This window comes from Arachis ipaensis, chromosome B6 (genome assembly GCF_059453495.1).
Source record: "Arachis ipaensis isolate K30076 ecotype BB chromosome B6, ASM5945349v1, whole genome shotgun sequence".
In the NCBI taxonomy this organism is placed as follows: Eukaryota; Viridiplantae; Streptophyta; class Magnoliopsida; order Fabales; family Fabaceae; genus Arachis; species Arachis ipaensis.
The window spans coordinates 111,507,341-111,579,429 of NC_142441.1; the positions used below are offsets into that span (position 1 = coordinate 111,507,341).

General features: G+C 33.6%; 2 protein-coding genes across 3 annotated transcripts; one reads left to right on the top strand and one right to left on the bottom strand.

The window, feature by feature from the left end:
- Positions 1–12,085: 12,085 nt before the first annotated feature.
- On the bottom strand, positions 12,086–12,883 carry LOC107647109 (uncharacterized). The gene has a single exon (XM_016351233.1). The coding sequence runs from the start codon at positions 12,881–12,883 to the stop codon at positions 12,086–12,088; it is 798 nt and encodes a 265-aa protein (XP_016206719.1).
- A 34,739-nt stretch (positions 12,884–47,622) lies between these two features.
- Positions 47,623–49,270, top strand: LOC110264070 (uncharacterized). Of its 2 annotated transcripts, none has more exons than XM_021105814.2 (2): positions 47,623–48,447; positions 48,655–49,270. In XM_021105814.2, the coding sequence occupies exons 1-2, from the start codon at positions 47,682–47,684 to the stop codon at positions 48,921–48,923; spliced, it is 1,035 nt and encodes a 344-aa protein (XP_020961473.1). In that variant the 5' UTR covers positions 47,623–47,681; the 3' UTR covers positions 48,924–49,270. The 2 variants fall into 2 exon arrangements, with proteins under 2 accessions (XP_020961473.1, XP_020961474.1); XM_021105815.2 differs by having other exon boundaries at positions 48,658–49,270.
- Positions 49,271–72,089: the final 22,819 nt, after the last annotated feature.

The following is a 72,089-nucleotide window of genomic DNA, read 5'->3' on the forward strand; positions in this document are numbered from 1 at the left end:
TGGACAGTGGTTTTCAATCTCAATCAAGCAACAAAAATAAATTCTGTTTAATATTTCTTTAAGGAGAATTCAAAATTCCTTTAAAAGGTTCAAAACAAGACTCCAAAAGTGTTCTTGAAATTACTATCTCAGAAGAACATTCAAGAAGTTTAAGATGTACTAAAAAGGAGTCAAGCCTTGCAAGAAAGGATCTTAAATTAAAGTAGTTCAAACAAGATCCACTAAACATGAAACATCAAACAAGTTTCAAATTGATCCAAAAGAATACAAAAGTCATAGAAAAAGACAACTCAATCATTTGTAATTTCTCAATGATAAATCTTTGACTAAAAACTCTTGTAGAGATAATGAGAGAATAAACAATGCACTAATTTGAAACAAATCAAACAGACTCATATAAGAATGAGATTCAACAGAGAAGAAAAACCAAGATCAATGGAAATCTTTACAAAATGTAAAAGATTAGTTAAAAACAAAGTCAAGTATGACATTCATAGAGATGGAAGGTTTAATAGAGAATTTAATCCGTTCATAAGAAAGAAAGCTATGAGTCCAACATTTTCAAAAGAAACAACAATGGAATAAACCAGGTAGTGTGCTAAACCAAACTCAATTCAAAATACGTTAAGTAAAGCTTATCAAACGAAACTCAACCGGGATAAAAGCGAAAAATCCTTTCTTTCCAGAATTTCGGAAAATATCCAAATACACAATCAAATAAAGATGCCCATTGGAACTATAGTAAAATTACTAGAAAGTCAAATTTACTTTTAAAGTAAGTGCAATTGCGTAAACCAGTAAAAGTACAGGCAAGGTATTAGAAAGAAATAGTTGTTAAACTGTATAAAAAAATTTCAAAGTCTCATATATAGAAAAGTATATATCCAATCAATAGCAATTTATAAAACCTCAAAATTGGCTGTGATCACTGTCAAGTAAGAGAAAAATTGAATCAACAATTTCTCAAAGGATGGACTCAGAACCCGGAGTTAAAAGTCACAGCACATTAAGACAGGTTCAAGGCTATATCAAAGAATACTTGAATCAAGAAGAACTCAAATAGAGGAAGATAGATGCAACAAGGATCTTAAACCAGCATATGCACTTAAGGTCAAACAAGAATGCATATGGATAGAGGAATAGAATTGAAAAATCAAACTACTTTTCAAAAGAACTAGCAAACTAGAACTTCAAGTTAGGATATAAAAGAACAGGTCGACTCGAACAGAATTCAAGACACACAATTGAATAGCCTCGAGAAATAGTTTCTAGCGTTCCCAAAACCCGCGATTCGCTTCACTCAAAACTCGTATATCATCTATGATAACCCATTAGTGCTTTCATATACAAAATTCACTAGTATTAAGCCAGCCAAACTTAATACCAAGAATCATGCAATGCAAGACTAATAGCGTTAATCAATAGACCGTCATGTGCATAAAGCTCTAATCCTCGTCATTCGACAAGACCTAATACATGACAAACACTCAGAGTATGCAATTGAAGCATAGTCAGTCCATTCCTCAGGCTCTACAGGAAGAACTGCTCTGATACCATAATGTAACACCCTAACTACCAAAGCTCGCACTTCCGGCTGCGCGACTATGATAGTTCGGACATTACGACGACACTTATATTAATTAATACTAAAATATGAGCCTGTTTAAAACTTTAAACCGCAATACCGCTCCCAAAGATACTTTCGTTCGATAACGTACATCCATAAATACCATTCAACTTACAACAACTCAAAAAGAGTACATCCATATATATACATAAATATATATAAATAATATTACAAACATTAACCAATACAATTCCTATCCCTCTTACAGAATATATATCAAGATAAAGGCGAGGGTACAATAAACCATAACTAAAACAATACAGAGCATCACAACAACAATTAAATAAGCTCTTCATAACTTCTGCGCCCATATCCTGAAAGGGGAAAAATGTAGGGGGGTGAGAACATCATCCTCGAAAGGGTTCTCAGTAGAGGGTTTTTGGGAATTACTGTAATAGGATACATGAAGATAAACCGTGCCAGTGATTTATAACCATCTTATGCCTCTTTTCAAAAACAACGGTTTACAATAAAAGTAAAGTCGGAAATCTTTTCTGAAAGAGGAACCATTCTATTCTCAAAACATCAAAGCCTTTCAAAAAGGTTTATCTATACTGTACCAAAATAGCTTTTCATATTTTATTCCAAACCAGAAACACGAAACCAAAATCAACCATCGGTTCATATCATTCCAACCACGGCCCTAGGCCCAAACAATCCAACCATCAACCAATCACCACAATCCAACAAAGTCCCAGTAGCAAACACAAAAAGGAAGATGCAAGCACAAACAAACAGTTATTGCAAGTAGAACAATTAGCAATTAATCACATAGGCAAACCAAGTATGATATGCACACCCAAACAATGTCACATAGATGCATATGATGCATGCCTGTCCCTAATGGCTGATGATATCATCTGTCGGTTATAGAGCCAACCCGACAAGTCCTGGTAGCTAACCATTGGACTGTCCCTCTGTCGCGCATCCCCAACTCGAGTTATACCCATCATAAACTTGATCATAATCATGATCCATATCCATCACCTTCACTGGTGAATATTTACGGGGGCGAGCTCATCCGGGACTTTCACAGTGCCCGGCCACACTTACGACATAGGGTCAACAGAGTATCAAGTCTCAACCTGGAGCACGTGGTGGCTAGCCACTGCTACTACCCAGGGAAACTCGTATCTCAGATAGTGGAAGTGCAACATTCACATTTATCAATGATTCAGCATAAACATGCATTCAATCTCATCCATGGATCAACATCCATCTCAGCCATCCGGCTCACGGTTTAGTCCAGAACCAGCCAATATTCATATCATACACAGCCATTCCGGCTCACGGTTCAATCCAGAACCATCCAATATTTATAATCATACATAGCCATTCCGGCTCACAACAAAACAGCACTTCCACATTCAACATCATAAATTCATAAAATCGGCATTTAAGCCATAAATCACTTTTTCCCAAATCATTTCACTTGAAATAGAGTTTCAACTCTTTTTAGCCTTGACTTTGAAGATCTCATTTTCAAATCATCTCAGGCTCATAAGCCAAATTTACTCAAAGTGAGTTTCCCTTTTAAAGCAAAGCCACTCTTGGCATTTTCTTTCCAAAACTTCCAAAACCATGGAAAGTTAAAGATTCTTTTTGGGAACATTCAAAATCACCCATCCAACAATGGGATTTTATAACAAAAGTTTCTTGCCAGAGTCCCAAGTCTTTAGGGAAGGTCAACTTATATAAATTCCTTAAAATTCATTGAAACTTTTAAAATCATAGATTCCCGGTTCAAGTAAATAAAACTGAATTTATTATGAAACCGTTCATACAAAATCACAAGTTCCAACTCGGTCCAAAAATCAACTCATTTGAAACGGAACCGGTTCATTTGAATCAAACCACTTTCAGGTTTCTTTTTGGAACCCATTTTTCTAACTCTTCCAAAATGCCTCAAACTTGATTACTCAATCAAAAGTCTAAATTCCTTTAAAATCACTAAAAGCTCCTTTTTATATTGAAATCAATATTAGAGCATCATTCTTTCCTTCAGTGATTCAAACTGTACAAATAGTTCGTTTCTAAACAAGCTGAACTCAACGCATAAAGTTCATTAAATAGATTAAGCTTGAAAACATAAATATTCTCTTAATAAATCAATTAATACAATTTCTCAAATCCAACCCTTTTTAAATAACTTTACAAACAAGAGTAGGATTTTGTAGAAATTTCGGCAGCACCTCCCCTAAAACTTGGACTTTTGCCACCCGGTTCGGGTCCCAACTAAACCGTTTCTCATTCCTTTTCAACAGCTCAAAACCAGAAATCAATTCAAAACAAGCTAAATCCAACAGTCGCCTCAGTGGCATATCTCAAGAAAACCATTTCAAGATCAACTCAATATCAACCGATTTAACTCATTTCCAAAGCTTTAAAGAAACAGTTCAGTAACAAATCATTAGTCCAAGATCAAGTCAATTAAAGTAAACCAGGCTGAATTCAAAAGTGCATTCGACTTTTCACATCATCAAATAATTGACTCAAATCAAATCAATCCTCAATGGATTAAACTCAGATTTCAAATCTTTAAAGAATCACTTCAAAATATTACATTTCACAAAGCCGCACAACCATTCAACCAAACCAACATCCATAATCACTCGAGTCAATCAAATAACACATAAGGCAGATACAATCACTAATTACACCATATCTCACATCAGTATCCATATGTAATAATTCCAATAATAAACTGTAGTTTTCGGAAAGCGCCCCTACCTCAAAACGCAAATTTCATAACTCAAACGCGTCACCGAGTCCTTTCCGCCTCGACCCAAAATCAACAATCAAAATCCCGGCTACCAAAACCTCAGCTCCAAACCATTTTCTCAGCAACCACAACGACTCTAATCACAATATATAATAACCGAGATTAACTCTCATAACAACAAATGCTACAACTCCTCAACGTATAATAGAACAGTAACTAGAGGACTTTCAAATCGAAAACGCTTACCGAACCGAAGAAGGAACGGCTAAACCGAAACAGCGGCGGCCTCCAAACCGGTTTGGTGACAGCTTTAATCGTGACCCGCAATAACCGGAGCTTGACCCTATGTTACAAAACCTCAGAATCTCTGGCCAATCATAACAGCATATTGATTTTCAAGAGCTCCAGAAATGAAAATGCTTACCGTGAGAAAGGATTAAAGACTGAATCAAACTGCAGAAGCTCCGGTGATGGTTTCTGTGACCAAAGCAGCTTCTCCGACAGCGACAACATTACTTATGACAGCCACTTCATTAAATACAACAGTTTCAGTGACAGCTTCAAGGTAAAATTGAACTGGCAGAACTAGGAGAAACCAGAAACAGGGCAAGCTCACCAAAACGGCAGCGATTCTAACGGCGGTCTCCGACGGCAGAGGCGGCGTGCAGATCGACGGCAGACCATAGTGGCTCCTCTACTCAGCGGTTCTGCCTCCCTTCCTCCAAACCTCCATGAGAAGCACCAGCTCCAAACCAAGCTCGACGGTGGTAGTGGAGTGGCTGACCTCAACACTGGCGACGCTGGGCGGAACAGCGACGGCGACAAAGGGGCACGAACGGCAACGTTGGGACGACGGCCACAAAGCCCTCGCCGTGATGGTCGTGAAATGGGTCGCCACGGTGACGTGCCACACAGCCCCTCTCCTCGGTGGTGAACCTGGCTCGCGGTCGCTCTCTCTCCCTCTGCTGGCCCTCGACGGTGACGACTCCGAGGGGAACGACGAGCAAGGACGGCGGCTCCTCGTGCGACAAATCGGCGGCAGTTCCACGGTCGGCGGCGACACAATTAGGCCGCAGCAGAAATGTGCAGTGGCGGCGGCGAGTTCCTGGGCGGTGGATCGACGGTGACAAGGCCTCCCCTGCCTTCTTTCTTCCAGACCTCCCCCTCCCCTTCTCAAATCTCTCCTTTCTTTCAGAAAAAAATCAAAGGAAACTGCGTGTGTTGCCGCTGCTGTTAGAAGGGAGGGGCTGCTGCAATTGTAGGGAAACCGGGTCGGGTTAGGTTTTTCAGGGTAAGGGTTTCATTTTTTGAAAATTAGGGTTAGGGTTACTTTTATAATTTCAAATAAAAGTAAGGGTAATATAGTAATTAGGAACAATCTTAATCCAACAAAAATAAATGCATAAAAATGCTATTTGCTCATCAATTTTACAAATTATTTTCAATAAAGTGTCTCAACCAAATAATTAGAAATAATATACTTACTTTCTTCATTTTTCAAAATAGTAATATCAATATTCTAAAATATTAGTTATTTAGTCCAAAATCATATAAAAATCCTTTTTATTTCACAACTACCAACTATATGATTTAAATATAGAAAATAATCCAATAATTGTAAAATTGGATAATAACCATAACTTATCTCAGATTCAATAAATCAGAACTTGCCTTAATTATCTTTAATAAAATAATTTCTGAAATTAAGGCTATAAATAACTATATGATTTGAGACTTGATCATAAAAAGACTTTTCACAGATTCTGGGTCTTACAACGCATCCAATAGCAATTCATGAACTCAATGAGACATTAACTTTTCATAGTCCTCAAATTACTTGCATTAGAAAAATGTGATAAGAGTGTAGTTTCAAGTCAAAACACATTAGGCAAATTTGGTTCTTTGACAAGCTTTTGTTTGAAGAGCTTACCAATGCTGCTACAACTTCATTAGCAATCTGCAACCTCGTCCTCCAATTTAAGGGAGTCTTCAAGGGATCTACCAGAATTTAAATATTGAAATAAATAAATAAATAAAAATAGTTTCAATTATTATTGAGAGGCTCCTTTAAAATCCTTCTAATTTCTTTCAAAATTCACTAAAGCTAATCATGTCAGAATCAGATCTCATAATTTTAAGAAAATCATACAAACTAACTAGTTTAAAGAAAAAAACTGTACTTAATCATACCTCCTTAAGTAATCTTCCTCCGGATGTGGCATTCGGGTTGGAACAAGGATCTTTAAACCATTGGATTGATTTAACAGTAGCCATGCAACCCAAAGCATGTGCTGAGTTAGAATGTCCATGCAAGAGAGCCTTGAGCTAACCAGAACAAGAGGATATATCACATTAATATGACATCAAGACACTGTTGAGGAACATGGCTTTCCATAAACACAAAATACTAGCACTAAAAGCTAAATGGCTAAATCAAATATCAAATTTTATAAAAATTTGGAACTTAAAAATAAAAAAGCAATGATTTGTTGCATCCAGAATCACTGAAAAATAAAAATAATAAAAACATAAATGTCTTTTTGATAATTGATTGAAATATTTAAGTATTTAAGTATTTGCACCAGATCTGGCCTTACCAGCCCAGGTTTCACCCCTTGTGGTGACATCATTAGTGCTAGTGCACCCAGTGAAAACCTATCTCCTGCACCAATAATAACACACAAAACTAAGATTAATTAAACTCCTACAATGTAATAACACAAAGATTGTTAACCTCTGTCGGCCTGCCAAGTACACCTGAATTTTCCATAGGATTTAGCAAGGTTTTCAAGCTCAGGCATGGCAATCATCTCTGAAATGCTTGGGCTTATTAATAGACCCAACTTGACCTGCACCATCCAAATCAGCCTAAGATAAAATATTTATGACACAGGGAAACAAAATAAAAACAGAGAATGAAAGTGAAAAACCTCATAAGCATGAGAGTGCCAAAGCTTCTTCTCCTCGTCAGGCAGATCTTCAAAGATCCTATCAGAAATGATGTATTCCACACCTGGCATACATTCATATGGAGTGAGCGAGTTAGTTTAAATAACAAGAAGAAACATGCATGCATGATGCCTGGGAAGTGAGTGAGTAATTAGACCGAGAAGGCGGGCGTTGGTGTCGTCAGAGTCGTAGACAGCGCATTGGAGGAAGTCCTGGTTGAAGCGGGAGCAGTAGTGGTGAGTCTCGATCTGGCGAGACATGTCGTGGCTTAGATGGTGAAAGAGCAAACGTGGTGGCTGAACTGCTTCACGGGTTTGAGGGACTGAAGCATCATGGCGCCCTTGTAAGGTATGAGCATATAAATGACAATTTTGTCAAGTTTCAAACATAAGCTTCCTTCAATTTTTTAGTGCTCAATCTTCAAGTTAGTGAATGAAGATGTTTTATTTCCTTCTTTTGTTTGTTGTCTTTTCCTTTAAGTAACATGAGTTGGAACAACACTATATTGTTTCCTAGTTTCATCACTTCTAAAACAAATTTATTGAAATCAAATTGGTTATTCTTTATTGCAGAATTATGTTGAATCATTGCTGTCACTGACACAGCGGTAAAATAATAAACCGGTGAAATTTAAATTGAATATAACTAACGGCTTTTCATTCAAGAAGGTGAAGTAAATTTCTTACTTGGTTCACAAATCTCACTAGACCTTCCAATCTCTCCATTGCAGTAGACATGTTTGGAGTGTTAGTTTGTTCTTCAAGTTGTCCTGCTGCTACAAATTCTAAAACCATTTGTTGAAGTTTGTCCATGCCTTGTGAAAGAGCATCTTCTGCTTGCTGACAAGATTTTCCAAGTTTGCTTATGTCTAACTTTTGTTGCTCTGTCATGGTTTCAATCCTAGGGACCAAAATCTGCAATCAAAACGATTTTTTTTTAGTTATTAATAATGTATCATATCACCATTTACATGCAAAGCTGGTGCTCTCATTCACAATGAGGAAGCTTTCTCAACATCTTTTATTTAACTAGATAGTAAGCATCACTTTTAGAATTTCTGAGGGGCAAAAGCCTCAAATCCAGAAGAAAAATTGTTCAAACACCTTTATGATCTTCTATATACCTCTGCATCAACAAGAAAATTAAAAATTGAAATCCAAAATACACACTTACATCATTCAAACATTAACACAACATTCATGGAACAGATTAGCAGTGCTTTATGTCTCTTCATTATTGCATTTAACCATCATTCAAGCACTTACATCAGAAAATACACACACACACACACACCATGTTTTGTACTAATTTCAGACAAATGATGCTGATTAATCAGTTCAATAGAACATATTAGGTCTCAAACTAAATAAAATCATAATAAAAAAAACAACACCACAACAGAAAATACAGTAGTAACAAGCTAACAACAACAACATCACAAAAGATCAATGAAAGTTAAAAACACAATAATAAAAACAGAACCAGCATTCTTTGTTTCTTCCTACTAGAGCATGAAGTAGATCTAAAAGAACGAAGAGTTACCTATTAGAAATGATAGAGATCGCGAAACCAAACTGTAGAAGCTTGCTGAAGGCAGCAACAACAGCGTTGCATGCCACAGCGAGGAGATGAGCCAGATTGAAAACGGTGTTACTTGCGATGGCGCAGAGATGAATGACGGTGATGAGATGAGCGGCAATCTTCATATCAAATCCAAATCATAGAAGCTCGCTGAAAGAGGAGAACGCGCCGCCAGAGGAGATTGTCGCTGGAGACAGCGTTTTAGTTCACAGCACACAATCTCGTCGGAGGAGAACACCGAGAAAATCGTCGCCGGAGCATTCGTTGGAGCATATCGTTGCTGGAGCAGTCGCTGTTGCAGAACGTTGCCGGAGCAGAGCACATATCGTCGTTTTTGGATTTGACGGTGGTGGCAACGCATGTTAGGGTTTCCTTGTTGGGAGAACACATTCAATTTAAGATATTTGGGTTTTCCTTGCTTTCCGGTTTTCCTTCGTTTGGGCCTTTTTTTTAACAATGTGCTCAGATAATGGCGGTTTTAACCGCCAAAATTACCAAAAATTGCCATTTTATTCAAATTAATTATGGCAGCATCATAAAATGCCATAATACTTGAATGTTACGACGGTTTTAAAGAACCGCCGTAATAAAAATGCCATTTAAACCTTATTTTTTGTATTCTACTTGTGGTTGCCTTTGTTTGCTTGTCTGTCTGTGCAACTTCACCAGAGATGGAGGTACGGAGGAAAGGTGGGAAAGATTTAGTGTTCTAGTTAAGTTTTAGTTAGATTTAAGGAATTGGTTAAGTTTAGAAAGCCTTAGAAAACTACCCTAATTCACGGTTTCCGTTTTAGTTCTTTGAGTTTATAATCTGAGTGACGGCATTCTAGGATTGCTTCTAGCATTCGCAGGACCTTATATCTTATGTGCGTGGCACCTCTACCATGCTGACAACCGGATGCTATGTTGTTGTTTTTCATATGCAGGTCGAGAGGCACCTCGGTAGGCGTTTGGAGCTTCTGCAGCGAAGTGGTTTCATTTTGGGGTTTTACTTTTGATCTTTTGCTATATATGTATAGACTCTCCTCATGTGTTTATATTTACTTTACCTTTATACCTCTTAGAGGTTTATGGAGGACTAGGGTGTTATACATGTATTTCAAACTTTGGGTTATATATATAGATATTCTCTGGCCAGCCTTGGCTTCGCAGGCTGAGTCAGGAGCTTGTTATGTTGTACCCTTGACTCTCTATTCCTACTTTCTATTTAGTTATGCTTATGAATCTTAGTTTTCTTTACACATAAGTAACCTTGTTTCCTGAGCATTGCGCTTTTTATTTTGTGATTTTGTTTTATCCATTTTCAAGGCTCCTCGTATACTACATCTTTTTTTAATATTATACATATATATGTATATTTTATTTTAGAGGTCGTAATACCACACCACCTCTATTTTATGGCTTAAGCGTAAAGCTCTGTGTTGTAGGGTGTGAATGATTCAGAACAACTTTGAAAATTATCCAAAGACTGACATTCTTCAATATGTGTACGTAAATCCAGGCTAGACAGTTTATGCCGGCTGAGGGGTTTGTTTATAGAGTTTGAGATATCTTGGATTTCCACCTCCCCTCTCTACTGCATACAAATAATTGATTCTTAATCTCGTCTCCTTTCCGAGTCGTGTTCCTTATTTTGGTAGAAAAACCGACAAGTTTGAAATAATTTTTGTAGAACTTTCCAGCTTTTTCTAGTGTCTTGAAAGTCATCCCAACCTTTGGTACAAATTGTTCATCCACAACACACCTGGACTATAGAATGAACCGAACATATTATTAAAGCGAAACCATTATATAGTACTAAATGAACGGAATATTGTCCATTAAATAAATTCAAATTTGAACAACTGTCTGCATAATGAACCGAACATATTATTAAACAAAACCATTATATAGTACTAAATGATCAGAATATTGTCCATTATATAAATTCAAATTCGAACAACTGTCTGCATAATGAACCGAACATATTATTAAACAAAACCATTATATAGTACTAAATGATCGGAACATTATCCATTATATAAATTCAAATTCGAACAACTGCCTGCATAATGAACCAAAAATATAAATCAAAGCGAAAACAATGTACAATGAATGAACCGAATGTTGTATATATAAAATCAAATTCAAAACACCTGTGTCTATAATTTAGAGATTATCAATTCAATTCAATTCAATTTAGAACACATGTGTCCATTCAATTCAATTCAATTCAATTTAGTAATTGCATTCCATTTAATTTGATTCAAAATTGAATAATCCAAACTTCGTCCGCTTGATAGGATTCAGAAGAATAATCCAAATCGCTCTCATTCAACTGGTTTGAAGTTGAATCATTCATTATTTTGATAGCCTATTAAAATCTAAAAACGAAGAAGATAAATCCACAGATCGAAGAAGAAAACGAAGAAGAATAGGAAGAAAAATGATAAGTAGCAGAGAAGAACGACGAGCAGCAGAGAAGAAAAAGAAGAACGATGAGTAGCAGAGAAGAACGACGAGAGCAGAAAATTACAATGCAAATCGTTAACGTTGAAAAATGTTTACATTGAAGAAGAAGTTTTACATAGTAATTCTGTTACGTTAATAGGAGTGGGAGGGGCGCGTGTATTTCACAAAACTTGGGAGTGTTTAAAAAAATGCTTGGATGACTTGGTTAGGTTTTTTGCATGAATATAAAGCATTATTGACATATGACAAAGGGCCAAGATTTTTTAGCTGGCAATATTTTGTGCTCTTTTTCAGTGTTTGGTTACATTAGCTTAGATTACTTCAAGGTTTGTTTTTTCAAATTCAAATAAATAATTTTGTTGATATATGTATGTTGTAGATATTATTGGCTTGTTGACATTAGTATTTGAGATGAAGCAGTATGAAAAGGAAGGAAAAAATATCAAAATGGCTACGATGGAGTTATCATCAAATGGTAGTATAAGAATTCTATTTATATATCATGCTATTTATATTGTTAGTTACGTTTGTAAAAGCAAATTTATCAACTAGCAGTCTAGCATACGTATGAATGTAGTCAAAATGATAAGCAGTGGCGGAACCATAAATTTCATAAGAGTGGGCCAATTAAATAAAAAATATAACAAAAAATTAACAAAATATGATTTGTAGCATATATATCAAAGGAGTAATTATATTATATAAAAGTCAATGTTTAACTACATACTTTAAGATTTTGGTATTTTTAAACTTGTTCAACGATGCTTCATAGAACTAAAATCATCAATTATCATCTTTGAAGTGAATTTTGAAGCAATCTCATTTTCAATATATACAATTATATAATCTGCTAAAAATTCATCTTCCATCTTGTTTCGAAGCCTTGTTTTAGTAATCTTCACAGATGAAAAAGTCCGTTCAGTTGTTGATGTTGTCGCAGGAAGAGTCAAAACAAGACGAATTAATCTATCAATTAAATGATATATATTTGATTTTCCTGTCTCTGTCAACTTTTGACACAATTCAGCAAGAGTAGACAAATCCTGAAAATCTAGAGCTTTAACCACATCAAGTTCATAATGTTGTAACTCATAATCTAATTGAATCTTTTCTTGCTCAGAAAAATCTAAAGAATAGAAATTCTTTGCAAGATTGCATATGTTGCAAACACTGAATAACTTGAAAGCATCTTTAGGATCCAAAGATGTACTCAATATGAGGAGCTCGGTTGCTTGCTCGCTAAATCTACTATTTAGCTCTTTCAATTGAAAATCTATCACGCTAGTAAAAATGTCAACACGGTAGTGGTGTTCAACAGTGACAACATCCTTTTTACGACGAGACCGAATTATGTCACTAAAAGAAACACCCATATCAGGTATCTGAATAGCATGATCATTGAAGAAAGAACTAACTTTCTCCAAAAGTGCTCCCCAACTACTATGTCTTAACTGTTGAATCAATGACTTTGTACTAGAAACCAGATGCATAGAATTCAAAATGTCTTGAGATTTTTGTTGCAATGCTTGACAAAGTTTATTAGTGATTCCCATGATTTCTTTCATCATATGCAAAATAAAAATAAAATCAAATGATAATAAAGATTTAAGAGCATAAGTAGCATCACCACGTTGAGAATATGTAGATCCATTAGTAGCCAAATCTTCCAGAACTGAAGTTGTTGCTCCAAACATATATAAAAGGCTACAAATTGAGTTGAAGTGAGAGCTCCACCAGGTATCTCCTGATCTTTTTAATGTGCCAATTTGATTTGCTCCCCTTCATGTTTCAATTTGATTAGTTGCAACTAAATGAAAAATTTCAGTTGCATAAGCAATTCGTAATTCATCATTGCATTTGCAAGAAGAGCACACAACATTGATAATATTACTCAAACTTTGGAAAAAAGTATGAACATCAACAACTTCTTTAGCCGCAGCAACAAGAGCTAGCTGTAATTGATGAGCAAAGCAATGAACATAGTATGCATAAGGACATTCTTGAATAATTAAAGCTTGTAACCCTTTCCACTCTCCACGCATATTACTAGCCCCGTCATACTCTTGACCTCGAACATTTTGAATGTTGAGATTGTGATGAGATAATGCAAAACAAATCTCTTGTTTTAGAGTAGCGATTGAGGCTTTAAGACGCAATCTATTGCTTAAAACTTGTTGTGAGCTTTGCTTAGCCAATACTTTGTCAATGTGACATAATTGATTAAGCAAATCTTTACAAGACTTAACAGCAATATTATGAGGAGAATTAAGAGATTTACCCACATGAGATAAAAATGCACAATGTTTTTCATTATTCACTTTTTCCCAATTGCGAAATCCTCCTTATGTGAATGGACTTGATTTTTTAGAAAATAAATAACATGGAAGACAAAATGCAGCATCCACTTCTGGCGAATATTCTAGCCAAGAAAAACTCTTAAACCACTGAGCTTTGAAACGACGAGGATGACTTTCAAGACCAGAAAGAGGGTACTGATCCACAATAAATTGATATGGTCCAAACTTTATATATGCTCTACGGATTTCATCTTGTTGATTGATAGGATAATTCCAAATTTGCGGACGCTTTCTGGAATCACGCATCAATATATCAATATTAACTTGATCTATTTCAGTCCTTGTTATTTTGGAAGCAGGGGGTTGAATATCTTGCTCAACAAGTTGTGTCACAGGTTGTATCTTAGGTTGTTCAATAATATTTTGAACATTACTCAAAAAATCTGAAGCTAAATTTTGTTCATCATATATTCTCTCTTTTCTCTTGAAAAATGAGTAAATTGTTTTAATCTTTGACATTTTTAACTTAACTTGAACTATCTAATAAAAAAAACAAAAATAATTGCATGTATGTTATTTTTTTTTTAAGAAATATTAAACCTATTGAGCAATAATAAATAATTTTAGAAACACAAATATATAATAACCAAAAATAACTCTATTGATTTACCTGATTATTTTTTATTCTAGGTCTCATGTAAGACCCAGAGCTTTTGAAAGAGAGCTATCATGAGCTAATTTCAAATTCAGTATTTATATAGCTTTAATTTCAGAAATTGTCTTATAAAAGATAATTAAAGCAAGTTTTGATTTATTGAATTTGAAATAAGTTATAGTTATTATCCAATTTTATAATTATTGGATTATTTTATATATTCAAATTATAAAGTTGGTAGTTGTGAAATAATAAGGATTTCTATATGGTTTGGATTAAATAATTAATATTTTAAATATTAATACTACTGCTTTGGAAAATAAATGATTTAATTATATTATTTCTAATTATTTTGATTTGGGCATTTTATGGAAAATAATTTGTGAAATTGATGATCAAATAGTATTTTTATACATTATTATTGTTGGATTAGAATTTATTTCTAATTACTATATTTTTCTCAATTTCATTTGAAATTACTAAAATGCCCCTAACCCTAATTTTAAAAAAAAAATTGAAACTCTAATTCCCTACCAGTTAGCCGCCGAAACCCTAATCCTATTGCCTCTTCCAAAATCAGCGGCATTCATGAAATAGAACAGAGAGAGAAGTTGAGGAATCAGAGGGAACTGGGGAAGGGGAATCGGAGAAGAGGGATGGTGCGGTGCCGGCGAGAAATGTCGTCGCTGTTGCTGTCGCCAGGAGAGGAGAGAGACGCGAAGGAGGGAGATGAGGCTTCATTGCCGTCGCACTCTGCCGCACGCGAGGAGCGCCGCCGTCGAAGCCACGCCTTTCGCCCTGCCTAGTCGTGGTTCTGCCATCCAGCACCCGTTCCGTCGCCTGAGGAGAATCACAAAGACGAGAGGGAGCTCACGCCGCCTCCACCTCTGTTGACCCGTCAAATCTGAGGCACGGGGAGAGAGGGTACGCGAGTGAGAAGGGGGCTGAGGGCCTAGAACCGCCGTGCCTAGTCTCGTCTGTGAAGCCATCGTCGTCGCACTACCACGTCGCCACCGATTTGCCGCCGCCGAAGCTCCCTGTGACGCCATGAACCTGCTGTCAAACCATCACCGCCGCTATGCTATGGAGCAGAGTGAGCTGCGCCTGCGCTATTGGGGGTCTCACTGCTACCGGAGAAGGATTCTGGTCGCCGCAGGTGTTGCTGTGAAGCTGCGCCTCTGTGTTTCTGACCGCCGAAGCTCCGGGCTGAGCTTCTGCCACTTGAGACCCTGCTTCCACCGCCGGTAAGAGTTCTGAGTTTGGTTTCTGTTCTTCTGGAATTCTGGAAGGGTTGTTAATGCCGTGTGGTTATTACAGTTGCCGTCACCGGGGTTTTTGCTCGCGATTGTCACTTGGGGTTATTGACGGAGCCGCTGCCGGGTCAATTTGGAGTTGCGGCTGCTTCGTTTTGCTAATTCAGTGAGTATTTCTCATTTCGAAAAACCCCTGCTTTAGCGTTTGGTTGTGTTTGGTTAAAGACCTTGAGGCTTGGTAATGTAGGTTTGAGTTCCGATGTTTGCGTGTTGCATAAGTGTTGCAGAGGCTGATGTGCCATTCCTTTTATTTTAGTAAGTGTTTTTACCTCGGAATCCACGCCATTTGTTTTCAGTTATGAGTTTTAAGATTTCCGCGATATTTATGTGTTAAAAAGTAGTAATCGAGCTTATATGTGGTGTTGAGGCTGTTTCGTCTATTGCGAAAAACAAGCGAAGCCGGGATTTTGGTTGTTGATTTTGGATTGAGGCGTAAAGGACTCTGTGAGACGTTTGGGTTATGGAATTTGCGTTTTGAGGTAGGGGCGCTTTCCAAAAACTATGTTTTATGTATTGGAATTATTACATATGGATACTGACGTGAGATATTATGTATTTGGTGATTGAAATTGCCTTATGTATTATTTGATTGACTCGAATGATTATGGATGTTGGTTTGGCTGAATTGTTGTGCGGCTTTATGAAATGTAATGTTTTAAAGTTGATTCTTTAAAGATTTAAAATCTGAGTTTAAACCTTTGAGGATTGGTTTGAATTGAGTCACTTATTTCAATGATGTGAAAAGTCGAATGCACTTTTGAATTCAGCCTGGTTTACTTTAATTGACTTGGTTATGGACAAATGATTTATTGCCGAACTGATTCTTTAAAGCTTTGGAAATGAGTTAAATCGATTGATATTGAGTTGATTTTGAAATGGTATCCTTGAGATACGCCACTGAGGCGATTGTTGGATTTAGCCTGCTTTGAATTGATTTCTGGTTTTGTGTTGTTGAAAAGGAATGAGGAACGGTTTAGTTGGGACCCGAACCGGGTGGCAAAAGTCCAAGTTTTAGGGGAGGTGCTGCCGAAATTTCTATAAACTCTTAGTCTTGTTTGAAAGGTTATTTAAAAAAAAAGGTTGAATTTGAGAGATTGTATTATTTGATTTATTAAAAGGATATTTATGTTTTCAAGCTTAATTTATTTGATGAACCTTATACGTTGAGTTCGGCTTATTTAGAACTGAACTATTTTTACCGTTTGAATCACTGAAGGAAAGAATGATGCTATACTATTGATTTCAATATAAAAAGGAGTTTTTAGTGATTTTTAAAGGAACCTAGATTTTTGATTGAGTAATCAAGTTTGAGGCATTTTAGAAGAGTTAGAAAAATGGGTTCCAAAAAGAAATCTGAAAGCGGTTTGATTCAAATGAACTGGTTCCGTTTCAAATGAGTTGATTTTGGACCGGGTTGGAACTTGTGATTTTGTATGGTTCAGTTTCATAATAAATTCAGTTTTATTTACTTGAACTGAGAATCTATGATTTTAAGAGTTTCAATGAATTTTAAAGAATTGATGTAAGATGACCTTCCCTAAAGACTTGGGACTCTGCCGAGAAGCTTTTGTTATAAAATCCCATTGTTGGATGAGTGATTTTGAATACTTTGAAATAAATCCTTAACTTGCCATGGTTTTGGAAGTTTTGGAAAGAGAATGCCGAGAGTGGCTTTGTTTTCAAAAGGAGACTCACTTTGAGTAAATTTGGCTTATGAGCCTGAGTGAGATGATTTGAGAAAATGAGATCTTTAAAATCAACGCTGAAAAGAGTTGAAATTTGATTTCAGAGTGAAACGGCTTGAGAAAAGTAATTTATGGCTTAAATTCCGGTTTTATGAATTTAATGATGTTGAACGGTGGAAGTGCTGTTTTGTTATGGGCCGGAATGGTTGTGTATGATTATGAATATTGGCTGGTTTTGGATTGAACCGTGAGCCGGAATGGCTGTGTATGATATTGATTTATGGCTGAATGCCGAATGAGTTATGGGCCGTATGGCTGACTATGAATTTTGAATTTAAGCCGGATGGCTGAGATGGATGTTGATCCATGGCTGGAGCTGAATGAATATATGTTTGAGATACCTGGGTAGTAGCAAGGGTTGTGGTTCGTCCCACTTGCTCCAGGTCAGAGACTGTGACGCCTGGGTAGTAGCGGTAGTAGTGGTGATTCCACTCGCTCCAGGTTGAGCTTTTAAACACCCGCCTGGGTAGTAGCCGCAGTAGTGGTTATTCCACTGGCTCTGGGTTGAGCGGGTAGTAGCAATGGGGTTGTAGCTCAAACCTACTTGCTCCGCGATGGGTGTTTCTGTCCATGGTTAGCTACCAGGACGTGTCGGGTTAGCTATATAACCGACAGATGATATCATCAGCCACTAGGGACAGGCATGCATCATATGCATCTATGTGACATTGTTTGGGTGTGCATATTGTACTTGGTTTGCCTTTGTGATTAACTGCTAATTGTTCTACTTGCTATAACTGTTTGTTTGTGCTTGAACTTCCTATCTGTGTTTGCAATTGGGACTCTGTTGGATTGTGGTGATTTGGTTGATGGTTGGATTGTTTGGGCCTAGGGCCGTGGTTGGATTGTTTGGGCCTAGGGCCGTGGTTGGATTGAGATGGACCGATGGTTTATTTTGGTTTTGTGTTTCTGATTTGGAAAAAATATGAAAGGCTATTTTGGTTCAGCATAGATAAACCTTTTTGAAAGGCTTTTGGTGTTTTTGAGAATTGAACGGTTCCTCTTTCAGAAAAGATTTCCGACTTTACTTTATTGAAAACTGTTGTTTTTGAAAAGAGGCATAAGACAGTTATTAATCACTGGTGCGGTTATCTTTATGTATCCTATTACAGTAATTCCCAAAAACCCTCTACTGAGAATCCTTTCGAGGATGATGTTCTCACCCCCCTACATTTTTCCCCTTTCAGGATATGGGCACAGAAGTTACGAAGAGCTTATTTAATTGTTGTTGTGATGCTCTGTATTGTTTTAGTTATGGTTTATTGTACCCTCGCCTTTATCTTGGTATATATTCTGTAAGAGGGATAGGAGTTATATTGGTTAATGCTTGTAATAATATTTATATATATGTATGTATATATATATGTATGTACTCTTTATGAGTTTCTGTACGTTGTATGGTATGCATGGATGTACGTTGTATAGCAAAAGCATTTTTGGGAGCGGTATTGCGGTTTAAAGTTTTAAACAGGCTCATATCTTAGTATTAAATAGTATAAGTGTCGTCGTAATGTCCGAGCTATCAGAGTCGCGCAGCCGGAAGTGTGAGCTTTGGTAGTTAGGGTGTTACATCTCACCCAAAAATAACTCTATTGAGTTTTGCCCTCACTTCAATCTTTAAACACTGTTCATTATAAAAGAAAATAAATTAATTATTTTAAATAAATAATGTAAATAATATTTTACATTGTTATTAATTTAAAAAAAAACTGAGATATACCTCTTTGAGTCTTTGTTGTGCGTTCAATGATTAATATTTTGCTGTTCACTTCAAATCTTCAATGGTTTTTCTTCATATGTCTTGTTTTGTTAAGGAAAGAAAATTAGAATGAGAAGAGTAGAAGACCAAAAGTCTACACAAATGGAAGCCACTAAAAGAGGGAGAAAAGAGTGCGCTGATGTCTTTGATAGTTTCAAAAAAAATGTTTGAAAAATGTACTAGTACTATTTTAATTAATAATATGGGCTATTGTTTATTGGATTAGTATAATATAACCATTTTTATTAATTATTAGAATGGACTATTTGTTAACAAGAACAACAATAATCCAAATATCCAATACATAATACAGTTTTTAGTTACTTTAATTTACAAATTTTTTTAACTTATATTTTTTTCTAATATTATATATAAAAATACTTAATATTATTAATTATTACTATTTATTAATTTTTTTTTAAAAAATTTTGGGAGGAACCATGACCACCTTAGACCCTAGTCAATCCGCCTTTGAATGATAAGTGTTTTATATTTTAATATAAAAAATCGTGTGTTTTATTCTTATAAATAGCAACAAGTATTTTCTATAGTTATAGATGATAAATTGTATTTTTATTAGAATTAAAATTTGTATATCAAATCCCTCATTAGTAGATTTTAGTCATTTTACTTTTTAGATTTGAATTTTAAATTTGTGAATAAATAATTATTGGAAACTTGGATAAAGAGTGATCCAAGAGCATTGATTAAGAGAATAAATAAATATTAAAATAAGATTTCAATTAATTCTTTAAAACATAAAAAATATAAAAATATTCAAATTTACTCTATATCTTTTTATAAAAAAATTTCTTTTTGTAGTGTTCTTAACTAATATTTTTAGAACATTTGTTAATAAGATCTCTAATTATTAATCCTTTTTATTGAACTAGTCCCATTGAATTTTATTGAATGAATTAACTCCCACTTTGTTTCGACTGTTCGTTTAATGCTTATACAATAATTAGAATCCTAAATTAAATACATCTAATTTTTGTGCATTTACTTGGTCAATGAGGAAAAAACGTATGTGAATTAATGGGATATTTAATAGGTTTAATTTTTCTATGCATCTTTATACTTTTTTATCGAATTTTTAATTAAATTTTTATATTTTTTAAATTAAATTTTATACCATATCAAATTTTATAATTAAGTTTTAATTGTCACAAAAATATTAAAATTAATTAAATATTTTATTAAACAAAATATAATATTCAGTTCCATATTAAACATATTTTAATATTATCAAATATAAAATATACCATTAATATGAAAAAAATTAGAATAATAAAAAAAAATTAACTAATTTAGAGTTTCTTTTTTCTCATTATTATTACATCCTTCCTTTGGATTTTAAAAATTGCATGAAGGTAACTATAAATTGTTCTCTCTCTCTCTTTCTTTCTCTTTCTCTTTATCTCTAAGAACTTAATTAAAAATTTGATAAAATTATAAAGATCAATAGAATATTAAATATTTTTAATATTATCAAATATAAAATACATCATCAATAAGAAAAACAGATAAAAATATCGAATGAGGAATTTGAACAATAAAAAAAAATCAATTATCTTAGACTTTTTTTTCTCTTATTATTATTGTATCCTTTTCTTGGACCTTGAAAATTGTATGAAGGTAAGCATTAATGCTCTCTTTTTCTATAGAAACTTAATTAAAAATTTAATAAAATTATAAAGATCGACAGAATAATTAAATATTTTTAATATTATCAAATGTAAAATATATCGTCAATATGAAAAAGAGATAAAAATTTCGAATAAGGGATTTGAACAATGAAAAAAAATCAGTTACCTTAGACTTTTTTTTCTCTTTATTATTGCGTCCTTCCCTTGGACTTTTAAAATTGCATAAAGGTAACCATTAATTGCTCTCTTTCTATGGAGACTTAATTGAAATTTCAATAAAAGTATAAGGATCGATAAAATAATTAAATATTTTTAATATTATCAAATGTAAAATACATCATCAATACATAAAAGAAATAAAAATATCAAAGGAGGGATTTGAACAATGAAAAAAAAAATAATTAACTTAGACTTTTTTTTCATTATTGTTACATCCTTTCCTTGGACCTTGAAAATTGCATGAAGATAACTATTAATTATTTTCTTTTTCTCTGTCTCTCTCTTTTTCTCTTATTGGTATCAAATCCAGTTTGATTCGATTGGTGAAGCTAAAGTTCTAATCACCCAATTACCGTTCTAATCACCCAATTACCATATTGGATTGTCTTATCATTTGAACTAGATAAACAATTAACTTGATCAAACATGATAAAAATCAGCTCATTAAAGTTGTTATTTACTATACTTGATATTTTTTATTAAATATATTACTTAAATAAAATAAAATTATATTATATTTATAAATTAAAAAAATTACTTTTTATTAATTACAAAATAGTTTTTACTTGAAGAGTATAATAAATATAAATTATTTGATGAGGTACTAAAATTTTAAAATAATAGTTAATTTAATAAAAATAATAAAACTTAAAAAACATTTATTATGAAAAATAACAAAATTTATATAATTATTTATTTATAATTAGGTTAATCAATTTAACTTGTGATTCAATGGTCTTTATGATTCAATAGTTTGAGCAGTTTGATTATCCGTTCAGTTCTAATAAGTACAATTTTAAGAGTATAATAATAAAATTTATAAGTTTCTAATGTAATTAAATTAATGTTGTAACTTGTCATTAATGTGTAAATCAACCCTATTAAGGCAAAAGGTGCATTCAAGCTTTTGATAATTGTAATACCCGGTATAACCGAAATTAATTAAATAATAAGTTAAATAAGAGCGAATATGGTTGGAAGATTTGGCAATTGGAATTTGATAATTTAAATATGATATTTGGATTCAGTGAATTTTTCCGAGTCGAAAAACATAGTTTTCTGCGTAAAAGCGCGCAGTGGAATTTTGACCGGCAGTACCGGCTGAGATCTGTCTGGTACTACAGCTGAGGAAATTGATTATGAGTAAATAAGATTAAGAAATGAGGAATTATAATTAGGGAAGGTAGAAATATCTAAAGTGCGATTTAGAGCGCTAATCTTAAAGGTTTTGGCCCAAAATTGGGCCAACGGACAAAAATAAGTGAACCGGGCCTAAGTGGGCCCAAGACCCAACATATATAAACATTAGTTGTAAGCATTTCAGCTCATTTTACCCTAACAAGAAGGGTTGGGGCGCTGATTTGAGAAGAGAGAAGAGAAGAGAGAAAACCTAACTCTCTTTGATCTTCAAACCACCATAACTTGAGCTACGGAGCTCCGATTGACGAGTCGTTTGCAGCCACCCGTCGCTCTTCTCATCCTCTAAAATTTTATCTAAGTTTTGTGGTGAGTATTCCATTCATCTTTGCCAGTTTTCGAAATTCCCCCACTGTTACACGTTTTTGGGTAGTTAGTGTTGAAATCTTGTGATTTTGGGTGTTTAGGAATACTCCAACATGGATTCTAAGTGGGTTCTATCCCTACTTCATATGGGCTGAGGTAAGAAGTGCTCAAACCCTTGTGATTTGTCATTTTTATGAGCCCTAAGTTGATGTATGTATGTGATATTGGTTATGTTAGTGTATTTGGTGATGTTGGTGCACAATTGGGAGATTGGTATTGCTTGAGGAGCTTTGGTAAGGCTTGGAGCTAAGGTTGGTGAAGACTTCCAAAGAAGAGGCTCAATTGGTTTGGCTACAAGAGGTACGGTTTAAGTTTTATTTAAGTACCGTGTGTTGTGATGAGAATTCCTAGGCTAGATGCCCCTAGGATTAAGTTTGGATTGTGTAAATGGTTGGTGCTAATATGCATAGTTGGTATGTAATGTGAATTAATGATTGGGTTGAGAATTGTGTGGCCTTATATGCTTGGTGTATTGAGAATTTGATATACTGGGTAATGAGTATTGATTTGTGGTATATGCATTTAAATTGTGAAAATTGGGCCGGAGGCCGTGAATTTTGGGCCGGAGGCCGTAAGAAAGGTAAGTCGATGTGTGCATTATATAATGGCACAAGTGATTAGATGAATTTCAGATAATGAATATATGAATAATTAGGTTGGTTATTGAATAATAAAGTTTGAGAAGTTGAAGTGTGGAATTTGGTAATTTTGGGTGAAATTATGTAGATGAGGTATGTTTGGTTCGGTTGAGATATATTATGTGATCATATATGTGATTATGATTATTGATGCCTTGATGGTATGATGATGCATTAGAGATATGTATGTTGTGATATATGCTTGGGGAATGATTAAAGTTGATTTGTGGGTAAATCCACGTGATAGTGAGTATGATATTGATTGTGTAAAATGATGGTTGATTGGAAATGGTATTATTGAAAATTGGGATGAGGAAGGATGTATGACATGATATTGTGTTTGTCTTTTAGCCATTTGATTGAGAAGTGTTAAAATGGTTGGATGTGGTTTGGAAATTTTGGTAAAGTGTCAATGTGTGAGTTGAGGATGGCTTGATGTTGATTTTGGTACACTTTGATTGATTTCAAAAAGGGTTGAAATTGGCATGTTTTGGTTGAGTTGGAAAATAGTTGAAAATGGCTTGTTTTGAAAATGGTACCTTGTGGTTTTGTATGAAAATATGGTTTTTGGGCATATTTTGACGGGACATAACTTGGACTACAGATCTCTGTTTTGTGCCAAATTTGTTTAGAAATGAAATTGGATCCGGGATGTCCATGCCGTTCGAAGAACGGGTGAAAAACGATTTAAAATGAGAGAGTTATGTCCGTCGGAATATTGGGGGTTGAATCTGTAAATTCTGTAGCTTTTAACTTAGAAAATTTTTAGCAGAACGACCCTCCGCGCGTAGGCGCACTTGGCGCGTACGCGCCGTTCTTTGAGAAAGCACCATCCACGCGTGCGCGTGGTGTGCGCGGGCGCGTCGATGCGCTGCACCAAATGCCCAGCCATTTTCCCGAGAGTTGTGCTAGTTTTGTGCCTGGGGCACAAATGTATCCGCGCGTACGCGTGGCTGACGCGTGCGCGTCGTTTAGCTATTTTTCAACCCGCGCGTCTGCGCATATGACGCTTGCGCGTCGATGAGTTTTGGGGCCATCCACGCGCGGAGTGCGCGTACGTGTGGCCCTGTTTTCATGCCAAAGTTGATTTTTGAGTTTTTAAAGCCAAATCTCATACTTCTAAGCCTCCGATCTCACCCCTTATGTATTAAATCATTATGATATGCCTAGCAATGAGAAAGGAGCTAGAGGATGTGGTAACTTGCGAGTGAAGCAAGGGGAAAGGTTACGACCAATGATGATCAAAGATGATTATATGAGATATGGAGGATGACGGTGGAAGTACCGTGTATGCCATGAGTCGAAGGGCTATATTTGTTGATAAATGGCCGGTTCTTGATTGAACCATGAGCCGGATGGCTGAGTTATTGCCAGGTTATGGCAAAGCCATTATTGTTTATGGCTGAGTATAAATGCATATATAATCAATGAATGAATGTGTTAATTGGAAAATAATGAAAAAGGTTGAAATGTGATGTGTGACCCCGGGTAGTAGGCAGTGGCGTTGTCCACTTGCTCCGGGTATGAGACGGAAAAGGATGTTTATGATAAATGAGTTTAATTATGAAGTTTGGAATAAATGTGTATTTGTGATACTTGTGTAGTAGTAAGGGTGGTGGTTCATCCCGCTTGCTCCAGGTTCATGTTTGAGATTTGATAACAGTGATGATTGTTCCTAAACTGAACGAATGTATGTTTTGAGATCCTGGGTAGTAGCAAGGGTTGTGGTTCGTCCCACTTGCTCCAGGTCAGAGATTGTGGCGCTTGGGTAGTAGCGGCAGTAGTGGTGAATCCACTCGCTCCAGGTTGAGCTTTTAAACACCCGCCTTGGTAGTAGCCGCAGTAGTGGTTATTCCACTGGCTCTGGGTTGAGCGGGTAGTAGCAAGGGGGTTGTAGCTCAAACCTACTTGCTCTGCAATGGGTGTTTCTGTCCAATGGTTAGCTACCAGGACATGTCGGGTTGGCTATATAACCGACAGATGATATCATCGGCCATAGGGTAGGCATTCATCATTTGTATATGTTTAAATTGTTTGGGTTTGCCATTTGTTTTGGATTTCTACATCATATATGCCATGTTACCTGACTATATGCTACTTGTTCTACTTGTAACATATTTGTGTATTACTTGCCTGTATTGCTTGTGTTTGTACAACTGAGAGGCCCCTCATGCTGGTGTCGGTGGGTGTTGAGGGTTGTTCTTGATGGGATGAATTGATGATGCGATTGCATGATGATGATGATTATTGAATGAGATAATTGGAGCTCCCTGGGTAGATGCAGTGATGTGGTTTCACTAGCTCCAGGCGAGGGTGTAATGTATTGATGTAGAATTGCTGAGGCAGAACAACTGGTGATGGTTTTGCTTATGATTCTGAGTCTGATTCGTGGAAGAGTCAGCGAGTTGGGAAACATGTGAAACATGAATTAGATTTAGCACTCCCTTATGACAGTTGCCTGTTCATGGTTTAGCGAGAACCTAGGATGAATAATTGGTGAAGAAGTTTAGGATGCTTAGTGAGTTTTTACTGCAGTGCATTGTATTTATTTGGCACTTTTACCGTACTGGAAACCCATGGGCCCGGGGTTCTCATTCCGTATATATCTCTTGTTTTTTAGATACAGGTCCAGGTGCTCAGAAGTGAGTTGTGGGTCGTCTGAGAGACGGCGAAGATCTTTATTTTCTCTACTTTGTGTTTTGCTTAGAATCTCTCCACCTTTGTTTTGGGAAGATTATATTATGTATTGAACTCTTTGAATTTTCCTATAGAGGCTATCATGTTTCCTTCGGGAGAGATTAGGATATACTGTTGTCAACTACTTTCATACTGTACCCTAGCCGGCCTAAACTTCGCGGGTCGCGACTAGTGGCTATTTACTTATGTTATATATATCTATCTGTTATCTATCTCTTAATCTCTTCTACACCTTGTCCGTATATCGTTTTCGACTTCACGGTTTATCTTTTGTTGTCGAAACGTGAGTGATACATCTTCGCAATTTTTTTCTACTCTTTTCAGGCTTCTCGATTAATACTCCTTTCGAAATTATCTATATTTATTTATTAAAAATCCACCTGAGAGTCGTACCACCGTAATATCATTGACTTATGACTCGAGTATAAGGATTTGAATATTAGGGTGTTACAATAATATTATAGACTCTTGAGAATAGAATTAGCCAGAATTTTTTAAAATGGTAATGTTAGGTAACCAAAGATTAATTACAATATTGAAATGTCATGTAAAAATTTTTATTTTTTTGATAAAGAAGTAGTGTACACCTGCTTATTACTCATCTTCCTTATCACCTACTTTTTTTCTACGTAGTTAGAGTCATTAATATTTTTTTAAAAATCAATTTTAGTTTCTTCCAAATCAAATTCCTAACATCTCTCAATCCCATTATTATCCATTAAAATGTAATTTTTTTTACAGAAATTATGGAGGTTAAATTAAAAAATTTTAACAACTTCTACTATACAATTCATATTTTACATATAGACTATTAAAAAATAAAAAATAAAAATAAAATATAAATAAAATTAAAAATAAATTTTTAAAAATAATTATTAATTCATCGTATTAAAATTAATAAATAAGCATACATATAAATATTAAATAAAAAATATTAAAATAATTAAAATCATGATCTATTAATGCACATATGAGATAATTTGAAGAATACAATAAGATGCATAATTTAAAATTTAAAAATATTAATTATAAAAATTTATTAATTATAAATATCATATGAATGAAATTATGAATATTATGAATACAAAATTATGGATGTAATTAATATAAAATTATGGATGTTATGTGTATGAATTTATGGATGTTATGAGTAAATTTATCAATTGAATAAATTAATTTAGGAATTTGACATTTTTTTCAAATTCAATTATGATAAAATCTAAAAATATCTGTGTTAATTTGATAGTTACTTATGCAATAACTAAAAAATGATATGTATAAATGTAATATCTAATAAATATGAATTAAATTTTTAGATCTTAGCTGTATATAATTATAGATGTTATATATATGAACTTATGAATGTTATGTATATAAACTTAATTAGTACAGTATAATTATAAATGCACATAAAAACACATAAAAAAATTAAATCAATTTATTACCATACCTCATCAAATTTAGTTAGTGTGATTTTTCATATTCTCAAAAATTAGTTGACTGACAACAATCTCATTGGATAAGTTCGTCTGTGATTTAAATTATTTTTCAACTCTTTCTTGTAAATTTTCTTAGTCTATCCTAATTGTGCTTGTAATTGAAATAAAATTGTGATTTTTGGTCCAAAAGAGTAAACGACTTTTATGATCCAGATTAACAATAAAAAACCTATTAAACCAAGCTTTTATATTTGTCAACGCTTGCAATGATAATAAATGAATTAAAAGAAATAAAAATTAATTACAATTAAAATTATTTAATGAATATTATTATTACCATTTTTAATTATTATTAGTCTTTATTGTATTATTAAATATAATATTTAAATTATAAAAAAGAATATTAAAAAGTGATTATAAGAATACTTAATAATTAAGAATATAATATTATAATTAATATTATTAATAAGTGGGACTAATAAAAATATGATAAGTAGATTGATAGAAGAGTGAGATAAAAAATCAAAATATTATTAATTTATATAAATAAAATAAATTATAAAATATTTTAACTAATTATGACTGAAAATTTTTTGTTACCAAACTTTTTTCTTTTTAAAATGTATAACTTAACAATAATACTCAATTTAACAATAATAAAAAGCACATGAAACTGCAACCTCCGTATTTTTGCAAGATGTAGTACACCCCCAAAAGTGGGATGCCATTTAATCCAATCTAATTATTAAAAACCAATAACATCATATAAATTAGTGAAATAAATCATAATACAAAATAATTACGAATAATAAAGATAATACATATATCTTGATACGAGTAGCTACGCACTAAAATAGATATTTTTATTATTGATAATATTAAAAAAATTGTCAAAACTTATTTTATTATTTAACATAATAATTTATAAATATTAAATAAGATAAATTCTGATTATTTTTAATTAATTTTTTTAATTTGCCAAATATATATATATTTAATTTCCTAATCAGTATTGCTCTCTATATACAAATGTTTGTGAGGTGTTGTGCCCCCTCTTTGAAATCCTTAAATTCACTATTGTCTGAACATATAAATCATTCCATTCACTTTCACATCCACATTATCACCAAAACGCAGCATAATCCACCTGATCTCTTTTCTTTTTTCTTTTTCTCTGTGTGTATATGAGTTCAATTTGTGTCAACCATGTTAAATAACACCTCTTGTTTTCTAGTAAACCAGCCAGATAGGAAGGGCAAAGAGAAAGTTAATTATGATAAAATGAACAAGGATAAGTAGATTCTAATCAAGGAACCAAATGTTCCAAACAATACTGTTGTAATTGAAGATGATTGTGATTCCTTTGAAGAACAAGAACCCAACCCCTAGTGACACTCTTGTTATTGGTAACCAAAATTCGCAAAAGAAGAAAATTCGATACAATATGCATAATGGCAAGTCATGACATAATCAGCATTTTACAATAATCTTCTTATTTTATGTGTTGTTTTGGAAGTTTTAGCTGGTCCTTGTTCAACTTGTTTTAATTCTACTTTAGAAGAGTTTTTTTTTTTCAGATTTATCATGTATGTATATTGTACTAGTTTTTCCAGTGCTGCTGCTATTTTTTTTTTTTTTTCTTGTGCAACTTGTTTTTTACCAAATATAAAATTTTTATTGACAATAATTTTAAAAGTAGGATACCACAAATGATACCTTTTCCACTATGAGCATAGCTCAAAAAAATACACTTTATGGATTTAGGATTAAGTTTTGTTCTTTTCTAAATATTGAGCATTATACAAATAGGACATCTAAATATATGTAGAAAAAAAATAATTAAGTGTCTTAGCTTGCTATATTTTATTAGTGTTTCCAACTTAATTGTTGTTGTGGTGATTGGTTAATCACATAGCAAGCTGTTTCAACTGCTTCTGCCTACAAAAATTTTGCTACTCCTGTAGTCCACAATATATAATTTGGAGTTAATTAACAATATTGTTATTTGTGATGTTAATAATAATTTGATCATACGAGTCTGGTAAATTTTGAAAAAAAAATTTAGCACATTCATTTTTTATAATTTGACATTCTATAGCTGTTAATTGTAAAAATATAATATTATTAAGACTATTGATATGATCTTTCACTGATGTAGATTCACTCATACAAAAAGGATAGAGCCTCATTTTTATGAATATCCTATTTTAAAGTGACTTTGTCTCGTATAACTTAGTAAGTGTCTCTTAAATCTTTTTTTGTTATTTGTTTCTCCAATATACTTGATATTATTGAATCTGCAATAGCTAAGTATAAATTGGCAATGATATTTCTGTTCATCTCTTTTCACTTGTCATCAGGAGTACTGGTAGTCTTCTATTACTTCTAAGCAATTCTTTTTAAAATTGTCTTGTGTAAATCCCGTTAAATTAGTAAATAATTAGCTAATAAATTAATTTCTAATAAAAAAGTTAGGAATGCGAATATTATATTAACTTAGGATAGAGCTTATCGAAACGAGAATTTTGACACTAATTTTAAAGAAATAGACCCAAAATTAGACCAAATGGATCAAACCAGTTGAAATGGACCCAAATCGGGTCCGTAAGTCCAACCGGCGCAGCACTTAAGTGGACCCAAACTTTCTTCTTCCTCATCTCAGCTGAAGTAACGCTGAAAGTTACAGAAGAAAGGAAGAAACGAAAATTTTCCCAAAACCCTTACGGCGAAATTCAAACTCCCGTAACTCTTCCGTCTCAACTCCAATCGCCGCACCGCTTGCGGCCACGCGACCACCGCGTTGAGCTCTACGTTTCTACCAGAACAATTTCATAGGTAACTCACTTTATTGTTCTTTTATGATTTGTAGCCATCAAGTAATCATCAATAATATTTTTAATGATGTGAGATTTCATTTAATGGTGTGGAATTACTCATTTTTTTTTCTAGTTATATACTGACCAAAATTTAATAAAGTTACTGGCTTTTTAGACTTTTCCTGTTATAAATCTCAAAATAATAAAGTAATCCCTTTTTTAAGAAAAAAATATGTTTGCATTAACAGTTTCAATCATACTACCTCTGGAAATGATTGGCATAATTTGCCTAAAATTTCTCCCGAACTTAACTTTCTCACCAAAAATCAAATCAGCATTATTATTATGATCTATAGATGGCATAATATCTCTTAAACTTTTATCCGTTACTTTAATACTATATTTGTGAACTATACACACTTCATCCCATATGATAAGCGCTATTTGCTTTAACAACTGGGTGCGTTTACTATTTTGCTTGATATTATATATAGAATCTTCATATATATAGTAAACCTATAATAATGAGTTGTTCTATCTCTAGGTAATAGCAAAGAAATAATTCCACTCAATGCAACAACAACAACAATCATTCCTCGCGACCTTAGAAAAGAAGTCAAATTGTCTAGAGATATATAAGTCTTAGTTGTTCTTTCCATAGCCATATACAAAGAATAATTAACCATCTTCTTAGAAATTTCTTCTAAAATCTTCTAAAAAATACCTCATTCTTCTCTTATGTTAAGGAGGCGAATAATATTGTTTGAAACTTATTTTTCAAAGTGTTTTTATTAAACTATTTTAAAATTTCAGCCTCCCAAAAATATTCCAAAAAATATATATCTAGGAAGATATTTCTTTAACTCCTCTTATTATCTTGTAATATCATTTCGATATCATATAAGTATCTTATTCTCAGTCAATTATCAGTCAAAGATAAATTTTAATAAAAAAATAGAGACAAATAATAAAATTATAGAAACCAACCCAATGCAACATGAATCATTAAAAAAAATAAATTTTTATTAGAAATAAGCTTTTAAGCTTTTTTCCACACATGTTAAAGTCTGTTCATACTATTTGACATCAGTTTCATAGTGAAAAGCTTCCTTGGATAATCAGAATCTAGATAGGAAGCTTCTTTGATAATTTCAATATAATTAAGTAAAAGAAAAACAAACATCTCTAAAACTATTATTAAATAACACTATTTTCACTTTTGATTTGGTCATAGTTAATAAGATCTCAAATAAAATTTAGCATCATTGTTAAGAAAAAAAAGAAAACTTTCTATTATAAAATATTCTTTGCTCATCCACTATCAGTGCGACCTTCGTCGCCGTCTTCAGAAACCATGGTGGAGTGAGAAAAGAAGGAAAATACCAAGAGTAGTTTCAAAAATTCAAAGCCTTAAATATTATTGCTTCACCAAAATTTCAAATGCTATCTTTGAATTTTTGAAAAGAACAAATGATTATTCCATATTTAAACTCACTGAACGTCTACTAGAAGACGACGACAAGAGAGATGACAGAGGGCCAATGAACTTAGTGCTGCTAGGAAAGTGAGAAGGGAACTTGCGCTGCTGATTTGATTTAGGAATTAGGGTAGGGTATTTTGAGAGAGAGAGAGAGAGAGAGAGAGAGAGAGAGAGAGAGAGAGAGAGAGAGAGAGAGAGAGAGAGAGAGAGAGAGAGAGAGAGAGAGAGAGAGAGAGAGAGATCATCAAAACACGTTGGCTGTCAACATCGTGTTCGCCATAAATATTTTTCGACAATTTCAGGAAATACGCTTGTCAAATTTTAAAATCTTTCAGGGACCATTTCATTTTGTCAATAAATAAAGTCAAATACCATTTTATCGTTGTCAAAATCTTTTAAGTACCAATTTAATATTTACCTCTTTTTATTTGTCTACACCTTACCTGCAACAACTTTGCCAAAGATTGTTTCCTTTTCCAAATATTTACAATGTCAAGACGGACTACTGATTTGAGATGTAAAGAATCTAAGAGTCATTTGAGCTCTGGTCATTTTGATTACACATGAAAGTGATGGAAAAATTAGATAATCGTCACAAACTATAACATAATTATAGTATAAGTCATCCATATAACACCTATTTTTAAAAAAACTTGATATTAGAATTATTTTTTTTCTACGCTTGAGTCACTTATTTAACCTATAGATTTTGTATTTTTTAAACTCTTATAATTCTCAGCTCTAACTTCTTTTTTATGAGTCCTAAACTATTATTACATGATCAATTTAGTCTTATTATTAAATTTTAAATTCTCGATGATTTTATGTTGAATATTAATTTTGTAGCCATCTTCTCCATATATATATATAAAAAAAGTGGGTATTATAAACTAAGCAACAAGAATTTCATTTATATGCTTTAAGCGGCGATCTTGCCCTTTTAAGATTATGCAGCTGATGAAAGAAAATTAATATCACCAACAACTAAAATTAAAATTGCCACTTTAGAAATATCAAGCAAATTATAGATTCTTCCATCTTTTGGTTTTAACTCACATTTTCCATTTGAATTTTTGGCTTAGATAAAAGTAGCTATTTCTCATTATGAATTCAAAGTTTGTTATTGTAATATATATATATATATATATATATATATATATATATATATATATATAATTTGATTCAACTATGGTTTTATCTTTTCTGGATCTAAACAAAAATCACATTAAGTGTTCAAACGCACGGACTACTCTACTAGTGTATATATATATGCAATAATGATTGGTAGATAATAAAAAATAAGCTTAAATTATTTAAATTTATCTAGTTTAGTATTTATTAATTATCATCAGAATAATTATATAATTTTAAATTAATAAATAATTCTATATATAATAATTATATATATTATATGTATAAAATTATAGATGTTAAATTAGATAAGATAATTTTAATTATTATCTTCTAATATTTTCATATATAAGTGTAGTCAAAATAATAAGTATTCAGATTTGAATTTTAAATTTTGACAATAAAAAATTTCTATAGATATAGACGATGAATATATAGTAATTTCAAAATTAAAATTTGTACATCAAATCCCTCCTTAATTAATCTTCGTTAGTAGATTTTACTATTCAGATTTGAAGTTTAAATTTGAGACCTGATACACATACAAGTCTTTTTGGTATACAAGTTTATACAAGTTAACCATAACTCAATAAAATTCACTTTTATAATGCGCGTGTGAAATCACGACATTCTTCCTCCAATGTTTGTATCCCATGTTCCTCTTCCTCCTCCTCCTCTTTCTTCTCCTTCTTCTTTGCGTTCTTCCTCCTTTTTCTTTGCGTTCCTCCTTCTTCTTTTTCGCGTGTTTCATCCTCTTCATCGTTCTTTTTATTGCTGCTATTGTTGCTGCACTTTTTTCCTCCTCCTCTTTTTATTGATTTTGCAATACTATGTATTTTTTTAGAAGATAAAACAAGAAGAAAAAGATAAATAAAAAGCAGCAGAAGATGAGGAGGAGGAAGAGGAAGAGTTTTGAATTATGCAGAACTTATTACTACACATACAACGAAAATTCTTAAACAATACACTTAAATATCTTCGTGTTACACCCAAATTTGCTGCAAATACAGAAAAATATTTCCTCTAATGCTATATTTTTTGTTCTTCTTCTTCCTTTTCCTTATTTTTTCTTTTTTTTAGTTGAATGAATGTAAGTTCATCATCTTTCAAGTAATTTTACAACATTATATCTTTTTTCTTCTTTTTTGTTTGATTTTTTTTTTGTTTCTATTATTATTAAGAAAGTAAAACAAGAAGAAACTTGAGAAGGTAAAACAAAAAGAAAAAGATGTATAAGAAAAAAAAAAGAAGATGGTATCACTACAAAATTTTTATTTGTTTGTGGTAGTTTTTTAATGAAAGTTATTAAAAACCTCCATAATATATTTTATTTGTGATCAATTTTAAAACTCCCTAAATAATTAACAAAAACTTCCACTACTCTTAATCCAATCAATTATAAAACAATCCAACCCAAACAAATATTTACTAAGCCCATACAAAAAAAAATCATAACAGGGCTTTGAGAGAGAGGACGAGGGAGAGTGAGATCTCTCTGAAACCCTAGAATTTCAATGTCATCGCCTGACGGAAGAAAATTGTCAGTAAAAAATTTCTCAATGAAATCTCGTTGCAAGCATAGTTCTAAACCAACAACAATCCTCAATCAACATTTAATTTGTTTGTCACTAAAGTAAACCCAATAAAAATAAACCAAAGTATTAAACCTCGGGTCGTCTCTCAAGGAATTGCAGGGAAGTGTTTTTACTATTGGTTATGGAAAAGTATCTTTTTTGGGTTTTGAAATAAGGAACAAGTAATGTAAATAACAAGGAAATAAAATAACAACTAAGAAAAGTCCTAACAAGGATTGATAATTGGAATTCCTATCCCATTATCATAGTCACTTGTGATGGTAATTGCCTTTTGCTCTCACTTAGTTAAACTCTAACAATTGAAGGTAAGTCAAGTGAGCAATTTAACTTGAGTTCACAAGTCCTAATCAAAGATTAGAGTTAGTGAAGCTTAAGTCAAGTAGCAACTTTCAATCACCAATCAACAAGAGAGTTTGATAACTTAAGAGTCTCCGAATAATCAATCCAAGTCAAGAACATAAAAAGCTAATGTAAAATCCAACCAAGTATTTTATCAAACATTTGGTGGGTACAAAATAAAAGCATAAAAAATTAATAAGAAATAATAAAACCTAAGACAGACAATAGCAACATATTAATAACCAACAATGAAATAAAGAAGCCATAAACATGAAACATAAAATTACATTAATATGGATTAAAGGAGACATAAGAGTTCATAAACTAAATTGGCAACATAAAGTAATAACAAGAGAAATAAATAACTAAGATGCTAGAACAAATAAGAGTAGAAGAGAAACTAAATTAAAGTAAAGTAGAAATCTAAAATTGAGAAAAGCTAAACCTGAAAACCCTAAAACCTAGAGAGAGAGGAGAGAGCCTCTCTCTCTAGAAAACTACATCTAAATCTAACTAATGTGAATGATGTGTGAATGAATGATTTCCCCCATCCAGCTCCACTCTGCAACCTCTAACCAGTGTTTTCGGGCTTGGAACTGGGCCAAAAACAACCCAAAAATCGCCCCCAGCGTCTTCTGTTTAATGCAGCACGTGACGCTCTATCATGTGTACGCGTCAGCCACGCGTACGCATTGCTGGACATTTTTCTGGTCACGTGTACGCGTCATCCACAAGTACGCGTCGCTTGACTGATGCGCTAGTCACGCGTACGCGTTATCCATGCGTGCGCGTCGCTGCCAGCTTTTCCAAACTTCAATTTCTTGTGTTCCTTCCACTTTTGCGTGCTTCCTTTCCATCCTCTAAGTCATTCTTGCCCTATAAAACCTGAAAACGCTTAACACACATATCACGGCATCGAATGGTAATAAGAGAGGATTAAAAATTAGTAATTTAAGGCCAAAAAAGCATGTTTTCAATCAAAGTACAGAATTAGGAAGGAAAATGTAAAACATGCAATTTATATACATAAGTATGAGAATAATGGATAAAATCTACTCAATTCAGCATAAAATGTACCACGAAATAGTGGTGCATCAAATCTTCCCACACGTAAACATTAGCATGTCCTCATGCTAAACTCAAGAGAACCAAAAGAGTGAAGAGGGATTGTAGAACGTATGAAATGCAACCTATCTATATGAATGCAACTATATGCAAAATGCTTTTACTTACTTGATTAAAAGTAAATAAATCTTTCAAGAATAAATATGAACTGGATCTCACTAATTCAAATCATAAAATAAAGTACAAGTAAACTTGCAAAAGAAGATAGCTCATGAAAGCCGGGAACAAGGAATCGAGCATCAAACCCTCGCTGGAAGTGTATACACTCTAATCACTCAAGTGTTTAAGGTTCAATTCTCTCAATTCTCTACTAACCTTGCTTTCTAAGGCTTTCTCTTTTTCTACCAATCAACAAAAATTTAATGCACAAATACACATATCAAGAGGTCTTTTAAGGGTTGTAATGGGGTTATGATCAAGGTAGGAATGTATTTGGTTAAGTGGACTAAAGTCTGAATCCTTGATTAACCTAAACTTCCCACCTAACTTAAGACAATCCATGTAATCACAATACAAAATCTAACTACCCATTAACTATATTTTGCAACATATTCATGTATCCCAAATTTAGTACAACTCACATGCATTGCTACCACTATTTACTTTGGGGCATCTTGTCCCACTTTTATTTATTTGTTCTTTTTTTTTCTTTTTCTCTTTTTTTTTTCTTTTTCTTTTTTTTATTTTTCTTTTCTTTTATTTTTTCTCAATGCATACGATTAAGGTATTGAATGCAAGAATATGTGCTCAACTATCTTTTCACATTTTCACAAAAAGGTCTAGCATACTCAATTTCCAAACCAAATGTTACCATACTCAATTTCCCCACACTTAATTCATGAGCACTCTCACTAGTCTAAACTAACCAAGGATTCAAATTCAGGACATTATTGTTTTCTGCTTAGAGTTAGTGATGAGCTAAAGTAAAGAACAAATGGGATAAGTAGGCTCAACATTAGTTTGCAAAGGATAATGAAAAAGGTAAGGACATATGGGTATGTAAGCTCAGTGAAACAAAGGCTTCAATCATATAAGTGCATGCATACATCAAACAATGGAAATATAGAATTAAGCAAGACAAAGATCACAATTTTAGAGAGGACAACACACACCAAAATAAAATATTGGTTGATAAAATGCAACCAATCAAATAGGCTCAAAATCTCACTAGTTTTGTGTGTTCGAGCTCTAAGACCATGTTTCAAAATAAATTTCTTCAATCAAGTTTAATAAAAATTTTAATTTAAATTAGTGAAATGCTATAAAATAGTTTCTTGAAAAGAAATTATCACTTCAACCAAGTAGTAGCTAAATGCACAAAATCTAACAAACATGCAATCAATCATGCAAATGCAACAATGGACTAACAAAGAAAATTAAACATTAGTGTTGAGACAGGAAGTAACTAACCCAGGGAAGTCGGTATCGACCTCTCCACACTTAAATATTACACCGTTCTCGGTGAATGCAAAGATAAGCAAGTAGACGGGTGGCTACAACTTATGCTTTTCTCCAAAGATTGTGCAGATGGACTTGTTTGTCACTCATTCAGAAGTCTTCCGTTTCCCTTTTTGGTGGCCATCCTGAAAGAAGTGGAAAACAAAGAAAAATAACCCGCAAACAAAGATATGAAAAGAAATAAAATATATGTGGGCTATTGCCAAATAATAAGGTTCTCAACTACATGGTAGCTACAATATATAAGCGAGAAAACAATAGAAGCAAATGGCATGTCAAGTAAATAGCAGACAAGTCAAGAAGCACCAAAATAATGCAAGAAAAATGCAACAGCTGAAGAAGAATATTTAACACCAATGAAAAAAATAATAACTTAGAATAGAAAAATAAAAACATGAACGAAATTAAAATGCAATGAAGAAAAGTATACAAATACAATAAACAGAAGAGAATAAAAGAGAATAAGGATGAGAAGTTAAAAAAATGAAGAGAAGAAAGTAAAAAAGGAAGAAGAAAAAGGGGGAAGAAAGGAAAGAGGAACGAATAAGAAAGGAGAGAAGAAAGAAGTAAAATGGAAAACGGGACGCGACGCGCGCGCATACATCACGCGCACGCGTGAAAACAGAAACAGCCATGCGACGCGTAAGCGTCGCCCACGCGTACGCGTGGATGGCCAAAAGTGAACACTGATGCGTGAGCGTCGGTCACGCGTACGCGTGACTACTTGTGCGATTCCAGCGCAGTGGCAGCCCAACTCTCTGTTCAAATCACCAATAACGCCGATTTTTCATTCCACGCGTACGCGTCGTCGACGCTTACGCGTGGATGGCAAAAAACGCAGGTAATGCATACGCCTGGGGTGGCTTGTGTGCCAGGCTCCCCTTCCGCGCTGTTCCAACGTAACTTTTTGTTCATTATGCTAGAGAGCACAATTCCATATGACACGTGCGCGTCATTGACGCTTACGCGTCAGTTGCATTTTTTTTATCAATGCCAGGAATTATTAAACAACTAAACCATAAATTAACGAAATAAGCATAACTAAAAATGAAAATTTAACTTATTACTAATATAAACAAAAGGGAAATTAGAAAGAATTTACCATGGTGGGGTGTCTCCCACCTAGCACTTTTAGTTAAAGTCCTTAAGTTGGACATTTGGTGAGCTCCTTGTCATGGTGGCTTGTGCTTGAACTCATCTTGAAACTTCCCCCAACGCTTGGACTTTCAATAAGTTTCAACATTCCCAAGTGAATTTGCCAAGCCTTGAGGGAGTTCTTCACAAGTTTTGAGCTTCCAAAGTTGATCCTCTTGTATGCCCGGATCTCAAATCTTGTTTCTACACCCGTCTTGAAGTTGATCATCTTTGTTCCAACCGGGTGGCAAGCACTCCGAATTCTCTATGAAGTACCAAACTCTTCTCTTAGATCCCACCAAGTGATCACTAGTCTAACCCTTGCATCTAGCTCTTGAAATCTCAACCTTGATGAGCCTTGATTTGTAACTCCAACCACTAAACATCCTTCTCTTATGCTTAATTCCACAAAACCTCCTAAGTTGGCCATCTGTCTCAAGAATACCATACTCAAGTGGGACAGCAAAGCAAATAGAGATAAGTTTTATCCACTCAAATGAAGGATTATATGGCAACCTAGGTAGAGAAGTCTCCAACAATCTTGACAAAGCATATTCCACTCCCCTCCAACCCTGCCGAAGGACTTCCACCTTTTGAAAGGATTCTTTGCTTTCAAGCTCTTCCTCACCAAGTTCACCCAACTCTTCTCAGTCACTCAAATCATAAATATGAGGTTGAAAGGAATCTACCTCAATGTTGCTTTCAATTTCATCGGGAGAAGGCTCTTCTAACTCACTTGTGGATGCAAATTTATTACTTGGAAGGCTTGATTCATGATCATCATCACCAAGGAAACTTGCTTCTTGATCTATTCCATCCAATTCTTCATAGAGAATATGCCTTGGAGATTGTGCACTAGCCTCTTCAACATTAATTTCAAGCTTCTTGGAGGAATACTCTACAACTCTAGATTCCTATGGAGATTCAGCATCTCCTAAGTCTTCAACCACTTCTTCCTCTTCAACTAGTACGGCTTCCTCCACTTGTTCCAATACAAAGTCTCATTCCTCATTGTCTACCAGAGTTCCTAGTCTCTCCTTCATGCTACGTTCTTCATTAAATTCTCCACATGTAGCTATGGGAGTTCCTTGAGTGTCCAAACATTGGGAAGTTAATCGACTTACTACCTCAGTCAAGGTAGCCGTGAATTCTAATACCTCCCTTTGCATCTCTCTTTGCTCTTGAAGAAGAGCACCAATAGTGTCATCTATTGGATATTGGGGTGGATATGAGGGTTCATTTATTGGGAGGAAGGGTTCATGGTAGGAAGGTGGTTCATCACTCTCCATCCCTTCCACTTGTTGTACAACACACTTTAGTCCTTGGTTCTCAAGTGGGTCAAACTTTTGATGAATGGTTGCTTGAAGTCGATCCATTGCTTCCTTGAGACGATCCTTTGACTCTTGTTCCGCTTGGCTAACATAATTAGGATCATATGACTCTTGGATTGATGGATATGGACATGGTGTATATGGAGGTGGTGGTTCTCGAGAGTAATTGTGTTGGAATTGGAGTGGTTCTATATATGGTTTATATGGCTCATAAGGTGGTTGGTATGATGGGTATGGGTTAGGGTCATATGGAAGTGTTTGGTTGTAGGTGGCTTGGGAGTATGGTGGTTCAAAGCTATGTTGAGGAGGGGATTCATAGGCATATGGTGGGGCTTGTTGGTAACTACAAGGGGGTCTACCATAGTTATTGGATTGATATGCATCTTCGAATGGTTGTTCCTCATAGTATGTTGGTGGAGGTTGTTGCCAAGAGGGTTGTCCATAAGCTTGAGGCTCCTCCCACCTTTGATTGTCCCATCCCTAATGCATGTTCTTATTGTAGCTCCCATTCCCTACAACATAATTTGAACCAAACTCATAGCCAAAGGGGTGAGAATTCATAGTATCAAGAGAAAATAAAAACAAAAACTAATAAGGAATAATGAAAAACTGAATTCCTAAAACTAGAAACAACTAACAAAGAAACGAAAAAGCAAATTTATTCACAATATTCACAATAACCAATAATAAGGCACACAATTGCAATTCTCCAGCAACGGCGCCAAAATTTTGACGGAGGAAAATTGCCGGTAAAGAATTTCTCAATGAAATCTCGTTGCAAGCATAGTTCTAAACCAACAACAATCCTCAATAAACATTTAATTTGTTTGTCACTAAAGCAAACCCAATAAAAATAAACCGAAGTATTAAACCTCGAGTCGTCTCTCAAGGAATTGCAGGGAAGTGTTTTTACTATTGGTTATGGAAAAGTATCTTTTTTGGGTTTTGAAATAAGGAACAAGTAATGTAAATAACAAAGAAATAAAATAACAACTAAGAAAAGTCCTAACAAGGATTGATAATTGGAATTCCTATCCCCATTATCATAGTCACTTGTGATGATAATTGCCTTTTGCTCTCACTTAGTTAACCTCTAACAATTGAAGGTAAGTCAAGTGAGCAATTCAACTTGAGTTCACAAGTCCTAATCAAAGATTAGAGTTAGTGAAGCTTAAGTCAAGTAGAAAATTTCAATCACCAATCAACAAGAGAGTTTGATAACTCAAGAGTCTCCAAATAATCAATCCAAGTCAAGAACATAAAAAGCTAATATAAAATCCAACCAAGCATTTTATCAAATACTTGGTGGGCACAAAATAAAAGCATAGAAAATTAATAAAAAATAATAAAATCTAAGACAGACAATAGCAACAAATCAACAACCAACAATGAAATAAAGAAGCCATAAACATGAAACATAAAATTACATTAATATGGATTAAAGGAGACATAAGAGTTCATAAACTAAATTGGCAACATAAAGTAATCAACAAGAGAAATAAATAACTAAGGTGCTAGAACAAATAAGAATAGAAGAGAAACTAAATTAAAGTAAAGTAGAAATCTAAAATTGAGAAAAGCTAAACCTAAAAACCCTAAAACATAGAGAGAGGAGAGAGCCTCTCTTTCTAGAAAACTACATCTAAACCTAACTAATGTGAATGATGTATGAATGAATGATTTTCCCCATCCAGCTCCACTCTGCAGCCTCTAAGCAGTGTTTTCGGGCTTGGAACTGGGCTAAAAATAGCCTAGAAATCATCCTCAGAGTCTTCTGTTTAATGCAGCACGTGACGCTCTATCACGCGTATGCGTCATCCACGTGTATGCGTCGCTTTACTGATGCGCTAGTCACGCGTACGCGTTGTCCACGCGTGCACGTCACTGCCAGCTTCTCCAAACTTCAATTTCTTGTGTTCCTTCCACTTTTGCATACTTCCTTTCCATCCTCTAAGCCATTCATGCCCTACAAAACCTGAAAACACTTAACGCACATATCACGTTATCGAATGGTAATAAGAGAGGATTAAAAATTAGTAATTTAAGGCCAAAGAAGCATGTTTTCAATCAAAGTACAGAATTAGGAAGGAAAATGTAAAACATGCAATTTATATGCATAAGTGTGAGAATAATGGATAAAATCCACTCAATTTAGCATAAAATATACCACGAAATAGTGGTGCATCATCGCCACCGCCACCGCCATTCATATCTTTGCCACTATTGCCGTCATTATCTCCTTCGTTGAGGTAATGCTTAGATCTTCTGCTTCTGTATCATCTTCTGCGGCAGGTTCTTCCGCTGGTTTTGCTTTTGCTCCAGTGGCTTGAAGCACTCAGAGCGAGGTTTCGGCGTGGATGCGGTGGCACTGGCTGAGGAGATCTGGAAGGTGAGCAAGCAGGAGTCTTTGGAAGCTTCAATTGAAGCTATGTTCGAAGCTATCAGATCTCGTGAAACTAATTGTCATGTCGTTCTAAGTCATTGCAGTGAGAATTTCTTCCTAATTTGTTCTTGTTTAGTTCGGGACTTAAATTTTCTCACTCACTTTTGTTCAAAATTTGTTCAGACAATCTCCGTGTTTGTGAGAGAGGTGAATCGAATTTGAGTTCTCTATTTTGATGGAACTTTTATGAATTTGAGTTCTAGCTATTTTTCTTGTCGCATTTACTGGCTTTGGGGCTGTGATGTTTGTAGCTTTTATTCTTGCTGAGATATCAAATTGGAGGAGAACAAGTATTGCTCAGTTGAATCAAGAAAAGACAGTGGCACCTGATGAATCATCTTCAGTAGGTCATCATCAATCTGAGGCTCCTGAAAGTAATTTGAGAAATTTCCCTCCTATGCATGTGAAACAGCTAAATGTTCTCCCACTCGGGTAATTTTCTTGAAGGATGCACCAGCAAGGTGTTTGTGTTTAATATAGTATATAGAGTACATATTGTATAGAAATTTGAGCACATTATACTTTAGTTGTGTTTGTTTTTGCCATGTTACATGAGAAGTGTTATTTGTACTTACTTTGAATCGATACGTACTTGTCTGTGGAGGCACAACATTTTACATGGTATATATAAGGATAGACATGTAAGGATATTGGTTATAAATTGTGACCTTATTGATTTGCAAGAAAGATGCTAATCCTTTAAAGTGAATGTCTCTGAAAGGATGCATAAAACGCATCTCCTTGAGGCTGGTAGCTAGCAAGGTCTCATCCATATTTTTATGTGATTATACCCAATGGGAGCGACTCGTCGCTCATCAATTTTGAGTTCCCATGGAGTTACCTGATGAGTAATATGAATGGGAAGGTTAGTTTGGAGACCTGAGAGAAGCTTTTGTTGCTGTGTGCCACCCTGACCCAACGATCTTGTTCATTAAGAATTGAAGTTCCCGTTATTTGTCTGATGGAAAAAATTGAGTTCAGACAATCTCCAACTTGGTGGAACTTTTATGAACTATTATATGGTATTGAAACATATGATATCTTTTAAGTTTGTTATTATATGTATATGAGAAAGGAATTGAGTTGATAAAACAAAGTTTTGATGTGAAACAGTATCATGGAGGAACCAATTTTGGTAGAACCACAGGTGGACCTTTTGTTGCTACTAGTTATGACTACGATGCACCGCTTGATGAATATGGTATGATATTTATTTATTTATTTATCTATCTTATTTTGGTTCTAAAGAGAATCTCAAATTTAATTAATATATCTTATGCAGGAATCATTAGACAGCCTAAGTGGGGACACCTTAAAGATTTGCATGATTCCATAAAGCTTTCTGAAGAAGCATTGATTGCTACTGATCCAATAGTTACATCTCTTGATCCAAATATAGAGGTATATATGAGTAGCATTTTTTAAAAATGATCAGATTTTCTTAAATTTCTTCAAGCTTATTATTATGTTTCTAATATCTTATTATATCATCTTTATATACTTTATGGTTTCTGCTCTTTGAGCTTTCAGGTTACAGTTTACAAAACAGATAATGTGTGTGCTGCTTTCCTTGCTAACATCAATTCTACAATTGATGTGACTGTGAATTTTAGCGGCAACTCGTATCGATTGTTGGCATGGTCAGTGAGCATCTTACCAGACTACAAGGATGTGTTTAATACTGCAAAGATTTGCCTCATACAACATTTTAATAAAATTAAACAATGTTGATGGATTATTTTGTCAGCGAACTAATCTTTTGGTGCACTCAAATTATTTAGATCATCAATTGATCAGAGTTAATAATCAATATTTAAAATGTGTACTAAGGTATATATGCTTTGTCTTGTTAAATAATTTCATGTGTTACCATTTTTATACTTAAGATGTGATTTTTTTATTTTCGGTTCTCAACAGATTTGGATTGGAATATCCTAACCTAGAAACTCTTTGCATCAAAGATCAAGCCTTAACAATCGAAAGTATGCATTCTTTTTAACCTTTTCTCCCTATTTTTATTTGAAGCAAATGTAGCATCTAAGTATGAAAATTTCAGATTTGCTGCCATAATATTGATTTTATGCCACTATTCCTTTTTACTAGGTGTGGAAGAGATCATTTGTTGGGCTATAAGTTACCAACTTATGTACTCGTCTGTATCAACAACCAAAGATTCTAAGCTTATGCTGTCTGCAGAAAGGTGTCATGACTTCTTTCTATTTTGATTCTGCCGTCCCTAAAATTTAGAGTAATGAGAAATATATCAAAGTCCTTTAATTTTTAACCCATTTTTTACACTTCATTGCTGCAGCATTAATTATAGGCTGAACATTCTGCACAGCATTCAAAATGAAAACAAGAACTTAAAGAAATCATTGAAGGTAATTTAACACAAACTGCTGCAAATTTATACATTTTACCACCTTACCATATGCAACTTGTTTTGCATTGTCACTTTTCCAAAATATGGCATTGCCTATAATTATTATCTATTATATTTGTTTTCCTGTGACAGGATGTGGTTACCAAGAATGAATTTGAAAAAAAATTTTTTGCCAATCATTGCTTCAGCTTCAGCTTGGTATATGTTTTCTGCCACTGTTTTTATTAAATAGTGGAAATTTCAATTTAAATATGTAAATTTGATTGATCTAAGTTGTTCATTTCATACTAATTTGATTGATGTAATTTGTTTAAATTCTTGTTCATTTCATATTAATTACTAATTTTTTTAAAGTTAAATAATCTTTAGTTTGATTGATGTAATTTTTTCAATCAATAATAGTAGTTTAGAGCTTTCAAATATGTTTAGTTTTAATTTTAAATTGTTTGCAACCGTTTAGTGTGATGCAAATTTTTTTTTTTGAAAATTTAATTTTTGTGGGGGTTTTAAACCGCCACAAAAATTTCAAAACACGGCCAAAAAATTCAACTTAAAACCCTATACAAATCAGACAAAGAACCGTCACTAAATTATATCATAGGAGTTCTATAAAACCGCCACAAATAAGCTCGTGGCACCTCAAATTTTGGAGGTTTAGAAAACTCCCACTAACCTTTTGGTGGGGGGTTTCAAATCCCCACAAACCAGGAAAAAAACCGCCACAAATCAACTTGAATCTTGTAGTAGGTGATGATGATGATGATGATGATGAAAAAAAAAGAAGCAGCAGAAGACGAGAAGGAAGGAGAGAAAAAGTTTTGAATTATGCATAACTTATCAGTACACATACACCGAAAATTTTTAAACAACACAATTAAATATCTTTGTGTTACACCCAAATTTGCTGCAAATACACAAAAATAGTTCCTCTAATGCTATATTTTTTTCTTTATTTCTTTCTTTCTGTTAGTTAAATTAATATAAGTTCATCCTCCTCCAATGCAAGTAATTTTGTAGCATTATGTGTTTCTTCTTTTTTTTGTTTAATTTTTTTGTTTTTATTCTTGTTAAAAAAGTAAAACAAGAAGAAACTTGAGAAGGTAAAACGAAAGAAAAAAGATGAATAGAAAAAAAAGAAGAAGATGATGATGATGATGAAAAAGAAGAAGCAGCAGAAGATGAGAAGAAGGGAGAGGAAGAGTTTTGAATTATGCAGAACTTATCATCAGTACACATAAACTAAAAATTCTTAAACAATACACCTAAATATCTTCGTGTTATACCCAAATTTGGTGCAAATACAGAAAAATATTTTTTTTAATGCAGAACTCTTTACATTACATTCAATTCAAACTATCAACGATGAACAACAATTTTCACAAACAAAAATAACATCATTCACTTACACAATCATAAACTGCTAACGAAAATATTAACTAGAATCGAACCACAAATTCTATAGCAAAAATTTTGGATCAGGCAACGTCATCAATATGGCAAAATTTCTACGATAACGATAACAACGATACGTATAAGAAGAAGATAACGATGCTATAACAATGATGATTATGATTATGAAGATGATGGAGGAGAATGAGAAAAAGGAATAAGGAGAAAAAAGTCCAATGAGAAAAGAAGGAGGAGGAGGAGGAGGTGATGGTGTTGGTGACGACGATAACAAAAGAAAAAATAACAAAAAAGAAGGAAAAAAGAAAAAGAAGATGAAATGTCAGGAGGAGGAGAAGAAGAAAGAAGATAACAAAAGAAAAAAATAACGAAAAAGAACATGCAGAGCGCCTGAATATAAATAATTTGTATAGACTTATGTTTGTAAATGATTTGTATATAGAAAATAATTATTTAAATTTTGTGCATAAGCAATTATTGAAAATTTGGTTAAAGAGTTCTCCAAAAGAGCATTGGTTCAGAGAATAAACGAAAAAAAATTACCTTTTTTCAAATATTTTAATGCATAAAAAAATTAACATTCGTTGTATATTTTCTATAATTTCTTTTTTTTTTATAGTATTCTTAACTAGTATTTTTAGAACTTTTGTTAAGAAGATTTCTAATTGTTAATCTTTTTCATTGAACTACTCCCGTTGAATTTCACTGAATTAATTAACTTACATTTGGTTTTGATTCTTTATTTCAATGCTTATACAATATTAATAAAAATCCTAAATTAAATACATCTAATTTTTGTGCTTTTACTTTGTGAACGAGGAAGAAAAAATTTGACTTTGTATCTGAATCAATTGGATTTTTGATATTATCAAATTCAAAATACATCATCAGTTTGGAAAGAGATAAAAGTATCAAATGAGAGACTTGAATATGAAAAAAAAATTAATTAACCTGAATCTTCCTTTTTCTCATTATTATTATTGCATCCTTTTCTTTGACCATGAAAACTGCATTAAGGAAACTATTAATTGCATCACCTCCCCCTCCCCCTCCCCCTCCCCCTCCCCCCTCTTCTCTCTTTTTTCTCTCTCTCTCTCTCTCTCTATATATATATATATATATATATATATATATATATATATATATTATACTTGCAACCTTAATGTTGTAACTTGCTATTAATCATTAATGTATGAATCAACCCTATTAAGGCAAAAGGTACATTTTAAATTTTTGATAATACTGTGGACTCTGGAGAGAAAAACCAGCAAAAGCTTTTACAATACATAACAACAAAACTACTCAATTTGACAATAACTAGAAACACATGAAACTACAACCTCTTTATTTTTGCAAGATATAGTGTCATTACACCCCAAAAGAGGGGTGTCATTTAATCCAATCTAATGATTAAAAAAACAAAAATATCATATAAACTAGTGAAAAAAAAACATAATACAAAATAATTACGAATAATAAATAGAAATACATATAACTTGATGACTTGTTGGGAGTAGTCACGTAATAAAATGGATGTTCTTATCGCTGTTGCTCTTCAGATACAAACATAAAACATTTGTGAGGTGGTGTGCCCCACTTTGACATCCTTAAATTCACTCATATCTGAACATGTAGATCATCTCTTTCACTTTCACATCCACATCATCACCAATACACATCATAATCCACCTGATCTCTTTCTCTCTCTCTGTGCGCGCGTGTGTTTGTGTCAACCATGTCAAACAACAACGTCTCTTCTTCCCCAGCAAACCAGCCTGAGAAGAAGGGTAAAGAGAAAGTTAATTTTGATGAAATGAACAAGGACAAGGGGATCCTAGTCAACGAATCAAACGTTCCAAACAACATGAACAACAAGCGCAAAGCAATCGTGTTAGGAGATGATCATGATAATCCTAATACCGATGGTTCTGCTGCTGTTACTGAAGATGGAAGTGATTCCACTAAAGAACAGGAACCCAACTCTGACAAAACTATCGTTATTGGTAGCCAGAATTCGCAAAAGAAGAAAATTTGGTACAACTGCACCTTTTGTGACAAGAGCTTTTCTTCCGCACAAGCTCTTGGGGGTCACCAAAATGGTCACAGAATGGAGAGAATGCAACGGTCCCATAACAATAATAACAGTGGAAATGATGGGATCCAACTCTTAAATAACATGACCATGGGTGTGGGTATGAACTCATCATCGTCAACAAGCTCCATGGAGCTACCGTCTTCGCCAACCATCCCTTCTTTTAGGCCCTTCTTTAATGGGGAACCTAATATGATGATCATGGGATACAATATTAATAATGATTATCATCCTTATCATCATGGTTTATTCCAGAACAATGGAGGGAGACCATCAAACTTTTTCAGTCCTGGCCCTGTGGTTGGTGCAAATAACAATTTTACATACCCTCGTGTTGGTTCTGCTTTTGGTGCAGTGGGAGTTGGAAACGTTGGTGCATTTCAGCATCCATATGAATTTCGAACAAGAGGTATGATTCTAGCACAGTTCATACTTCCTAGCATACCAAGCATATCTTTGAAATTATAGAATAATCTATGCCGTCGTTAAATTATATTGATAGAAAACATTTATTTTTGTTACCTGAGTTCTGTAAATTTTAATTAGAATTTGTTTTATTTGTACAATAAATTATTTTTAATTAAAAAGGCTTATTAACAAAACATGATGAGTGTAGTAGGCCTCAATGATGCTGCATCAGTGAACCCTGGACCTGGTGGTACATCTCAGCATCCTCGTCCTCCTGTGGCTGCTGTTGAGATTAGAGGAGCTAGAATTGGGAATATCAACAATAATAATAACGGTGGTGTCCAAAGGCAGATTGTGAATGAGGCCTGTGAGACCCCACAGGGTGAATTTGAGTTTGTTTTGCTTCCATGTGCAGCAAGAAACAACGATATGGTGGAGATTGACTTTGGTCTGGTTCCAAAGAAAGACGAAAATTGAGAAGCAAAAGAAAAAGCCGCGTCAGAGACTGATTGATCCTTATTAAGCCTTAATTTATTCAAGTCCTAAGTCTTAAGTTATATATATATATATATATTAATGCAAGTTTAACAACTTATATTTAAAACGCATATTTTTTTTACAAATAAAGAATATGCGGCGTGGCACACTCACTTTTTACTTATACATTTCAACAATAATTTTCATTGAGTGTGTGTTTAAATATGGGTTATTAAATGTTTTTTCTTATAAGCTTTTTCAATAGTGTTCTTCAATGTATGTCCTTAATTAGTCAGAGTTGTTAACTAATGAGCCCTAAATTAAATGTATGATAAAAACAATATATCAGGTGGCTGGGCAATATATAGTAGTTCTTGTCATTGTAACAACTTTATTTGATTCTCCTATTTTGAGTTTATCTTGCCTTCGTCCTTCATTGTTTGTAGGTTGATTATTAATTTATTATATGTCGTACAATATGCTTAATGAGTTTCGATTTCATTGCTCATTTGAAGAATGTTCATGTTTCAATTCAACATACATTGGAATATAGAACCTGTCTTTTATATATGGAGGCTTAAATTAAACTTTAAAGTTATTTGACTTTTTTTATATGTTACCTTTTAACAGATACTAATCAAAAAGGAAAAGAAAATAAGGCAGAATTAATAAAAATAAATAAATTAAGGTCAGAATTTAGAGTAATTCTTTTATTAATTTAAAAAGTCAATAAACAGTATACAATAGGAAAACATGTTCTTGTTTACAACCAAAAAGAAGTCACTAATATAGCAGGAAAAAATTAAGAAAGCATGTTCCTGTTTACAACACAAAAATAAAAAGATCACTAATACAGTAGGAAAAAATTAAGTACTTTCAGAAACACAAAAGTAATTATTATTCTATTCTCAATACTTTTAAGAATAAAATATATTTTTTATCCCTAAAATTTATGATTTTTTAAAAAATATTCTTAATATTTAATTTTATTCAATTTTGTCTTTAATATTTTCAATCTGTGCCAAAATAATTCGTATACACATTAACTCTATCTAAAACATTAGAGACAAAATTGAATCATTCAAAGTTCACTACAACAAAAATTATTTTTAGTAGCAAATTTTTTATGGCAATAACATAATAGCCACTGTATATTTTATTTAACGTATGTTTTTGCAGTAGTTATATATTTTCGTTCTTGAAACGGTCATGAGCTCTGAAAACCCAACCCGTAGAGATAGAGAAACGGTCACTGAATGAGGAGGACTTGGTTGCGGAGAGCACAAAAAAAAGTTAAAATAGATGGAGAAAACACAGAAGGCCACACAGATGCTATGAACGAAGATCAGAAGGTTAACCGAGAAGATGATATCAAGGTACAAGAAGATCACCAGATGGTTGATAATGAAGGAAAAGCTGACTCTGATGCAACCAAGAAAATTTCATATAGAGATATAGTGGTGGGTAACGGCTTTGATGATTTAAATCCAAAGGAGATCGTTGGTCTAGTGGTTGAAGATTATATATCTAAAATTGAGGAACCAAATATCAAAGAGCATATTGACGCTCCTTTCAAACCGAAACCAGAAATACAGGTATCCCTCGAGGAGTATGATGAGTGGTGTCATCTATGAAAGGGGAAAGAATTTAAATTTACAAGCAATGGAACGATGGGTCCTTAGATGATGGGCAAGAAAAGATACGATAAGAATTATGGATCTGGAAGAAAATTTCTTCCTTGTACAATTTTCTAATCAAGAAGATTATTCTCATGCCCTTTTTGAAGGACCCTGGATGATTGCCGACCACTATCTCCTAGTGCAAAGGTGGAGGTCGTTTTTTTATCCCAAAAGAGCTTAGTATTCAAAAGGTTGTTGTTTGGGTTAGGATTCCTAACCTCCCCTGCTAAACTATATAACAAATATTTTCTTTGAAAGGTGGGAAATACCTTAGGTAATATGATTAAGGTTGACGAGCTCACTTCCATTCACTCTAGAGGAAGATTTTCAAGTATATGTATGAAGAGAGAAACGGTAATAATTCTACCAGTAGTGATTATAACCTTTTTGGGCCATGGATGTTAGTCAAGAAAGGAAATAGAGCACTACAAAAAAAGCGGCAGATAGTGGCGGTTTAGCGGTTTACAAAAACCGCTGCTAAACAGAATTTGGCAGCGATTGGTGCGACGGATAAAGTAAGGGCTTCTAAAAGCTCCTTATTTTGCAGCAATTTTGTGTTAACCGCTACAATATGTCAATTTTGCAGCGGTTGTTGCAGCAGTCAATGCCAGATACTCTGTTAGCAGCGGTTTTCTCCGAACCGCCATAATATATTTTTATTTCAAATTTTTATATTTAAATATTGCCGTGTAAAATCTACTTAAGTTCTCACTATTTTTTTAAAAAATATGTTTAATACACTGTTACTTAATGCATTGCATACATTTTTTGATTTGTATTACGTCAAAAATAATTCTTGAATCAAAAAACATATATTGCTTAATAATGTGCACAAATTTACGAATTAGGTTTCCTCATGTACTATTAGCGTATTTTAAGTTTGCATTCAAGTATAAATGTTAAAGAAAAAATAAAGTGAACGTCTGATTTTATAAAGCCAAAACAAAGTTCAATCACTACAAGATTTTTATTTGTTTGTGATAGTTTTTTAATGGTAGTTACTAAAAACCTCCATAATATATTTTATTTGTGACAAATTATAAAACCTCCCTAAATAATTAACAAAAACTCCCACTACTCTCAATCCAATCAATTATAAAAAAAATCCAACCCAAAATAAATATTCACTCAGCCCATACCAAAAAAAAAAATCAAAAGAGGGCTTCGAGAGAAAGGATGAAGGAGAGTGAGATCTCTCTGAAACCCTAGAATCTCAATGTCATCGCCACTGGGTAATGATTCCATTCAGATCGTTGAAGGAGAGGACCATTCAGATCATTGAGGTAATGCTTAGATCTTCTGCTTCTTCCTTGTCTTCCATGACGGCTTCTTCCGTTGGTTCTGCTTTTGCTCCAGTGGCTTGAAGCACTCAGAGCGCGGTTTCGGCGCGGATGCAGTGGCACTGGCTGAGGAAATTTGGAAGGCGAGCGAGCGGGAGTCTCTGAAAGCTCCGTTCAAAGCTATCAGATCTCATGGAACTGATTCTCATGTCGTTCCAAGTCATTCGGTGAGAATTTCTTCCTAATTTGTTCTTGTTTAGTTCGGGACTTAAATTTTCTCACTCACTTCCGTTCAGAATGTCTTCAGACAATCTCCGTGTTTGTGAGAGAGGAGAATTGAATTTGAGATCTCTATTTAGTCCAATTTGTGCCTAGTTCAGCTTCATACGAATACTTTCTCACTTGCTTCTATGATTTCAATGATTCTAAATTGCTATTTCTGCACCTTATCTGTGGATTTCGTGAATTGAATTGCAAAAAATGCAAGAATTGCAATCCTCAACTCAAGCTTCTCACGACTTCCAAAGTGAACGATAACTGAACAATCACATAACTAATGTTCTCATTATGGATTCAGGATCAGCATCTGCTACAATTAATGATAGCAAGAAAGTTTCACGCCAAGACATTGAGCTTGTAAGTAAATTCTACTAGCTTGTGAGGAAGCTGATTTAAAGAAATAAAATAAAATCTTAAAAAAAAATTTGTTTACAGATGCAGAATTTGATAGAAAGGTGCCTACAATTATATATGAATAAAGATGAAGTTGTGAAAACACTTTTAACCAGAGCAAGGATAGATCCTGGATTTACAATTCTAGGTATCCATCTTGAAATTCTCTATCATGCAATTTATGTTTTTCATCCTTTTTGTAATATAAATAGTTGACTGTATGAGCTATTCAATTTTTATTTGAACAGAATGGTTATCCATTACCTAAATTATTGATGTAATTTGTTTGATTTTTCCACCCTGTATTTAGAGCAATTATTGATGTATTAAGAATGGTTATCCTTTTTGTAATATAAAGTGTTTGGACATTTTGATAATCAATTTTAAATACAATATGAATTACATCTTGCTGTGCCTCTGCTTTACCCTATTCAGGTGGATCTTTGTTGCAGAAATTCTTATGTTGGCAACATGCCCTTTTTCATTGAAATTGAAGAAAGACTTAAGAATGTTACAGTTTTTAATATCCTTACTTTATGCCTTTGAGTTATCTATTTGATTATTTGCTTGCTGTATATTTTCTCTTTGTTAACATTTTAATAGATGTGGGAGGAAATTTTAAGACTGAAATATTACTGCAGGGACACAATATCATCTTGATATCAAATCACCAAACTGAAGCAGATCCTGCTGTTATTGCATTGCTAATTGAAAAAAAGGCCCCACATCTTGCTGAAAACATGGTATTTTTTTAATTTTATAATTTTTATTGCTTTGTTGTTTTAACAGTCTTTGTGTACATGTGTAACTACTGAAGAAATTGAATTCTGCCAATTGTTATACAGACCTATGTAGCAGGAGATAGAGTTGTTACTGATCCTTTGTGCAAGCCCTTCAGTATTGGCAGGTTTATTTTATACTTCTCTTTAATAAATTTGAAAAATGTCCATATGTTTATTTTAACAAATGTAGTTTTGTATTTCTAACTTTGAGGACATGGATGACTTCAACTATTCACTTTCTGAAGTGAAAAGCAAGTACAGAGTATGTTTAAAATGTAGTGGTCCTCATATGCACATAAGGTGTTTGATAATATGAAAACAATCTTAAACTTTAAACTTTGTTGCTTGCTCCAGGATGCTACCCTTTTACCGAAGTGGAAAGCATTTCAAACAGTCATATTTAATGAACTAGTGAAGAAGTTAATAATGTCACTTTCTTATTTCTTATTATAGTTTGGTTGGATTCTAAAATCGGGGTATACTTTGTATCAATTCTGCAGTTAAAATTACGTTCATGTAAATTTTAATTACCTTTTCCTCTTTGTTCTGTTCTGTACTTCAATAATTTTTTCATTGCAGTTTTCACACAAATTATATTTTGATTTTGTTATTATTGAAATTTGCAGGTGTTGGTGGTTATACTTATTTACTAGAGCCACTTTGGTGGGCTGGCTGGTTTCAAGTAAGTTTAGGAGGAACCTTCCTATTTTCTCTTTTTTCCCTACTTGGTTGTGTTTGAGAATGAGACTGTTTGATTACATCTGGACCCTGAAACAACTTTGGTGCAGTGATTGTTGGGGAGGTAGAAAACTTTATGGCTTATACTTATGCTCCGGCAATACTCGTTACGCTGCTTGGTGCTATCAGTATTATTGTCAGGTACATAGGTCTCTAGTCTAGCTAAAATGCTAAGTAGTTAATTGTTTTGAATGCTGTGAGTTGTGACTATTGGTAGAACTAACATATTCAGTTCTGTGCTTGTAGTGATATTTTGGCTCACTTCTTGCTGAATGAGCGGCTTCAGACGATGGGGGACTTAGGATGTCTGTCCTGTATTATGGGATTAATTGTCATTGTCATCCATGCTCTTCAAGAGCAAACTCTGACTTCTGTCTAAGAAATATTGGATTTGGGCACTCAACCAGGTTGCTATTTACTCCTGTTTACATTTTGGTATTAAGATTCCTTGCTTTATTATCTAGTCCATTAACTAGTGTCATTGACGTTTTCTTTTTTTCAATAGCATTTCTATTTTATGCCGTGGGAACAATTTCTTTAGTTTTGGCTTTGATTTTACACTTCAAGCCTCACTGCAGACAGTCTAATATGCTGGTTTACTTGAAAATTTGTTCATTAATGGGCTCATTTACGGTAATTATGTTTTGTGCTGATCACATAAATGGAAGTTTTATGAACAAAGAAATAAGTTTTATATACTGTTTTTAAAACTTTTATACTGTTATCTCAGATGCTCTTGCATTAATACAATGTTAGTTGTGTGAGAACTTAAGGTGAAAAAAGATTATAAAATAAGAATATCCATCATGAGTATTTGGGTCAATTATAGAATAAGTGAATATCTAATCCATTGTATAATTTTAGCTGATCTTCTAACTACTAATGCTAGATTCTTCTCTTTTGATCTGCAGGCACTTCTTATTTACCTTGATAAAATTTTTCATCCTGTTGTTGCTGTTATTTTATCAGTAACTTTTGTTCTAGCTTTTGGAGAGGTAAAATACTTTTTCAACCCATGGTTTTTGTCATACTCAAACATTTTGATCTTGACATTGAAGAACTAACTGTTTCGATGCCTTTTGGCTTAGGTTATCCCTGAAGCTATATGCTCAAGATATGGACTCTATGTTGGTTCAAATTTTGTGGGACTTGTACAGTTGTACGTGTGCTGATGATAATTCGTTTTCCAATTGCATACCCTATTGGAAAGGTATATATTATGATTCTTTAAACATGTTATCTTCTATCAAGGTATATATTTTTGCTTTTAGTTCCTGCTTTACAATGTTGAGATCTAATCAACATTTTGCAATCGTTATCTTTTCAGGTATGGGGAACTACATAGTCTCAATAAACAAGAAATAGCTAACAGATATGGAAAAGAGCAAGTCCATGAGTGGCGTAGAAGCTATGACACACCTCCTCCCAATGGAGAAAGTTTGGAAATGTATGCTGAAAGAGAAGTTGCCTATTTTAGAGACCAAGTAAGTGAAAGTTTAATTTTGATGTTATATGTGCTATACTGAGTAACTGCAACACTATATGTGTTAGACAAGAAGTATTTGGTTTGATACAGTGTATGGTTGAATTTCTATTGTGGCTGAAGTGATCATTTGACATTGTATGGTTTGATACATTGACAAGAACTATTGATATTGAGAAATTTTTTATATATAGAGTTATGTCTTATATTGAGTAATTGTGTTATAAAAGATTTAGTTTTTAAATTTTGATATTAAAAAATACATTTTTAATTTGAGAGTATGTAAATGAGATGAGATTAATGAATGATTTGAAATTAAAAATAAATAAATAATTACAGGGTTTGTGGAGGGTTGAAAATCTCACAAAATAGTTATTTTTTAAATTAAAAATTCAATTTGTGAGGGTTTTAAACTGTCACAAAAGTGATTTAAAATTGTCACAAAAGTCCAAAACGAAACCCCACTAAACACACCCTAAACCCCCCACTGAATAAATTGTGGAGGTTTTTAAAAAACTCTACAAAAGATCTCGTGGCACCTCAAATTTTGGGGGTTTTGGAAACCCCCACAAACCATTTGGTGGGGGGGTTATAAACCTCCACAAATAAGAGAAAAAACTTCCATAAATAAACGAAAACCTTGTAGTGAATAGAGCATAAAGATCATAATTCTTGAAGTAGACAAACAAATAATGAGTCAAAATTTCTCTTCAACATCGTATTGACTTGGCCAGAAATACTCTGTCATAAATCTACAACTTTCATGTGATAATAGATCTGATAAGTCATCTCCAAACCATGGCTTTTTGTTCAGATTGAAGCTCCTTTTTGCGGCATGTACGTCACCTTCTCTTTGTTGGGTGTATAAAGTTTCATTGTCTTCTTCCGAAACCTTATTGAGCTCAACATGCCTGGAGATGTCAATTTCACCGGAGGATATAGCATTTAAATCATCTTCTAAATCAGTGTCTGCCCCATCTAGAGTGTCATTAACTATTTTGCCTGAATATTCAGTTGACACTGAAAATATTAACATACATACAACAATTTAAGTCTACTCAAAAGAAAATGATAACTCCCAGGTCATTAGCTAATAACTAAGAAAAAAAAGTTGTGTTAAAATGGTAAAGGAACTTTAAAACTAAACAAAAAAAATTAACAACTACCATCTCCTTTGTCAGTAGTTTAGACAGATTTCTTGGAAAAAAGCTCTGTAATAGAAAGTTCTATGTACTTCATTTCCTCTTTTGAAGCAATATCTAACTCAACAATATGCGTGTTTCTAAAGCGCGTCTGCATAATAATAAAATGTATAGTTCATGGTCTTTTTTGTAAAGCATATTGTTTCTCTATGATGCACTTTCTATGCTTGATATTTATTTTTAATCTTTAATTCAACAAGTATGTCTTCAGATGTCCTACCAGTTGCACATGTCACAAAAACATACCCAAATTTCTCCTCATACATTGATCCATATTCATGAAGTTCCTACAAATTTAAACATTAATGTCACAACTATTATTGCAGAAAAATTGTAAGCATATATCAACATAAAATATATATTATTCAAATATAGTTTAACTCAAGTTTTTAAGGGTATGCCTAACAAACAAACCTACATATTAGCTTCGTTTGCCATTTCCAAGTATTCGTTAGAACAATATCATCCTAAAATAGCCTTCAACCAAGACCTAACAATCAATTTACGAAACTATATGTCTCTAGCAACAGTCATTGCATGTTCCAATGAAGAGAATAGAGATGCCATAACCATTTCGTTAGCGAATGTTGTGCTTGCACAGCATGATGAGAAGTTCTCTGTTTTCATATCTCGTGTTACACCACCATTTTATGTTGACTATATTGGTCAGTCGTAACAATATTGAAATTCAAGATCATTTACTCGATATCATGATTTTTTTTCATTGGAAATTAAAAAAAAACAACAATAATGACGAACTCAATACTTATTTGGAAACTGACTTTTGCTAGCAACAAACGTATAAAGAAACAAAAATTAGTTTTATTCATGAAAACCAACAAGAAATAAAAACTTAATTCAAATACGAAAATATAGATAGTAATGTAACCAGCAAACTACGTACATGATAAACACTATTAAACTTATTAAACACACATAGATCCTCTATAAATGACATTAACGTTTTCTATATTTCCACTATGCCACATTATCGAAATTCTCAGAAAATTAAAAGGACCAAAAACAAAGAAAATGTTTAATCTAGACTTCTCACCCACTTAATCATTGTCGACCTATATCAATCCCCAGTAACGGCGCCAAAAACTTGATGGGTGAAAATTAGATTCCACACAAAACTCACCGGCAAGTGTATCGGGTCACATCAAGTAGTAATAACTCACAGGAGTGAGGTCGATCCTATAGGGATTGATGGATCAAGCAACTTTAGTGAGTGATTAGTTTAGTCAAGCAGACAGTGATGAATTGAATGAAAATTTGATAACTGAATGTAAATTGCAGAGAAGATAAAATGCAGAAGGTAAATTGACTAAATCTTAAAGAGTAAAAAATGTAAATTGCAGCAAATGTAAAGAGAATTGGGTGCAGGAAAATTTAAGAAAGCAGTAAATCAAGCAATCAAAGAGAACTCAAGAACAAGTAACAGGAAATTTAAATTGCAAGAAGATTAAATCAGATTGAATCATGAGCAGAAATGTAAAGTTGCAGAGAAATAAAAGTGCAGAAGATTGAGATTTGCACTAAGAGTAAATTGAATTCAATGCAATTGAAATGTAAAAGTGTATCAACTATACGAAGCTCTCTGGAGTCTCTAATCCTCCAAGAGAGATTTGGAGTCTCTAATCCTCCAGCCTTTGCTTTCTATTCTACTCCTACTCCTACTCTGCGCTACTTTTCTAACAGAACTAAAGCCTTTTTATAGGCATTCCTACATTACAAATGAAATTCAAATTGAAGACAAATTACAATTAAATGCAAAATTCCTATTTTAGATGATCCTTGTGCCTTTGAGTGATGAAAATGGGCTCTGCTTGCTTTGAATTTCACTTGGGCTTGGAATCAGCTAATTTGAGCAGAAGTGATGCTTCTAGGAGAGCGTAGCGTTCATTTAGAGAACGGAGCGTTCGGGCACCCACGTGGACGCGTCCTTGGTGCGTGCGCATTCTTGGCATTTCTCATCATCAACGCGAGCGTGTACTGTGCGCGAGCGCGTCTTTGAGCAACGTTCTTTAACTGAACACTCCGTTCGCGCTATGAACGCTATGTACGCGTGCACGCCTTGTGCGCTTGCGCGTGTATAGCAACATATCGATCCTGCATTCCAGCGTCTTGCATGCGTCTGCGTCCATCACCACTTTTATTCCATCGGCACGGGCACGGCATGTGCGTGTGCGCGTCGATTCCCTTTTTCAAGTTCTCACTCTGAAAGTATCGCAGGCGTTCACTCGAAATAAATTTAGTGTTCATTGTTGGTGAACGCTGATCCTCGATGCACGCAGGCGCGCCATCTGCGCGTGCGCGTGGATCTCCAAACTTGCTTCGTCACGCGGGGGCGGCTAGTGCGCGTATGCGCCCTTGTGAACGTAGCGTTCATTGAGTGAACGCAGCGTTCTCCTGCACGTTGCTTTTCTCTTTGTTTCCATTTTTTCACCTGAAATCAACTAGACATGAAATCAAAGCCTTGACATAATCATTAAATCTTGCATCATTCATATTATCAACTAAATCTTGCAAGAAATCTAATGAAAATGCATAAAATTAACAATGTTTGATTGAATCAAGACAAGCATGAAATTCTCACTCAAACACCTACTTATTGCCTAAAAATGCATGAAAACCGAGTAAAAACTAATGAAAAAGGCTTGTGAAACTAGCCTAAGATGACTTGTCATCACTAATCCAGCAACAAGGAGATAATTTGCTGAGTTAAACTCCAAAGTGGTCCCTGAAATTCACGATTTGCATCGATTTAGTTCCTGACTTACCAATTGCACTGTTTATGTCCCCGACTTTGTTAAAATTGCACCACAGTCGTCCCTCTCCATATCTCCAACCAAATTAACTGTCACTGGCAGTGACATGGCACTGAGATGCCACGCTGGGTGCCACGTTGGAGTGTCAATTTTGGTGCTAAAGAGAAAGATGGATGGAACGTCGTCATTTGAGTGAAGTTAAAACTCAAAACCCAAATAACCCAACCTCTGTGATCACTTCATCTTCCTCTTCTTCTTCTGAACACCAAAACTATGCGCCATGAAATCCTGAGTCCTGGAAACTGTATAGGGTTTGAAGGGTGAAAACGTTCGGCTTCCTGGAGTTCGCTTCCACTATGATAGTTGTGTGCGATCGTTGTCGTTGACGGAAGGAGAGAGAGTTCATCATGAACACACGAAGGTAGGTCTGAACTGGAAAAAAATAATGCTTTTGAAGTTAAAGTTATGCATCATCGTCTCTACTGGGTGAAAATTTAATTTTTGTTGATGAAAGTTTAAAATTTTTTGTTATCTGCTAGGGTTTTTGTGGGCAGGGAAATTTTTTTCCATGCTCTGTTTTTAATGCAATTTTATTTGCGTTATTTGACGGGTGTTTCTGGTGTTTTGTTTGCGGTTGAATATCATGGTTTGTTGTTGTATGTGTGAATCTGATTGTTTACTTCTTCAATTTATTTTTCCATATAATGCAGATGAAGACTTTGATGGATATCATGTTCCATCATGGGGGAACATTTAAAAAAATGATGATGGAATACTAGCAGACAACAGAACTTGCTTAGGAGATTTAGATGAGGATACATTGGAGAGTCATGGACAAAGTCCCAGTTCAGCTATAAGCCAACGCTGGACAACATTTGCAACAACGCCTGTGAGGTTTTCAATGCAAGAATCAAAGAGGCAAGAAGCAAACCCATCATCACATTACTTGAGGAGGTGAAGATGTTTGTCATGATATCTATTGCAAAAAATAAGGTAAAACTGGCAAATCATGTTGGCATACTCTCCCCTATAATTCAAAGTCGCTTAGATAAAATCAGAAAAGAATCAAAGAACTGGATGCCTATCTGGATTGGTGATGAAGACTATGAAAATTTTGAGGTTCATGGCCATCCAACAAACATGATGGTGGATCTTGGAAAAAGACTATGTACTTGCCAATTCTGGATGTTAACAGGTGACCTTTATCAATCTCTTTTACTTAATTATTAATATTTGTGTATTCATTACTTTGACGATTATCTCATTTTGTATTTGTGTAACTAACTGCAGGCATTCTTTGTGTTCATGCCTGTGCTGTCCTTGCACGGGTGAACAAGAGGCCGGAAGACTTTTGTCACCACTTGTGTACTATGGAGTCATACAACAAGACTTATTCCCATCATATTAACCATCTTCCTGGCCAATCATTGTGGGAGAAATCTGTGTACAGTCAGCCACAAGCCCTTAACATTAGGAGGAGGCCAGGAGTTCTAACAAAGAAAAGGAGAAAAGATGCTGACAAAGGTAACGGTGGTAACAAGAAAGCCAAACCAAGTGAAAGTTTGAAAATGCATCTGAAGCCCTTCACATATAGGTATTGTGGAGTAAAAGGGCATACTAAGAGAGGGTGCTCAAAGAAGAGATTGGATGAAGTAGCTGCTACTATTACAGCTGCAATGGCTGCTGCAGATAAACCCAAATCCAATGCCACTGCTTCTGCTTCTAGGACAGGCCCTCAACCTACTACTGATGCTGCACCTATTGATAATCCTCCTGCTGCTGCACCTACTGATAATCCTCCTGCTGCTGCAACCGTTGATAATGCTCCTGCTGTGGAGATTGAGCTATCACAACTAAACTATGAAGGATCACAGGTAATACACTTTTTTTTTGTTACAACATAACAAAATATATTTCTGTGTACACTGGAATCATGGATTGAACTATTTCTCTGTTGTAGGACATAGCAGGAGCTGCTGCACCTACACTATCAAGGCCAGAGAAGTTACCCACCAAAAGAAAGAGCTCACCACCACCTCAATCCATTGGTGTGGATCCAATGCAAGGAGCCAGTGTAGCAACATCTTCAAGGTTGGCTAGTTTTTTAAGTTTGTTCCAACTCCCAGTTTCAAGGCACCAAGGAAAAAGAACAGTTGATGTTTGATGCAATGCTACTTTCTCCATCAAGGTATTTAGGACAATAATTCTTTGTTTTATGAAAGACAGTTACTAGATAGTTGCTTTGTTTAGGACAATAGGCCAAACTTTTGTATTGCCAGACTTGATTTCTTTTGTGTTGCACTTTTTTGTTCCTTTAATATGTTTGGCACTCAATCATGTTTACGTTTGCTACTCAATCATGTTTACCAGTGATTTGTAGTTATGTATTATGTCAGTTATGATTTGTAATTATTTTTCTTTATGGTAACTACTCTATCAAAGCAGGGAACATTACTTAAGAAAAAAAAGCAACTCAATCTTAGTTTCATTCATCCATTAACACATTATATCCAACATTGTCAGAACTTTAAAATCATAACTAATACAACAACTACAGTGACAAAGACCAGTATGCCTAAGAATTGTATTACACATTTTTGGGTCCTAACTTCAGCTTCCAATTTTTCAATCCTCAAGGCTAAATTGACTCTCACTTGCTCATTGTCATTTGCAGTTGCATCTAGTCTTCCTTTATGTTCCTCTTCTTCTTCTACATCATCAGCCCATAGGAAAAATCCATACCATATTTTTCCCCTAGTCTGTGTATGAAGTGTGGTAAGGAGTAAAGAACAGAAAACCACTAAGAAATTTTTCTTAACAAAAACTAACATTATAATTCGGACAACCAAAGAAGGGCTTGTCTGAGTTAGTATTTGTTCCGGACCACCGAAGCACGGGCCGACAGTCGCACCCATAGCGCTCTAGCACCCGCGACGGTCTGCTCCGACTCTGAGATCTTGTCGTTGATCGTGTAGAGCTTCTTTGACCCTGGCTCGCACATCCAATCATGGTTTTCGCTTCAGTTCAAAGAGTAAGAACAACAAAGCAAGAGAAGAACGTTGTTGAGCAGAGACAAGAAGATCAAGAGTGATAACGATGTCATGCTAGAAATTAGGGTTAAAAATAGGTACAGGGACCACAATGGATCAAACAGTTTCAATTGCCACCTCAGCTAGCCGTTACATACGCTAGCGTGGCATCTCAGTGCCATGTCACTGCCGGCAGCAGTTAATTTGGCTGGAGATGTGGAAAGGGACGACCGTGGTGCAATTTTAACAAAGTCGGGGACATAAACAGTGCAATTGGTAAGTCAGGGACTAAATTGGTGCAAATCATGAATCTCAGGGACCACTTTGGGGTTTAACTCATAATTTGCCACCTGACGTAGCTGTAGATCTGGATTCTTTGGATTTGCACCAACCTTATCCCGTGCAAGATAATATTCTAGCACTAATAATCTGAATGATAAATCATGGAATCAAGTCAATAGAAATAATTATACTTGAATCTGATTACTTTTTAATTTTTCACTGTTTAATGACTTTTGAGTTATTTATTTCTAGTTTGCAGACATTGATGCACTTAGGACAAATTACTATTATAATGATTGACTTTTGCGTATATATTTTTATTCTATTTTTTTAGTTTGATTGATTGTTGGTTGTTTTAATAAATTAAAGCAACTTACGTAGTGGAAAAACATAAAGGGAATTAAAGAATTGATTATATATTTAAAAATCTAGATTAAAAAAACTGTAATATGACATTTGGCGGCGGTTACAAATCTGCCGCTATATTAGAAACACAGTTTTTCAACAAATGACATTTTGCAGCAGTTAACAATAGCTGTCATCTACAAGTAGGCTTGATTACGCTTTAGTAGCGATTAGAACCACCGCCAAAACAATGCGCGGCAAAATACCAACTAGCATTAATTATTCCAGCGGTTATTATTAACCGCTGCTAAAGGTTTTGCCACACCCTATCTTTCAGCGGGTTGGCAACCGCTGCTATCCGTCCTATAGCGGTTAAAAATGACTGCTATCTGACTCCATAACCACTGCTAACTGTCGGATGTGGTGTAGTGGAAGGTTGAGACCAAAACAGGAAAATATGCAAAAAGGAAGAAAAGATGATTCCTTTTCCATCAGATTTCAACCGCTGATAGAGGAGAGTCCTGACCACATTTATGAAGGGAAGTTAATTACTAACGAGAAAGTGAAAGAAAATTTACAGCCACATAATCTCATACCAACGCAGCAAAAGAAGAAACCTCATCAAAAAATTGCGAAACAAGCAAAGTCAAATCAGCATCAGAAAAATCTATAAAAGCCAAAGTTGCCTTTATCTTAGACAAAAGAAAAGAATACTGAAACTAGTAAGAAGAAGCAAGCAATCTCAAGCCAAGTTGTTTCACAGCCAAAGTAGGACCATATTGTGGATTATCAACAATCTACTTAGAACGTTCAAGTAAAAACTAAAGATAAGAGTAGGGATCCTCACAATGACTACTGGAGACAATTTAATCTTCTAAACAAAGAACTGCCAGCTAGTCAGTAAGGCGGATAACATATCTCCATTTTGTATACCAGTAATGACCATACTTCTAACCTTATTACAAAATTTATGGGAGGAGGAACTCTAGAGCAACAAAATGGAAATATTCTGACAAATCCTCATGATCCAAGAGAAACAAATAATATGAAAAAAATCACAGATATGAAGACTTCCAATAAAAAATTATATATTGAAGATAATTTCTCCGACCCAAAGCCTATGGAGGCTTGATCCTTTGCATCAAGATTCTTCTTTTATCTTTTCTTTTTAAGTTTATCATGAATAGTTTGTTATGATATTGTCGAGGAACTACCTCTAAAGGTTTTACTGCTATGATTAAAGATTTATCTATTAGATACCAAACTAACTTTTGCATTCTTATGGAAACACATGTCTCAGGTGCTAAAGCGCATGGTATTATAAAAAATTGGGGTTTATCAACAGTGAACCACCAAAATTCACTAGTATGTTTTTAGTAGGATCTAGTTACTTTTAGGGATATTTTCACTAGTTTTTATGTTAAATTCATATTTCTAGACTTTACTATGAGATTGTGTATTTTTCTGTGATTTCAGGTATTTTCTGGCTGAAATTGAGGGACTTGAGCAGAAATCAGATTCAGAGGTTGAAGAAGGACTGCTGATGCTGTTGGATTCTGACCTCCCTGCACTCAAAGTGGATTTTCTGGAGTTACAGAATTCGAAATGGCGCGCTTCCAATTGCCTTGGAAAGTAGACATCCAGGGCTTTCCAGCAATGTATAATAGTCCATACTTTGGCCAAGAATAGACGACGTAAACTGGCGTTCAACGCCAGATTTCTACCCAAATCTGGCGTCCAGCGCCAGAAAAGGAGCCAAAACCAGAGTTGAACGCCCAAACTGGCACAAAAACTGGCGTTCAGAACCAAGAAGGACCTCTACACGTGCAACACTCAAGCTCAGCCCAAACACACACCAAGTGGGCCCCGGAAGTGGATTTATGCATCAATTACTTACTCATGTAAACCCTAGTGACTAGTTTATTATAAATAGGACCTTTCACTATTGTATTTGACATCTTTGGTCTCGGTTTTAATCCATTATTCATCTTAGGAGACTATTGATCACGCTTTAGGGGGCTGGCCATCTCGGCCATGCCTGGACCTTTCACTTATGTATTTCATACGGTAGAGTTTCTACACTCCATAGATTAAGGTGTGGAGCTCTGCTGTTCCTCAAAGATTAATGCAAAGTACTACTGTTTTCTATTCAATTCATCTTATTTCGCTTCTAAGATATCCATTCGCACCCAAGAACGTGATGAAGGTGATGATTATGTGTGACGCTCATCACCATTCTCCCCTATGAACACGTGCCTGACAAACACTTCCGTTCTACATGAAATAAGCTAGAATGAATATCTCTTAGATCTCTTAATCAGAATCTTCGTGGCGTAAGCTAGAATGATGGCGGCGTTCAAGAGAATCCGGAAAGTCTAAACCTTGTCTGTGGTATTCCGAGTAGGATTCAATGATTGAATGACTGTGACAAGCTTCAAACTCGCGAGTGCTGGGCGTTAGTGACAGACGCAAAAGGAGGGTGAATCCTATTCCAGCATGATCGAGAACCGACAGATGAATAGCCGTGCCGTGACAGGGTGCGTGAGCATATTATTCACTGAGAGGAGGGGATGTAGCCACTGACAACGGTGATGCCCTTGCATAAAGCCAGCCATGGAAAGGAGTAAGACTGATTGGATGAAGATAGCAGGAAAGCAGAGGTTCAGAGGAACGAAAGCATCTCCATTCGCTTATCTGAAATTCTCACCAATGAATTACATAAGTATTTCTATCCCTTCTTATATTTATTATTCGAAAACACCCTTATCAATTTATATCTGCCTAGCTGAGATTTGCAAGGTGACCATAGCTTGCTTCATACCAACAATCTCCGTGGGATTCGACCCTTACTCACGTAAGGTATTACTTGGACGACCCAGTGCACTTGCTGGTTAGTTGTATCGAAGTTGTGAACCATGGTATTGGCACCATGTTCTTGGCGCCATTGCCAGGGAAAGAAAGAGCCATGAATTTTACATAATTAAAGTGTAATCACGATTACGCGTACCAAGTTGCTCACGTTGCCATGGATTGTTCGAGCCTGGACATCACAATTTTGTGCACCAGCTCCTCATCAGAACTTAGGTGCGGATTTTATTTCCTGGCTCTCTGAATCAACTGGTAAATTTTCTGTAAAATCTGCTTATGACACTTATTACAACAATGATAATCCGCCTATCAAGTGTTTTAGCAATAGTTGGAAATCTAAAATCCCCCAGAGATTGAAAGTTTTTTCCTGGCTCATAACTTATAATGTTCTTCTTACAAACTCTAAAAGAATGAAAAGGAATCTTACAGATGACTGCAGTTGTCCAAAATGTCTGGGGAAAAAAAAACTCTACTTCACGTGCTTCATGATTGCCCTTGCATCCGAAACGTGTGGATGAGTAGTGTTGACAGTAGCAAGCATACAGAATTCTTCAGTCTGCCTTTGAATTCCTGGATGGAGAATAACCTCTTGCTTGCTACTCGTTCCTCAAATGGTCCTTCCTAGCTCATCTTTTTTTATCACCACTTGCAACATAGCATGGAGAAATAGAAATGAATTTATCTTCAACCACGCATATTTTTCCAGTTCTCAACTCCCCATATTATAAACTCTCAAGCCAAAATCTATGAAGATGTCCTTTTGTTATTAGACAATAGCAAGAGTCTTTTCAATCAGCTCAAAGAAGAAGATATTGGTTGGGAGCTTCCTTAAGAGGGTTGGATCAAATTGAACTCGTATGGTTTAGTGTTTACGTCCAGCAATTCGGGTTCTTGCAGTGGCATCCTGAGAAATTCGTACGGTAGAGTGGTAGCCAGCTATATGATGAATATTGGGATCACTACCATCACTGTGGCTGAGTTATGGGGCATCTATATAAGTCTCAAACTTGCTATTGATTTGGGAATTAGGAAACTCATCTTGGACACTGACTCCTCTTGTGTTGTACACCTTATCCAGAGTCCTTCACCGGAGACCCATTCCAGTTCTTCCTTGATCAGAGCCATTAAAGATCTTCTCACTAGACCCGGTTTGTTCCGCCTCAAGTACACCTACAAGTAAGCTAATTTCATTGCCGATGCACTAGCCAAGAATACACATGCTTTGTAGATGGAGTCGAAGTGCTTTAAGTATCCTTCCCATTTCCTCTCCCACTCCTTCTCGATGCTGACATTAGAGAATAAGATTTCCTGTGAGTTTTGTGTTTTAGTCTGTTGTTTGTTTTGGGTTTTTATCCCCTTTCTCTTATTTAAAAAAATAGTAGCAATTATATATTTTTTGGGGTCATTAATAAAAAGGTCTTTATCAATAATTATATAATTGTTGTTAAAATTTTTTAGTGATAAAACATAAGACTGCGAATGTCTAATTAGTGAATATTTTTTATTTTCATTAAAAGCAAAATAAATAGCCGCTAAAAATAATTTTTTAGTAGTAGATAGCTTTGACCCAAATAAAAAATATTTATAAACAAAATTAAATAAAATTAAATATTAAGATATTTTAAAAAAATACAAATATTAGACCCTAAAAATATATTTTATCTAACTTTTAATAACTAGTAGTAAATTAGCAGCCACTACATGGCTAGTAATTGTCTTTTTTAAAAAGGAATTATTCGGTAATATCACATCTTGCCTTAGAAAGAGTTCAACCCACTTCAAATTTTAAAAATTGATATTATGGATACGAATATTACTTGGCAAAAAGGGTTATTATTGTGAAAATTAGAAATTTATTAGAAAAAAGAATAACTAATTTAGCGTCAGATTAATTAGTTTTTGGAAAAAAGTATTTTTTATTTTTTATAAAAAGATTTTTTTAATATAAAAGGTTATTTTTATATTTGCATAATTTTTTTAAGAATTTTTAAATATTTAAAGTCCTTTTATTAATTTTATTTGGATAAAGAAAGTAGAAAGTACTTATTTTAATTAAATTACATAAAGGACATGTATAAAAAGTTTCCCAGTCAATGTTTGTTTCTTTTATCCTTCTTTTCATGAGCTTGTAAATACTATTTATATTCTTTGTAATGAGAAACGTAATGAACATGTAAAAAAAATGTATAATATTCTTTACTCCAAATAAGAAAAAATAATTGAAAAACATAAAAAGAAAAGCTTTGGAATTAAAGTAATAAATCTCATAATCAAACACAAATAATAAGAAAGTAAAGCTCTAGAATTAAATTTAAAAGGAAAATGAACATGGAAGGTGTGCGACTAGTGGAGCACAACCTTCGAATGTGTTTTTGCTGAAAATCGAAATGATGACAAGTGTGAAAAACTTTGAGAAAATATATAAATATAAATATGGAGAAAAAAAAATAGGATTTGAAGAAAAAATTAGAATATAAATTATAGTTATTGATTATGATAAAAAATAATTTTGGTAAAGAAAATAATTAAAAAATTATTTTATTTGTATTTTAAAAATAAAGTATTGTTATTTTAAAAAAAATCAAATAATTTATTTTTTATAAAAATATCTTTTTTAAAAAGCGTATCCGAACATATTTAAAATTTAATAAAAGTGTTTTATTTTTTAAAAAAAATCAATAAAAAAGTCAATCCAAACAAATAATGCTAGGTAGACAAAAAAAAACAGTCAAAACTTGTTTTATTTAGCATTAATAATTATCGCAACAATTAATAAATGCTAAATAAGACAAGTTATGGCTGTTTTTGACTGATTTTCTTTAGTTACCAAACATTTCCGTTTTCTATCAAGGCCTTGAACGTTTTTTTAATAGTAGATAGGTTAGATGAATTTCTATTTTTAAATTACAACAATAAAAAGTAGCATATTGATATTACTTTTCCTAATAACTGACATGTAAAATTATAAATTTGGACCTAAAATTATGTTTGTCAACGAATTTTTTTTAAAGAAAGAATATGGTTATTTCGTAATATATATTGGAAATTTTTAAATCATTGGAAATATATTAAGATTGCATATATGGAATGAATCTTTTTTTTTAATGGGAATTTTTTGGTGAAAATTAAAATTAAATAAAAAGTGAATATTTTTACTAAATTTATAAAACATATACACATTATACATGATAATTTTGTTAAAAACATTTTATTTACTAAAAAAAATCACTCTTCACTTTAGCATTATCGCTTCTTTTGTACTATATTTCATGTAACCATACATGGTAGATGCATGGTACTAGATTATTAGATCTAAAATATATTATATAATAAAATCCATAATGATTTTTTCTTATGAAGAGTCTACAATAATTTTGAGGGTTATGATAGCATGAAATTTCCTAATAAGATATATATGAAGTTTGGTGTTTAAAAGATACAATTCATGTTACCCTAGTTTTAATATCTTTTCCTTTATGTTTGTGTATGTTGCATGCGTGGAGCTTGAGCACCCAACTAGCTTTTGTCAAAGGCAGTAATTGAGAGAGCCTTGGTTAGAATGTGAGCAAGTTGAGAAATAGAAGGAACATGAACAACATAAAGTCTTGTACGTAAAATCAAACTATTTGTAGCATGGATCAGTGTTGTCACCAGTTATCAACATGTATGTCATCAACACAACTAAGAATAAACATTTTTGAAGATTTGTAAATCCAGTAAACAAGGAAGGATTTGATTTAATATTATTAAATCCAAAGTTAAAGAATGTAGAGCCAAAACCAAGCTCAAGGAACTTATTTTAACGAGGAATATTAAAAGACCATCAAAATTTATTATTTTTTGTCATCAATGTTTAAAAGTATGAGATAAAATATGTTAGATTATACTAAATTATAAAAATTAGACTAAAAAAATTGAATTGATGAATAAGTAATAACCAAATAAAAATAATAAATTCTAATAACTTTTTAACATTTTTCTATTTTAATTCATAACTGGCTTTAGAAAAAATTATATACTCTAAAAAACCATTAAGATTTAATTATTAAAAAAAATGTTAATGCTAAAATTATTAAAGAAGATTAATATTTATAATATTTAAAAAAATCAAATTTTTTATAAAAAATAAATATATTATGAATTATTTTTTTTATTTATTTTTCATAATTTTTATAACAATAACTTTCATTTTTCTTAAAATCTTAGTCATCTTTATAATTATTTATTTTTTTATTTATGCGATCTTTCTTCCTTTCTTTTTTACTTTTTTTTTTTTGCCCCTCCTTCAATCTCTTCACCTCATGGAATGGATCTAACCCTTGTGATTCACTTTGGATAATTATTAATTTACATAGAAGACACTGCAATTCCTTATCTGGTATATAACTTGAGCAGGGAATATTAGTAATGTTTCGCAAATAAATCAGTTCTTGTATGCTTAAGATTACTGAAAAGTTTACTAGACTAGGTCACAAAATGATAAAAAAAAAAAACATTTTAAAGACTTTTTCTAATATAAGCATTTATGGATTTACAGAACTTTTTTTTTATTTTTAATTGATCAAATATAACCTTAACTAACTGCTATTTGACCAATGACCATTAACCAACAACAAATTTATGAGGTTTCTTAGTCTTAAAGATGATTTGTTAGATTCTTACCATTGAAAGTGAATATATAATCAATGTAACCAAGTTATCTTTATCCAATTTTTTGTTGTTATCTAAATTATTTTTTAAAACAATGTTACTTAAATTATATTTTTATCAACATTAGATATAAGTTTATTTATTCTAATTTTTTATATAATGAGAGTACATAAAGAGTTCGACGGAATAAGTTTGGTGAGGTTGGATTTATGATCAGAGTTCGACGCAAAGGAGAACAACATAGACAGAAGCCATGTAGGTGGAGGATCGGAGTCGGAGATAAAGAAGGCCAACAAAAAAAATCTTATTCTCTAATATATTCAAACTGTAATGTTGATAGTTTGATGAATTAAAAAGAATTGAGAAAAGAAAAAAAATAAGTTTTTATCATTTTAAAAAAATAAAAAATTTTTTTACTTTATATATTATATACTTTTTTTATGTACTCTCATTATATAAAAAATTATAATAAATAAACTTATATCTACGTACTATTAATAAAAAATAATTTAGAACATCGATAATGGAACAAAGGAGGGACTTTGAATTTGCAGTGATAGTAATAAATGCCAAGCTCTTGATACTATGGAACAAATTCGGGAAGAATAGGAAATATTAGTGAAGAAAATGGCAAAAGAATAATTGAATGAAGGAAGGAGTTAACATGAAACAATATTCATTACTTGTAGAATAGTAAACTATGCTATTTAAAAATTACCTAACAAATCTAATAACCATCCTGACTAACCAACTAATTGTTTCTAACTTTCACATCAGAATATCTTTGTTAAAATGAAAATATGTATTTTTTTATTTTTCTTTTAGAAAAGCTTAATAATTAGTGGGTATAAAAAAGCTTAATTAATTCATAGATTTTTTTTTTAATTGGTAACTTAGGATTCGAAGTAGAAGTAATGAAAACTCAGTATTATTCGGATTCAACTTGAAGCATTTTAAACAATTATGATACAAAATAAATAAATAAATAAATAATAAAAAATAAATGCAAGTAAAAAAGGGAGACAACTCTAATAATAAGTAATAAACTAATAACAGTGAGAATTCACTCAATAGAGATAAAATACATTTAATATTTAGATTAATCTCTAAAATTATATATATATTCAAATTTTAAATCGGTTATTGAATTTTTATTTTTTTTAATTTAGTTTCCAAATTTTCAATTCATAATTTATGTTAATTTTTTGAATATTTTTCTGTTAATAAAGTGCAATATAACATACTAATATAGACGCTCAATACCATATATTAGAATAAGGTTCGACTATCTGTAATAGGATAATGATGAATCAATTAATGATATGTATTATATAATATGTCGATGGGGATCATAATGTCAAAGCAAAAATAATTTGTCCATGTGC

Coding starts and splice junctions, on each gene's coding strand:
- LOC107647109 (XM_016351233.1), bottom strand. CDS start 12,883: ATGGGAATCACTAATAAACTTTGTCAAGCATTGCAACAAAAATCTCAA.
- LOC110264070 (XM_021105814.2), top strand. CDS start 47,682: ATGTCAAACAACAACGTCTCTTCTTCCCCAGCAAACCAGCCTGAGAAG. Junction 48,448..48,654: donor ATATGAATTTCGAACAAGAG/GTATGATTCTAG, acceptor TGATGAGTGTAG/TAGGCCTCAATGATGCTGCA.